At 33.8% G+C, this 72,089-nt stretch overlaps 6 protein-coding genes across 7 annotated transcripts in view; 4 read left to right on the forward strand and 2 right to left on the reverse strand.

The window, feature by feature from the left end:
* The first annotated feature begins 3,435 nt into the window (after positions 1 to 3,435).
* LOC123657101 (ribonuclease Z, mitochondrial) lies at positions 3,436 to 14,821 on the forward strand. The gene is made up of 15 exons (XM_045592688.1): positions 3,436 to 3,906; positions 4,010 to 4,196; positions 4,290 to 4,411; positions 5,569 to 5,759; positions 6,533 to 6,618; positions 6,727 to 6,892; positions 7,313 to 7,448; positions 8,909 to 9,146; positions 9,873 to 10,024; positions 10,377 to 10,595; positions 10,976 to 11,118; positions 12,157 to 12,332; positions 12,514 to 12,709; positions 13,182 to 13,414; positions 14,269 to 14,821. The coding sequence occupies exons 1-15, from the start codon at positions 3,641 to 3,643 to the stop codon at positions 14,548 to 14,550; spliced, it is 2,793 nt and encodes a 930-aa protein (XP_045448644.1). The 5' UTR covers positions 3,436 to 3,640; the 3' UTR covers positions 14,551 to 14,821.
* A 5,423-nt stretch (positions 14,822 to 20,244) lies between these two features.
* Positions 20,245 to 21,676, reverse strand: LOC123657102 (26S proteasome non-ATPase regulatory subunit 4). The gene has a single exon (XM_045592689.1). It carries the CDS (start codon positions 21,554 to 21,556, stop codon positions 20,459 to 20,461), a length of 1,098 nt encoding a protein of 365 aa, XP_045448645.1. The 5' UTR covers positions 21,557 to 21,676; the 3' UTR covers positions 20,245 to 20,458.
* Positions 21,677 to 21,865: 189 nt separating this feature from the next.
* On the forward strand, positions 21,866 to 22,941 carry LOC123657268 (putative ATP synthase subunit f, mitochondrial). The gene is made up of 4 exons (XM_045592842.1): positions 21,866 to 22,067; positions 22,142 to 22,240; positions 22,357 to 22,473; positions 22,701 to 22,941. The coding sequence occupies exons 1-4, from the start codon at positions 21,989 to 21,991 to the stop codon at positions 22,727 to 22,729; spliced, it is 324 nt and encodes a 107-aa protein (XP_045448798.1). The 5' UTR covers positions 21,866 to 21,988; the 3' UTR covers positions 22,730 to 22,941.
* Positions 22,942 to 24,143: 1,202 nt separating this feature from the next.
* On the reverse strand, positions 24,144 to 25,231 carry LOC123657267 (mesencephalic astrocyte-derived neurotrophic factor homolog). 2 transcript variants are annotated; one of them, XM_045592841.1, is made up of 2 exons: positions 24,567 to 25,231; positions 24,144 to 24,314 (listed from the first exon to the last, which is right to left on the reverse strand). In XM_045592841.1, exon 1 carries the CDS (start codon positions 25,098 to 25,100, stop codon positions 24,579 to 24,581), a length of 522 nt encoding a protein of 173 aa, XP_045448797.1. In that variant the 5' UTR covers positions 25,101 to 25,231; the 3' UTR covers positions 24,144 to 24,314; positions 24,567 to 24,578. The 2 variants fall into 2 exon arrangements, with proteins under 2 accessions (XP_045448797.1, XP_045448796.1); XM_045592840.1 differs by having other exon boundaries at positions 24,563 to 25,231.
* A 2,256-nt stretch (positions 25,232 to 27,487) lies between these two features.
* On the forward strand, positions 27,488 to 41,812 carry LOC123657265 (dynein axonemal assembly factor 5). The gene is made up of 12 exons (XM_045592839.1): positions 27,488 to 28,124; positions 30,891 to 31,074; positions 31,490 to 31,707; positions 32,661 to 32,818; positions 33,409 to 33,612; positions 33,899 to 34,049; positions 36,389 to 36,553; positions 37,489 to 37,680; positions 38,071 to 38,220; positions 38,455 to 38,640; positions 40,858 to 41,046; positions 41,581 to 41,812. Exons 1-12 carry the CDS (start codon positions 27,488 to 27,490, stop codon positions 41,709 to 41,711), a joined length of 2,565 nt encoding a protein of 854 aa, XP_045448795.1. The 3' UTR covers positions 41,712 to 41,812.
* A 3,530-nt stretch (positions 41,813 to 45,342) lies between these two features.
* The window catches only part of LOC123657042 (poly(A)-specific ribonuclease PARN-like), a 29,266-nt gene continuing 2,519 nt past the window's right edge, over positions 45,343 to 72,089 (forward strand). Inside the window, exons 1-12 of the mRNA XM_045592640.1 lie at positions 45,343 to 45,489; positions 45,572 to 45,922; positions 46,527 to 46,662; positions 47,073 to 47,228; positions 48,151 to 48,283; positions 48,883 to 49,004; positions 49,962 to 50,080; positions 50,840 to 51,082; positions 52,647 to 52,733; positions 53,812 to 53,960; positions 54,847 to 54,902; positions 71,559 to 71,590. Coding sequence (XP_045448596.1) covers positions 45,471 to 45,489; positions 45,572 to 45,922; positions 46,527 to 46,662; positions 47,073 to 47,228; positions 48,151 to 48,283; positions 48,883 to 49,004; positions 49,962 to 50,080; positions 50,840 to 51,082; positions 52,647 to 52,733; positions 53,812 to 53,960; positions 54,847 to 54,902; positions 71,559 to 71,590 — 1,603 coding nt within the window. The 5' untranslated portion in view covers positions 45,343 to 45,470. The remainder of the gene's footprint in view (positions 45,490 to 45,571; positions 45,923 to 46,526; positions 46,663 to 47,072; positions 47,229 to 48,150; positions 48,284 to 48,882; positions 49,005 to 49,961; positions 50,081 to 50,839; positions 51,083 to 52,646; positions 52,734 to 53,811; positions 53,961 to 54,846; positions 54,903 to 71,558; positions 71,591 to 72,089) is intronic.

Raw genomic sequence — 72,089 nt, forward strand, 5'->3', positions numbered from 1 at the left:
AATTTAATTTAAAATGCTAACAAAGCCAATATTATACTGTAACATTATGTACAAATTAATTATCATCTTTGATGTAGATGATAAAACAGTATATTCAAAGAAAATATAAGATCCAAGAATCTAAATGATCTTTAATTATAATTAATCAAAAATGAGCTTATTATATCTTTAATAATGATTTTACGACAATGCTTAATATATATATACTAATTTACATCCAAATGATAACAATTATTTTAAAAGGTATTATGATGATCATGAGAAGAATATTTAGATAAAAAAATTTAAGTAATATACTTAATTTGTAAATTTATTGAAAAATATTTCGAAGAAATTTAAATAAGTATAAATTCCATTTTCGACATTTTTAAATGTAATTGACTAAAATATTTTTTTTATTTGATTCCACCGTTACCTAACATACTTTATTTTAAAGCATTACTGAAAAAAAAAATCAGAGTAATTATCCAAGAAATGATGTAAATTATTTGTACATTAGGTTTAGCAACAAAATTTATTTTATTAATTATAAATAATTATTATATATTCGGGCTGTTGAAATAACTTATAATGGCCTATATCCAACGACATCTATTAGTATAAAAAATTAATTTGTTTTAAAACTATTATAGCCAAAAGTAATAATATCACTATTTAAAAACAACATATTTATAGAAAAAATTATAGCATTATGCATACACATATGCATTACAGGAAATAAATATTATATGTGTAACAGAATATTATTAACTTTTAAAAGCCTTACCTTACAATCCTTGTGCCTATAGCACCAGGTGCAACCAAACAGTAGTCCTACAACAGTGAGAACCAATGCCAACGCTGGCAGTGATGTGTACAGGTTGCTTTCTGAATTCCATTCTTGTCCCTCTGAACCAGTTCCTTCTGTAATATTAAAAAGGGTATTATATATTCAAAATATATTCTTAACGCACTTCAAAATAAGCAACAGGTTCTTTTTTAATAATTTAATTTGATTAAATAAATAAAATAAATAAATAAATAAAATAAATAAATAAAATAAATAAATAAAATAAATAAATAAATAAAATAAATAAATAAATAAATGTTTTTATTTTGTGTATCACCTTATAAGGTTATGAAGTAAAAGTTATAACTTTTTACTGAGTGGATGGATTTTGGTGATTCCTATTTTCAATTGAAAGCTGGTGCTTGTCATGTGGTCCCGTTTAAGTTTGATATAGATCTAATGAGTACTTTATGAGTTATCCCTATATGTGTACTGCACTATACTTCTCTTTTTGGTCGTTTTTTTTATGTGAGCAAACACAATTATATAAGAAAGGAATTTGTGTTCCAAGTAAACTTTATTCTATTAAAATGGAAAAAAAAATACACTCTAAAACACACACTAAAATACACTCGAAAAATCTCACACTTAACCTACAAAAGTAAGTCAGTTAGTAAGTTCAGCCTATTGCAGTTTACTGCTGGACATAGGCCTCCCCAAGTTCGCGCCAGACATCCCGGTTTTCCCGGAAGTGAACCTACCAAAGAGGTCAAATTAATACTTTTGAAACTTTTATTTTAAATTTAGCGTACAATTTTCTTTACATTATATACGTGCTTAAATCCATCTTACTGCAAGACTTTTTCTATATGAAATAGACTTAAGTAACTTCAGTTCAATTAAATTAAAACCTATAATTTAAAAATTTTGTTTAAAGTTTCAAAAGCAGTCACTTGACTGAATGGTTAATTTTAAAAAAGACAGACTTTAACGTTGGTAAAAATTTCTACCAATTACGTTCATTATGTGACAGTATATAAAAAACTAGGACATCAAAAAATCTATTTTTTATTTATCAAAGTACATGATTGTCAGTTAAACAGTTTTTACTAAATAATTTGTTAATCTTTGATTGTAGCTAATTGTAATGTAAAAAATTATCTTAAGTTCTAGCCATGTGTATGTTATTTATGTATGCTGTTAGTTACTTAAGTTGAATGTAGTTATAACTTATAATTTAAGTTATGGTCAGACTTTACTGTTATTTTTTTTACTGATTTTATGATGTACTTAAAATATGGTGTATACTTTATTTGGTATTCTATAAATAAATAAATAAATAAGTCATACATATTTGGATGAACTTACATATACCTTTGTTTTAAAATCTTGATAATCTATATGAGTAAATGGTTTTTTTTTTGTTTAGTTATACGGCTAAAACTACTGAACCCATCAGAATAATACTTATACCATAAGATGCAGCGTGTTTCGCAAAAGGTTTTATATGTATATATGATGGTAGGGAATTAATAAATAATGAAACAAATTTTAGATGTGTATAACTGTCAAATTGTTTATGTGTTGTTTAATTAATATGAAGATAAACAAAAATATTTCAAACAAAAGTAATTGTTTGTATAGAAATATTTTATTGGGAAAGAAAAATAATGAAGTGTTTGTTAATTCGAGCTATTTTCTATTATATGTAATACATGTATTTATTTCACAAACAATGTTTTTGATGTTTTAATTTCAAATCTAATATTCTAATTTTCACTATTTTAGTCATATATCCTTTAATAGATTATTTTTAGAAATAATTATATACAATTTAATTGATAAATATAGAAATTTAAGAATTTATATTACTTATACATATACTACCCACATTTGTTAAAGTTAATAATGATATTACTAGTCATTAGGAAATAACATTAGTTTCTGCAAAAATTCAGTTTAGAATATAATTAAAGTATGAATAGAAAGTTGAATTTGTAATAGTTGTTAGTGAAAAAACATTGTTTTCTATTAAAATGACTTACCGTGCGGGTAGACCCGCAGTACTGGGTTAACAGGCAATCCTTGTACGAATTGAAGGCCGGTAGAGGCCAAAATTAAAATCACCCATAACACAGCCATTATTTTTACATTATTAGCACAGCCGTATTATTTTTCGTTTCATTATTTATCATTTTAATACATCACCACAACACAAAAAATACACGGTCCCTGACAGGTTTACACTATTGAAAAAATACTAAAGCACTAAACAATATAGATCATAAAAATTACGCGCAATAAACATTTTCAAAGTCTAGATAATTTTTAGTACAAGAAATATAAAATTTATTAAGATTTTCGTACACATTTACATATAAATTGCGCAACCCACAGCTGTACAGAACGCCATTTTCGATTTCGATGTTTACAGTTCAAACGATAATGTAGTTCTATTTTGTGAGTTGGTAACATAAAGTAAAACTATGCAACAAAAGTGCTGATCAGAAATAGTTTTAACACTGTGTATTATATTATGTCAAAGTGGTCATCAAATCACCGTATTACGTATACTATAATCATTTAATTTATATATATTTCAATTTTGTAGTATGCTTATTTTGTGTAAGAGGCATAAAAACAATAGTGTTGTCAATGTCAGTTGTCAAAACTTAAAAAAATGACCTAACAGAAGAAAACATTAAAAAACGACTGTCGCTAGAAAACTACTTCTAAATCTAAAAATGTGTTTTTAATAATAGTTTGAAAAACTGAAACGTTATCTATAAATGAATATAATAGTAGCTTAACCTGAGTCATCCTAACGGATGCTCTTATGATCTCGGCAAAATACAAATAACCTCCAAACACATGTACGGTAAAATAACAATAGTTAGTAGAGTAGTTAGAATAAATAATACCCGTTGCTACTCCAAGGACAGTAGTAAAAAATTGTTGGAATTTCTAGCCAGCATGCCAAAAGGTAATTCGGAAAGAATTTCCGGCGCACAACGTCAAAGACAACTAATAACAAAAAAGTCTGAAAAATATGGCCCCAGTACAGTTTACTTACAAGTGCTCGGTTCTGGGGCTAGAGGAGCTCCTAATACCCTTTATTTATTTACTGATCAAAAACGGTAAGTGTACTTATATAAAAAAAAATCTGTTGCACCACAATTACAAATTGTTTCTTTACATATGTGTTTTATGTACCTATACAATAATAACTTAAAATTGTAGTTACTTATTTAACTGTGGTGAAGGCAGTCAGAGGCTTGCCCATGAGCATAAAGTGAAATTATCAAGACTGGACCATATTTTTATTACAAACAAGACTTGGAAGAACATTGGAGGCCTTCCTGGTCTGTCACTTACACTTCAGGATGTCGGAGTGCCAAATATAACCTTACATGGACCTGATGGATTGGTAATATATTGACTGACAAATTTTTAACTTTAAAACAGTGTTATTACTTATTATTACTCATTAATGAAAATTCTGAATACTTTTCTTTTTTAGGATGAATTATACAATGCAACCAAAAGGTTCGTCATTATGAAAGAAATGAACGTTACAATGGCCAAATGTAGCCCCAGCACTGACTTTGAGGATAATGTAATGACTGTGAAATATGTTCTCCTGTAAGTATAGAATTGGAATACATATGTATTTGAAACAACCGATCTGGTGTAGTGGTGCAATTAGTCACCAAAAACACCGACGTTTGCAGCATCGATTCCTGCTATGGATGAATATTTATATTTGTAAAATATTTTTTTGCATTTTGATGTCTGATATAAATATTCTTTTTGTTGTTTGGGATGTCCCCTAGCCCGTTGGACTGACAATCTACGTAAGATTGCCGGTGTGGGCTGGATAAGGATTGCGAAAAACCTGGTTGGTCTGTTCTTGTAGGTCTCCTCACTGTGCCTCATAGAGCACGATAAGCCATCGGTCCCGGTTGTTATCATAAATACCTGATAGCAAATGTTACTCATAGTAGGGAATATATCCGCCAACCCGTAGTGGAGCAGCTAACCTGACCCAACAGTTGGATGTTACAGGCTGAATGCTATGCAATGTATTTGGTATACAAGGATAAATACAGTAATACCCCAGACTTACGCGATAGGTGGGACTGAGCGCTATCTGCGTAAGTCGAATTCGCGTAAGTTGAGTTTTGCAGGGTACTTTTCGTAATTGATCTGACTGTCGATTCCCAAAAAACACAAAATCGTAACTTATGTACCTACGCGCCGATTCCGCACTAAACGTCTGTGCCCGTTGTAAACTGAACGAATAATAATGCGGGTGGGGGGAGTCAAACAAAAAACGAATAGACGAGAAAAGTAAATCGCGTAACTCCGAATTCGCGTAAGTCGAGGTAGCGTAAGTCGGGGTATTATTGTATAGTATAACACTTGTGTTTTGTATATCTGTCTTTATTTATTACTATAATGTTTTTTAAATACTGAAACTTTATTATACTGCATTATAGTAACTGTTCATTTATATATATTTAATTATCTATGTATTATTTATGTGCATATTTATTACAAAAAGAATATGTATATCTACATCAGCTGACTGTTACCAAAAACAAAAATTAAATTGCCTACCTTAAAAACAGTTGAATTATGTTATAATATTTGTTAATATTAGTAGAGATTAACGAGAATTATTTGAAACCTGACTTAAATAGCTACATATTGATGATCCAGTATATTTATCTTAAATAAAATGTATTAAAATGTTTGTAATATCTACTAATTAATGATCATGTTGTTTGTATTCTCAGGGGACAACAGGATAAAATTTTCAAAACGGATTCAACACCTATTGCTAAGAGACCAAAGCTTGATGGTTCTCCGGACAGTGAATTTGAGGAATTTATTCATGACGATACTGACTATTATGGGAGAGAACCTAAAAACCCACAGGAGCATAAGAATAAACAATCTAAAACAAAACACAAGGTTCCTAGCAAAGGTACATGGTGTTATATTAAATACTAAAATCATTTATTTTTGACATAGGATTAAATGTAAAAACATGAGTGGAGCACACATTTTCTCTACTGGACTGAGCACTGTTTTGTCCAGCTGAAAATATAAAAAAGAAATATAACAATAAATCATTGATGATGCATCATCATGATTGATGAATCATATTCAAATGATATGATGCATCATATTCAAATGATATGATGCATCAACAATATATTACCTTTTGAAAAAGGATTATTTCTTTTGTAAAATGCTTAGTGTTTGTGTTATTTTTTTTTTTGTAACAATTTTTGATGTGATAACGTCAAAAATATGATGAATGCCAGCTGCGTGCACAAAAAACGATAACTCATTGTCGCGTTACGTTCATCGTAGCGATACGCTCATTGTAGCGTTACGCTTATTGTCCCGTCACGCTAATTGTACGCTTCCAGCGCATCTATCTCTCCCACTCGATTGGCCTATCGTCCGAGGAGATGTTTTGTTATATAACGTTGTCACGTTAAACAAACTACAGATAACCAATTTTTTTTAGTAATATCCACTTATTTATTATAAAAAAATATTTCTAACAGTCGGATGTTACTTGTAACACAAGCATTAAGTTGCTTATCATAGGAACAGATGACCATGTGTGTATGTTATATTTATTTATTATTATTTTGTCATTGCACAAATTAAATCCATAGTTGATGTGGGGTCAACTTATTATTGTCAGTCATTTTTGATTAATGGATATTGTATTTTTTATTTTAGATCCTCTTAAGGTAAAGAATGAAAAAGTTTTGAATGAACTTCAAAATCATAGTCATTGTACTGTGGCGTACATTTGCACATTAAAGGTCAGTTCAGGACTAGTTTTTTATGTTGTCTATAAATTAATAGATATGAATTTTAATTAAGTGAAAAAGTATATATATTATTTATATTGGTATGCCTTATATTTGCAGAAACGTCTTGGTACCCTCATTCTAGAGAAATGTGTAGAATTGGGTGTCAAACCAGGGCCTATGTTGGGGCAGCTGAAGAGTGGTCAGGATGTAGTTTTACCTGACGGTAAAATTGTAAGGTCAAAAGACGTCAAGACACCTGATGATCCTGGACCAGTTTTTATTGGTAAATGATGTATTATTTATATTTTTAATAAGATAATGCCAGTGTTACTTCAGCTTTTACAGTTAAAACTGTTCAAATTAGTCATAGAACTATTATTTTTTTATTTAAAATGTTCCTTTGCAAAAGAGTATATTGTATGTAATTTGAATATATTTTTAAAAATATATATTTAAGAGAGGATATCAAAATACCTACCTAACCTAATGTAAACAGTAATTGCCAATAGAAATGATAATACAACACACACACACCAGATAGCCATCCTTACTCATAGCAGGGAATATATCTGCCAACCCGCATTGGAGCATCTGGTGGATTAAACTCTGATCTCTCTCCTACAAAGGGAAAGAGGCTTATGCCCAGCTGTTTATTTATTACAGACTGAAGCGATAGTATCGATAAATATATGTTTTTTTTTAGTGCTGGAAGTACCGGATTTGTCGTATTTGAAGGAAGACGACTTTGCTGCACATTTCGACAATGGTACTAACCCACCTGAGAGTGTTCCCGCAGTTATAGTGCATTACACAACTCCACACGTTTTTAACCATCCAACGTAAGACATTTATAATTAACCAAGTTTAAAAAAACTCCTTACTCAGTGTACCGATTTTGATCAATTCTTTTTTATTATTCAAAAGCTGTTGTTTGTAATGTAGGCAGGCAATTAAATATGAACGACACCTGACTACAAATTTTTAAATTATACCTATTAATGCGTATGTCAATCATTACAGCCTATACAGTCCACTGCTGGACATAGGCCTCCACAAGTTACGCCAAAAATAACGTGAACTCATGTGTTTTGCCCATAGTCACCACGCTGGGCAGGCGGGTTGGTGACCGCAGTACTGGCTTTGTCGCACCGAAGACGCTGCTGCCCGTCTTCGGCCTTTGTATTTCAAAGCCAAAGTTAGATGGTTATCCCGCCATTGCATCGGTCGGCTTCTTAAGTTCCAAGGTGGTTGTGGAACCTTGTTATCCCTTAGTCGCCTCTTACGACACCCACGGGAAGAAAGGGGGTGGCTAAATTCTTTAGTGCCGTAGCCACACAGCACAATGCGTATGTAAATGACTTCAAATATGTTGATGATGTTATCAATTTAGAACTTTTTGATTTAAATTGAAGTTAATTTTATTCATTAAATTGGCTAGGGCAGTAAAGAATATAGCCAACACCTCTCTTCCCGTGGCTGTCGTAAGAGGCGACTAAGGGATAACACAGTTCCACTACCACCTTGGAACTTAAAAAACTGACCTGTGGCGGGATAACCATCCAACTGCTGGCTTTGAAATACACAGGCCGAAGACGGGCAGCACGTCTTCGGCCTGTGTATTTCAAAGCCAGTACTGCGGTCACCAACCCGCCTGCCCAGCGTGGTGACTATGTGCAAAACACATGAGTTCGCGCCATAATGTCTGGCGCGAACTTGAGGAGGCCTGTGTCCAGCAGTGGACTGCGATAGGCTGAAGTGATGATCATTCATGAAATATTACAAGCTTGTGAGCTTTAGCCAACTATATTTTATACACTGTGATCAGATGTGTGACGAGACCTATCATTACTTATTAATTGACCACAGATCATTCAACTGTCTTGATAAATGGATTGACTATATTGAATATAGTCCTCCGATTCCTTTTTCTCAAACCCACTTTCTAAATAAAAAAAAAAAAAACGATTCTGTCTTCACAAGAACATTTGAATTTCAAACATGTTTGATTTTGACTAGCCCCATTAGCGCAGTTTGTAGTGCCCTGCTTTCTGTTCCGCGCGTTGCGGGTTCGATTCCCTTCTGAGTCTGAGTGTAATATGTGTATTTATGTATGTATTATTACTATGTATATTTATTAAAAAAAATATTAAGCTATAACAGTTGGCTGTTACCTGTAACAAGCATTAAGTTTCTTAATATGGGAACAAACGGCTGTGTGTGTACGTTATAAGATATTTATATTTATATTATATTTTTAACGGTTAACGATAATAGCTGATTCTTTATAATGACCTCACAGTTACCGCGCCTTCATATCGAAATTCGGGTCATCGACCCGCCACTTAGTCCTGAACACTCAGAACGCTTGTCTCGGCTCGGAGGCAGTCCATCGCTCACAACAACGCCTACACCTGCTAGACGCAGATATGTTTCCGCTACTAAGGGACGCGTCCATACCCGCGCTGTGGGCCCCCGGCCGCCCGGGCCCCCAGCTGGAGGGGGCCCGGCTGAGGGGCCTCGAGGAATTGAAGAACAAGGTAAATGTAACTTATGTATTGATTGACTTAAATATATTTATTGATGAGTGGTCTATATAATTAAAAATATTGTCTTATTGGTTGGAGGTTAACTTGATGCTTCTGCTTTACTAATGTGATTGATATTGATATTATTAAATTGTATTAATATTGATATTATTAATTTGGCACGGTTTCATGGCTGCTTATAAGAACTCATCACATCAAGAATTATAGTAATAATTTCTTTGAAAATTAAAAATAAAATATATAATTGTGAATGATAGACTATTCATCTTTGGTTTCCAATAATTATTCTGATCTTATTATATTGTTTTTTATTTTACAAATCTGTTATACTTTAAAATTTTAAATAATAGAATTGTAAACAAATTAATCTGTGTACATTTACAGAAATAATAAAACGAAAAGGTACATTTTTAACTGCAAAAACTCTTTAAAATATATTAATCTGTAAAGTTATGTTCTGTGCTTTTATCCCTTTAACAATAATAATGAAATTAAAACTACTAATCTTCTCGGTAAACTTCTATTCTTCAATTATGTAAAAATATTATCTGCAATAGATAAACGCTTGCTCTACAGCTGGGTATGTACTTACGCCTGTGTGTTTATTAACGTGTACTAATATATATATAAAAAATATCTTTTTAGTGTTGTTAGTTACTTATATATGTAGTTTAGTATTGCATGATCGGTGTTGGGAACAGTAAAACGGTTTTATAGATCGCTGTCGCGCAGTTCCAGAACATTATAAACATGGAGGGTTCCGGGGGAGACGCTGACTTGAACGCGACAGATTCGTCTGCGAAGCTTGACCTCATAGCTGGACGCACGCTTATGATGATCCACTTGAGGCCTAAGAAAGAACTTGATAGGTAAGTCTTAATAGTAATTTATACCCTTCATTTATACTCACTAGCTAATTCGGCTCCGTCGGCAGCTAAATCGTACCGTCAATTTTTTTGACGTGACAACGTTTAGTAAATCGATGAACGCCGGCGGTATGCACGAAAAAGGATGACTCATTGTAGCATTGCGCTCATTGTCCCGTTACGCTCAGTGATAGTATATAGAATATCTTCTTCCACTCGATTGGCCTATACGTCCGAGCAGATGTTTTGTTATGACGTTGTCACATTAAACAAACCAACTTTACAGACAACCAATTTTTTTTTATATTTCCAAATTGCACTTTTTATATTAAAATTGCACATTTCTTTCTAACAGATCTGCAGAACCCAAACTCCACATACAAGAATACATTCAAGAAGCGATGGACGTAGACGGATTTGTTGAAAGTCTTGAACATTTCCGGAAAATAGTTGAAAACATTCGTTACGGTAAAAACCACGTTCAAAAGGAGTACCCAAAGGTCATTTTTCTCGGAACGGGGTCTTGTATACCGAGCAAGACTAGAAATACCAGCGCAATCGTTCTCCAAATTGAGTAAGTTTAAAATATTAATTAATTAATCATTTATTTGTTGTGGCCATTGCCACTCATATAAATAAGGATGTAAGTATTTAAAAAAAGGCAAAAGAATAAAGAAGAAACTTAATTTTTCTGAAAGGTCATTGCAAAACTATAATTCATTAATTAGTAGCCTTACTTTATAATTAATTAATTAACCGAAAAATAAATCGAATTTGTAAAATGACGATTCAGAAGTGCCTTTGAAGCCTGCCAAATAAAGTAATCTTTAATATGTCAGAAGAATTATATTATTTTATTTTTCAAATATTTTGTTCCCTTATTGACTTTTTGTTATCCATAATTCTATACAAATAAACTTCATGTATAAAAGAAAATTTATCTGGTCTTTATAGCGAAAATAGTTCCATGTTACTGGACTGCGGTGAAGGCACATTCGGGCAACTTGTTCGCTTCTTTGGACCCAAACGAGTTAATGCCTTCCTGAGGACACTGAAGGCTGTGTATATTTCACATTTACATGCAGATCATCACATTGGTAAGAATCGTGTTATCTTTCACTTCCCAAATTATTTGGTTCATTTGGGTGAACAAATGAAAAATTATTTGGTTCATTTGGGTTCATTTGGGTTATAAGAAATTAACATTTTGTATTTACTAATTATTATTTTCTCATTGTAATTAAATATATCCAAGCATATTTTAACAACCGCTCTGGTGTAGTTGTGCATATAGTCGACTTAAAAACCGATGGTTTGCCAGTTCGATTCCCGCTCAGGATAGATATTTGTATTTGTACAATTGGATGTCTATTCTTGTGGATTTCCCTATCGTGCCTCGCAGAGCACGTTAAGCCGTCGGTCCCGGTTGTTATCATAAATATCTGATAGCAATCGCTACTCATAGTAGGGAACATATCCGCCAACCCGCAGTGGAGAAGCGTGGTGGAATTAGCTCCAATCCTTTTCCTTAATGTCGAAAGAGGCCTATGCTCAGCAGTGGGATGTTACAAGCTGAATGTATACATTTTTAAGAATATGCTCTTTAAGCACTTGTTTATGATAAAAGAATCTTCAACTTGATAATTTTTGATACACTTGAAAGTTATTAAAACAAAAAGAGCTGTGAAACTATGCTATGGCTCGCCTAAGTAATATAATAGACTATGCACGATCTTCAGCAAAGTGTTGCGCATGAGCCCACAAAGGTTTCTGAGTTGGTAGGACCAAAAAAAAAAAGCGTAACAACGCGCGCAGGGTACAGCTAGTTTGATAAATAAGACTTATAAATCTAATATTAAATTTTATATATCACAATTCATAATGCCCCTATTACGGATTAAGTACCAACCATTTCCTTTTATAGGAGACATGCTTTAACCCAAAGTTTCCAGTATTTATTTGTTTAATTACTTTTTCAAGTTGTAAAAATAGTAAGAAAAAAATGTGTTTCGATAAATAAAACAAACGCCATTTATTATACTATAATAAATGGCGTTTGTTTTATAAATAAAAAAAGAATAATTTATTCATACTAAATTTTGGGTTAAAAGCCTTAAATTAATTTTACACTCCAGGTTTAATAGGTGTTCTACAAGCGCGTCGTGAGGCCTTGGAAGAAGTTAGTTCTGCAACACCCCCCACCCCGTTATACTTACTGGCGCCCGGACAGATCGTGAGCTGGCTGTCCGTGTACGACCAGCGATTTGAGAGCATACGGGCTGACTTCACTCTCATACCTAACCAGAGTTTGGTAAGACTTAATATACAATGTATTATTGAACTAGCGCCATAACGTGGCCCACACCATATAGAGATATATGAAGGTATAAAATATGATCAGTTGTCAAAATTTCAGTAAGTTGACTGTACTTTATTGTTAATGTTGCCTGTTCTTAAATTTCTTCATAAATTCGTCTGTAATTTTTTTGTAGTTGGAAGACAAACAAATCGAAAGCACGAACCCGGAGATGACGTCAGCAGTTCTGGCCAGTATTGGAGTCCAGGGTATCAGGACCTGTCCAGTGTACCACTGCCCTAATGCCTTCGGCGTGGCCATACAAGTGGATCAGGAATATAAAGTGACCTACTCCGGAGATACCATACCCTGTGACAACCTTGTTAAAATTGGTATAGCCTTATTTCTTTTAACGATTTTACTTGTACTGAAAATTGGTCTAAACAAATGACAGTCTCCGTAATATTAATTTTTTTGCAAAATTGTTTGACTTCGAGATAAATTTTGATCATATAAAAAGGAATAATTAGAATTGATAGAAATGTCACGTATCACGTGTCACGTCAGAAGAAATAGTCTGTGCAATTCACACACGGCAGAAGTGAAACTTCTGAAAAGTAGCTTATGAGAGATATTTTTCACTGAGAACATAAAATACTGTGTTCTATCTTATTCTGTCATTGACCTCATTGTATACATTTATGTGTTTTTCTTTATCGTGAAAAAAGAAAATCTTAGAAGTAAAAATGTCTGAAAGAGAAATGTGTAAGGAGCATTATTGCAAAAGCAGAAATTTAATCTATGCAATCTATTAAGGAAATGAACAGAACGGAACATTTGATATTTATAATTTAAACATTTTAGGTAAAAATTCAACTCTTCTGATCCATGAAGCAACAATGGAAGACGATTTAGCAGACGAAGCTCGTACTAAAATGCACTCGACAACTTCTCAGGCGATAGACATCGGGAAGGAGATGAACGCCAAGTATACTGTACTCACTCACTTCAGTCAAAGATACGCGAGACTGCCGAGACTAAATCCTCACATATTGAACGATAATAACACTGTTGGAATCGCCTTTGATAACATGCAGGTTAGTAGCTGTCGAAGCGGCGTAATGATTTTCAGCCCTTGATTGGAAAGTAGTATTAGGTTTAATCGCCATCTATTAGCAGATGGTGTATTCCGTAGCTGTGTCAGCTATCCGTTAAAATATTGTTCATATATTTGGCAAAAGATAGCGCTAAAAGTCGTGAAATCCACTGTCTCACCTGTCTTTTGTACCAGATTGTTTTGAAGGTCGAAACTTAGCATTTCCATGCTTTTCTTCCATAAAGTTATAGCTAATTATTTAGGACGTCTAGTTTTTACATAGATCAAATAAACTGATTATGAAGTAAAAAAGAGATTTAAGTGTGTACTGTGTGGCTACGGTACTAAAGAATATGGCCACCCCCTCTCTTCCCGTGGGTGTCGTAAGAGGCGACTGAGGGATAACACGGTTCCGCTACCACGATGGAACTTAAAAAGCCGACCGGTGGCGGGATAGCCATCCGACTGCTGGCTTTGAAATACACAGGCCGAAGACGGGCAGCAGCGTCTTAGGTGCGACAAAGCCAGCCCTGCGGTCACCAACCCGCCTGCCCAGCGTGGTGACTATGGGCAAAACACATGAGTTCACGTTATTTTTGGTGTAAAATTGTGGAGGCCTATGTCCAGCAGTGGACTGTACAGGCTGTAATGATGAAAGAGATTTAAGTCCAGTTTCTATATTCAAGAAACGATAAGTTTTACTTTCTAACGTGAACAGTCGTTTCGAATACTAAAATGTTCGAAATTTAAGTTTGTTAGAAAAACCAATCAATAACAACCTAAAAAAGTGTCTAGCAAATCTCTCTTCGGGTAGTGATGTAAAAACACGTTCTATGTTATTGTATTTGTTTTCAGATAACTATGAGCGACCTAGAACTCCTTCCTCACATATATGCTCCTTTACAACTAATGTTTGCCGAACATTGTGTGGAATTAGAATTAAAAGCGGCGCAACGAGCGCGACAAAAGGAAAAACGGCCATTGTCTCCTAATCTGCCCACTTCCGGTGCTATCCGGAATTATTCAACAGATAAAAAACAAGATGCCATAGAGAATAATGGAACGATAGATAATATGGTCATAGATAAACAAAACGGTGAAGATTTTACAAGTAATGACTCTAGTAACAGCAGTTAGCTGATAGTTTTAATTTGAATTAGACTTGCTTTTCATCAATGAGATATCGGTTGTAATTGTAATTAATTGTTATTTTTATACTTTTAAGCTATTAATATCCGGTCATTGAAATGATGAAGCCATATTGTCTCATTTTATTCTCAGTAGTTTAATAATTGATCTTCAACATCATCTATTAGCAAAAGTTGCTAATTTCATCAATAGTGTGTTACATAGTTATGTATAACACATAATATCAGTGTAATATATTTTTTTATTGTTGAAAGAAAAAGTCTTTTATTATTTTGCCCTGTTATACACTGCAACATAAATAGTTTATATACAAAGTCATTATGTAGTCTTAGGTTTATATAAAGATTATTTACTTGAAGCTGCAAAAACAGTGAATTTAGTCTACAAGGGTCGAATAATTGTAGATGATGTAATATATACTGCAATAAGTGAAAACAACTTTCCTCCTAAGCTTTTACTTTTTTAATAATATCTTATAGCCTATAAATAAATAATATATTCAGATTAATATCTATTGATTTTGGTTATTTTTAGCAGTATAAATATAGATTAATTAAATTTATTATTTATTATTATTATTATGTTGTCATGTGAGTTTTCTTTTTGAGAATAAATTCTTTAAACCTAAACCTAAATTTACAGCTAAGCGGAAGAGATCACCATCTTGTTGCTCACGTACTTCTGCGCAGTACCGAGACAGTCTCGCGTCCCGTTAGTTTTTTAAAAATACTTTTCAATAGTCTGTTTTATATGTAAATAAAATATAATTGTTAAAATTATCGTAACATACAAATAATTTAACAAGGTTAAATTATTTTTAGCCTGTGTAGATTTGTTTAGTGACGCCGCGTTGGCGCAACGGTCACAGCTATGGATTGTGCCGGTTACGCTGGCGGTTGCGGGTTCGATCCCCGCACATGACATACATTTGTATTGGCCATGCAGGTGTTTGCCATGGTCTGGGTGTTTGTGCAGTCCTTGTGGGTCTCCCCAACGTGCCTCGGAGAGCACGTTAAGCCGTCGGTCCCGGTTGTTATCATGTACACCTGATAGCGATCGTTACTCATAGTAGGGAATATATCCGCCAGCCCGCATTGGAGCAGCGTGGTGGATTAAGCTCTGATCCTTCTCCTACACGGGGAAAGAGGCCTATGCCCAACAGTGGGATATTACAGGCTGAAGCGTAGATTTGTTTAGTAGTTTGTTAATTTTCATCAAAAGAACTATTGTATTTGGTTTAAAAAAGACGTTTTTATAATGTATTTGAATTTATCATATTATCTCTTATACTTATAGGATTAAGGCAAGAAAGAAACCGCAGCCTATCTGCGGAAAGAACAAGCGAATGTCGAAGTAAATCCTGCTCACCGACTAAAACTTTTAATAGAAATTTTATATCGAAACGTAAGCTGGACAATGTGGTCACATTATACTGATTACTGTGTTTAGTCATTGCTTGTACCCTAATTTATTTTATTTGATAATTTAGAGTCGCCATCTAGTGGCAGCGCAACTCATTCTCCTGCAAGGTCCGAAGCTTCCACTCGTAACGGTAAAACGATATTATGTACTTAGTATGAATGTATCTATATATTTATTTCAGATACTGACATTTGGAGTAATAATAAACAAACGTTACCCAATTTCAAATATATGAAATTGATTACTTAAAATTATTAGGAGAGATTTTAATAGTTATTTCAAAATTAGAGATTAGATACATTATCGGGAGAGTAAACTGTAAAACATCGCACTATGATCTATCCGTGTCAGGCATAGCAAGAAAGATCAAAGAGAATAATAAATAACATTTGTACTAATTATACTAGTATGTCGTATTTAAGGTAAAAAAGGGATTGTAAAAAATCTAGAATGTAAAAAAAATTGCGATTGTTTAGCTCTTAAGCATTTGCAAATTCGTATGTTTAACATTTTTGAATATTTTACAGCTCGTGCCACTCCACCGTCGAATATAAATAAAGATGTCAAAGAAAATCTTAAAAACTCTTCCAATTGTAGCCATGTGATTGATAGTATGTACTTTTTTTTGTACAATTTTATTACAAATATTACTAACTGGTACACTATCATTTTCTATATCTTTAATTAAATTAGAAATTAATGGAACGAAGTAACACTACGAAAAACAAGATGGACAAAATCTTAAAACAATATATGTACTTACAATATCTTTAAAATTTGGAATAATAAATACTTTAGAATATTTTTACTAAAAACCTTCGAAACGACAACTTGTTAGTCCCCACAATCAATATGATAATTCAAAATTATTTCAATAGAGGAAATTATGTAGGTATAGTTTGGTTTATTATATAAAACGGTTTTTTTTTGTTGTGTAGCACGTTCCAAAACTCTTAATAAAGTACCCCCACAAAGTATCAGTTTGGATGATTCTGGCAAAAGGAGAAATAATTCAAACAATCAGAAGAAAGCCATACCTTTAGGTAAGTTATCTCTGGTTTTCTATGTTTTTATTGATTGATCAACAAATCAGATATTTAAATCTATAGGTACTAAGATTCTAAAGCTAAAGAGTTTTTTGGCTGAAAGCGCTAATTTTATGAATTAGGTACTGGCTCAAATCAATTTTCTAAGCTTTTGGTCACGTATAAGTACTGAACTTTCATATCTATTCTACTTATATCAATACAGAAACGAAGTCAACTCCTGGTTATGGACAACAATTGATGACTCCGATACACAAGAAGTTAATACTACGACATGAAACTAACTCTTCTTCAGGTTATATAATTTTACCGTTATGTAATTATTTTTATATATTAAATTTGAAAGCCCGGTTCCCATATTCGATATAACGACTCGTTGTAGTTAAGAGCTGCTTAAATTTCGAACACGTCATGTTTGAATTTTTACGATCCGTTAGGGAAACGAATCGACAAGAACAAAATTTTCTGAATAATGCAACCAGACTTAAGAGGATTATTATTTAATGTGTTTTAAACACTGTAGGTAATGAAAAATCACCAACACGTGCTGCTAGATCATGGACACCTATTTCTTGGAAAGGTACTAAACTCAGACCCAATTCTCATAGATCTCATACCCTCTCATAAGTCGGAATAAAACTTAGTCTGCATTTTTTCATGATTTTATGAGGCTTATGAGATTTTTTCTAATAAAATACTAATGAAAAATTACTTATGTAGTTTTGTATTTTTATCCAGAAAACAGACGTGTTCCCAATGCAGCTTCTTCAGTTATAAGTGATGTATATCAGCAAAGAGCGTGTTAGTATATGATTTCTTCATAAACTTTTTTTTTTATTTTTCACTTGAGGCAGTCTCGGAGTCTTGTTCAAGTTCAACAAGATATTCTGCAAATACTATATTTTTTATCCTGTTCTATTACATTACCTGTATAGTTCACGTATTTGGGTCTCTCGTTTTAAATCACAAATAAAAGTTACGCACAACAAATAAGCATAGAATACATGAAATATCGACATTTTCGTTTCAGTAAACGTTCCAATCCTAGACATTTTGATGAGTATATTGTACCACTTACTATTTTGGAAGCTCCATCATATGGTCTCCTACCTGTCGTATTTACAATGGCAGTTACTGATAACAGTAATCGCAGTTGGTTATTTGTTTTGGACAGCTATTAATACCGTATCCGGTTGTACGAATAAAGTGCAGGATTTGCACACTACGAGTATAAGGTCAAACTCAAGATCCGAGCCAAAGACGCTTCCTTCGACTAAATGTAAGGTTTACATAAATTAAATATAAGTTCTTTAAAGCTTAACTACTGCTTTATCTGATTTTTTTAGATGTCTAAAATTGAGGTAGCATCATTATTTTCCTGTGTTTAATGTAATGAGGTATACCTACATAAAGTACCGACATTTTAACATTTCTTACTGTTTAGACATGAAGAATGTCAATAGTTTCCCTTTTATATTATATCTATTGAGGTATTTATACAATTTTGTAGTGTTTTCTCTAAGTAGTGTGGTATTAAGACCTCTGGTTATATACTGATAAATCCATGTTTGTAAATTTAATACATGGAGATTTGACCTTTCGAGGTGACTTATTAATAGAGAGGACTTATTAATTAATGATTTGATTTTTTATGTTATATAGCGTCGCAGAATTACATGCAGCAGAGAAATAGTTCAAATTCTAGAGGACAATCGTTAGAGAGAAAAAATGAAGGTAGTCGAATATAAATATAATTTACTAACGTAAAATACGTATCTACTAATTATAAGAAACCAGAAAACCTGTTTAATTTTGAATTAATGTTTAAATATTATACGATTCGATCGATCACGATTCATCCTGTAACATCCCATTGCTGGGAGCCCAAGGATAAGCCTCTTTCTTAATGTACAAGCGTCATATTTGTAACATATTGATTTTATACTAGAAGAAGCATAATATGATATACCTATATATACTAGAAGTTTTAGAAAACTTTGAATTTACGAGTTTTGATAATTAGCCTTTAATACTTCATGATGATAACGGAATTAAAACCGTTAATCAATATCTTACTGCAGACCAGATGTATTTTATTATATGCCATAAGGATTGAAACTCAATCTTTCAAGGCTTCAAGCTGTTAAAATATAATTATGAAGAGAGTGATGATTACTATACACTTACTAGGGTTATCATTTTAACGCTGGAAAATTCTTTTACACACACATCGACGATGCCATCACAAGTATGGGGTTGGTAGTGTAGTGTTACTAAGAGTAACTTTGGGTGTCAAGTGTTTATGACATTTGGAACTGATGACTTGATATACTCTCTGAGGTACGAAAAAACCAATTAGTAAACAAGAAAGTGAATATGGAAATGTTTGTTTTAGAAATTGCACAAAGCAATGCATTTTATGATCGTGTAGGAATAAAAATTTAGAATTTTATTTATTTGCACAATTAGTAACAAAGCATTTCTTGTTTTAGCTATCATAAAGTCGACGTCATCTCGTGAGAATTTAAACGGCCGAATTAAATGCCCATCATTTGGTCGAGGTTTGAAGTCTTTATCCGGTAATGGAAGAAATTGTTAGTTTAAATTTGAATTTAAGATAAACCCATATTATTTTATTGTTGTTTTCTTAAAATATAACATGAAATTTTTTTCCAGTTCCAAATCACAGTAGCAAAAGCTTTAAGCCACAATTAGAAGATATCAAGAGTTCAAATTTATTATTAAACAAAGATAAAAAGACTGAGGAAAAAAATGGTACATAATAAATTAACAACTATATTATAAGTAAAATATTTGAAAATAGTTCATTGCCATTTTGTTATTCTTATGCTGTAAGACTTATTAATTGATTATATTTTCTATTATTTAGTGAAGTGTGGGCTGAGTCCACATTCTGACAAATTTGGAGTTACAGACTATTGGCTTGATTTGAAAGTAAAACAAATGATAAAGAATGAAGGGCCTCAGTCCCGTTTTCACTCAAGGTAATAGAAACCATATTTATGTCATCATTTATTACACGTCACACTAACTGTTCTTGCACATTTACAGGAATTAATAAAATTAATTTATCAAAGTTACAACCATTAAGAGACAGACAAAGAAATGAAAAATTAGCAGAAGCAATGAAAAAGTTTAGGACGAAAGAGTATTGGAATAATTCAAGTAATGCAAGTTGCATAAATAAATAATATTTACATGTTATATATCTTTTTCTTTATTGTTTTTATTGTAATGATTACAGAATATGACAAAATAGAGGGGCTTAATTGGATTTCATGGAAATAAACATAGTTATTGTGAATTAATAATATTTATATTCTAAGCTTATATAGCAACAGCGACATACAGGATTCTCAAATTTACCAACAACACTGTGTATAAATAAAAAAAATGGAAAAATGTTTCTACTTTTCTTTTGAACTTGAACCTTTTCCATCTTTATCTTTTTGATCTTTGTCATCTTTTTCATCCTTGTCCTTTTTGATGGTGGACATAGCATTTCTTATAGCCTCACTCTGTGGATCGACTCCAGGAAGATTCTCTAGCACACTTTGTAGAAATGCTGGATCATTCATTACTTCCGCATATTCTTCAGATACATCCATGCTCTCCTCAGTCTGCGGAGCCTCCTGCTGCATACTCATTTGCATGGCAAGAGCAATCTGTTCTTCTTCAGATAATTCCATAGCTTCACGACCTAGCGACATAGCTAAAGCTCTTTCCATTCCAGTGTCTTGTGTCTCCCCCGTCTTAGCTGCTTCACCCTCAACATTGGCTTGTTGACGTCGAGATTCCTCTTCTTGACGCTGTCTCTGCTCTTCCATAGAGACTCTGAGCGCTAGAGCGAGTTCAGGATCTTCGTTGGGATCCACACCGAATTCAAAGGGTGACAAACCAGATCCTGATGGACCAGCACCATCCCCACCAATAATAGGGCTAGAGATCAATGCTTCTGAGAGAACAACGCACCCACCCGCCGGTACGGATACTAAATGACTTCCGCCAGATGAGTTATCTTTTCCGTTCAAAGTACTAACAAAAGAAGTTAGAAGCGGATTGTTGTCTGAATCTTCACCAAAAGAGATGACGTCACAATTGACCTTTTCTTTCTTCAGCCTTTTAGCCAACTTAACCAGTTCCTTCTCATCGGTATTTATAGGTGATCCGACAAAAACTACAATACGCATTTTATGATTTTTTCCTTGACGATGTTTGAGTGCTAAGTGTGCAATCCTTATACCCGTCAAAATGTTAATATCTCCGTTGGGTTGAACTCGATGAAGCTTGGATAATATTCGGCCAACATCGCTTGTTAACGTGGCCAGGACCTCCACATTTGCCAGAGTCAGTAATCCAACATTATTTTCTGGATTCGATCTTGTTTTGGAGTGACATACCAAATTAACAGCATCTTGCTGAGCTTGCAGTCTAGTAGGTAGGAAATCCCCATTTCTCATATAATCACTATTGTCGACACAAATCATAGTACTTTCCAAGACCATTTTGATATTATTTTATTGTAAATAATAACTTTCGAAATATCACAAATCACAATCACGAAGAATGAAATCTGCTAAATAATTATTGGCACAGATAAAAGTAAAATTTTGATGTGGAGACTTGCCAGTAGATTTATTGTATCATTGCTTGCCAGTGACAAGGCATCTAATAGGTTTATTTTTACTCAATGATTTTTTTATATTTTACATGAAACAATAATTATAAAATTAAGAAAATATGTATATATATATATATATAATATTTTGCGTATTAATACATCTAAATATTAGTGAGAAAATTAAAGAATCACAAATTTATTTTAGTTTATCTGTTGTATAGATAATTGTCTAATTTGACATAATCACATCTGTGCAATACAATTCTGCCATTAATTTATTTCTCAAAAATCAAATTCGATCCTAACCCGAACAGCCATGGCTTTCGGTGATTATCCAAAGGAATACAATCCAGCCGTTCATGGGCCCTACGATCCGGCCCGTTATTACGGAAAGCGTAAGTATTAAGTTATACCTACTGGAAATTTTACATGAACAAATTTGTGATTATGTAATTTGCCTGGTTTTTAGCCGATACCCCATTCGGACAACTTAAGCTGAACGAAATTGGGTCATGGTTAGGTCGCAGAAACAAGACCCCATCAGCATTCATGGGAGCATGCAGCAGAGGTATTTATATATTTTTTTATAATTTCAAGGTTATAATTTAGATTGAGATTTAATATCTCTTTAATATATTTTAAAATGAAACATTTATTAAAATTTAAGTATTTGTTTTATTTTAGCGTGGTGGAGATGGCAGCATAAGTATGCGCAACCCAAGAAAGTTGGTATTGCTCCATTCTTCCAACTCTTAGTTGGATCAATGACTTTCTTCTATGTTATTAACTACGGCAAGATAAGTAAGTAAATTTAAGCAGTCAAATCAGTCTAATGGATTACACCGATTGATTTTTTTATCCAAAAAAAAAAGATTGATCTTATAAATCTATCTTTCACGATAAATAACAGTATATGGGCATTTAATCCAGTATTATTATGAAATTCTAAATCAACGAGAATCTTATTAGAATTGTTTATTAATTTTTTTTATTCAATAGACTAATTAATTTATTTTCTTATGTTGCAGAGCACCACAGGAACTACAAGTACCACTAAAATCAACAATACAAGAATACTCCATGCAATATTTGTTATAATTATGTTTAAAGTAAAATATGTGCATGGATTCATGGTTCATTAAACAGTAAAATTAGTTACAATATTTTTTTCTTTATGACCTACACCTCACTTTACAATTATATAAAATGTTAACATAGTATGAATGAGAACATTTTTTTGTGGTTATATTAAATTATTTGTAAAATAAATTGTCTTTTGTTTACTATTGTAATGTGCTCTAAATTTTAAAATAATGTTTGCTTAATGTCTATGCTTTACTTTATAAGATTGGTTTAATTGTTAGATTTATTCAAATTATTGTTGCTTGATCTTTTAAATAGCCACATGTTGTTTTTGGTTGCCAGTTGCTGAAACTAGATAATAATCCCCTTTGACCTTGCTTCAACCTGTACTATCACTGCTGGGCATAGGCATCTTTCCCATGTAGGAGAAGAATCAGAAGCAATGCTGGATGGCCGATATAAGTGAGTTACTATGAGTAACGATCACTATAAGGTGTATATGATAGCAACAGGGCTCGATGCCTTAGCGTGCTCTTCCAGGCACGGTGGGGAGACCCACAAAGACTGGACAAACACCCAGACTGCAGCAAACATCTGTATGGCCAATACAAATGTTTGTCGTGTGTGGGGATCGAACCCGCAATGCTGTGACCATGGTGCCAAGGCATCGTGTTTTGACCTCGCTTCTTTGATATAAATAAAATATCATTTCCAAATAGATACATTTATGTGCAATAAATTTATTAGATGAACCTTTGCTTTTATTATTTTTCTTTGCAGATGAAGCTTGTATTATTTAGTGACAAGTAAATAAGTGAAAACAGCAACTTCAGAACATTAATTAAAAATTTATTATGTACTTTTAGGTGACAAAATTTTTACAATCACTACAAAATTTGCATAAGCAAAAAATTAATAAGCATATAAATTTTAATAATGGTTATGAACTAATTATTTATCTAATAAGCTAATTTAACAAATAAGAATGAAGTTCTGTTTGTTTTGTTCAACCAATGTTTTTGTTACATCTTTCAAGGTACCTGCTGACAAACTTTCTATGGGATTACAGCCAGCTGACATTAATTTTCATTAATAGTAGCTTTTTCTCCATGCGTGGAGCCTGCCACTGTCCACCCCACCCACAGAGGCACAGCTGACGGTCACAAATATTTATGAATCCCTAATGCATTTTTATGAAATAGGAGTGGGAGGAAATTAGTCATGAAAATTTGTCACTAGCTCACGGACAACAAACTTAGCATAGATAATAATTTTAAATAAAATGTGAGTGGTCAATGATTTTAAATCATAACTTATTAAATCTATGGTTTATTTTAATTACTTGGGAGTTTATTTACAAATGTGGTGGAGGTAAATAAAACAGTATATGAAAAAAATATTACTTAAATTTTATTAATAATTTATTCTACCATAAATGCATACAACTCTCATGCATACACCCACAGAATCACATCTTACGCAACAAGTTAATAATCCCTTGGAATTCTGCTGATTTACACACTCAAATGAGGTATCACATGTCCAAAACTGCTATTGCTCTGAAACAATAAAGTTTAATTGATTAGCAAAATGCTCTTTTAATATATATTTATAAATGTTATTTTTTTAAACTATGGATTAATGTTTTTATGATACTCAGTTACAGATAATATTGTGTTATGATTCATGGAAAAAATACTCTCGTTTCGATAATCTCTTAAGTTATAAAAACCTATTTCATTATATATATGATGTATGAAAGTTTTTTTTTTTTTTTGTTAATAAAAAAGAATTAAACATATTTTACCTACAAAATGGGCTTATTACAAGTCAGATCTGCCCATGTACTTCGGTTTAAGTTCCTCTATCCTCTTGATGAAATCAGTTTTTTCGATACAACCATCACAGACCTCGTCCCAATCATTCAGAATCTTCCTCAGATCTCTAACCTTAAGTTTTTTAAGATCGACATTATTTAAATCAATTTGTTTATCAAACCGCAGATCACAAATTTGAGCGTCCTTTTTTCTCAGTTTCTCACAAATTTTATCCGAAGGCATCGACCAACTGAGAGGTTTCGAAAGTTCTCCTAAAATGCCGGTGGCGGACTCTTCTAATCCTCCCAAGTAATAACAGAAACGATTTTCCTTGTTCTTTGTGCCTTTGCAAAACTTTTTAAATTCTGCTTCGATGAGTTTTGGGTCCTTTTTAACGTCATCTGATAACGTGGCTGCAAATTTATCTACAGTTTTTACACAGACTTCGCATTCGCCTTCTCTTAATGCTAAAACTGTTTGTAGAACTGCTACGAAAAGTAATAAATGAAACAGCCTGGGTTTATGCATTTTAAATTATTTTGTATAACAGAAAATATAAATTATGACTTTCACGAAATGCAAAGCAGCAAAATAGTAATATTGAACTGATGTGGTAGAAGAGTCTCGTCCATTCATTTAAGACGTTGACAGCTTTACTTGGCGAAACAGGATTGGTGCACGTTTTCGTTTTGAACAGTCACGTTTCATTTTACGCATGTATCATACACAGTCATATTATTAAACAGTTTCAAATAGTACATTTTTAATAAACAAAAAAAAAAACAAGAATTTTTATGTGGTTTTCACTAATACATAAATGTGATTTGTTAAAAGTAGTAGTCAGAAATGCTTAAGCCTTAAGGCGTGTAATTTGCTAAGATTTTGTGTACATTGGTTGAAATGTGACAGTTAATGGTGGAAATATTATATAAAATCCAAGCTGCTTGGTTTCTTTTGTTGAAAACGGTAGCTAAACCTTTTGAGATAAATGAAATGAAAACATTTATTTCGTCATAAGGTAATATACACACTTAACGAAAGTCAAAATAATGTCATTTACAAGAATAATAATAGAAATAAATTAAAAAAAAACGACAATAATAAAAGAAAGTTAAGATAGCAAAAAAATATACCAATAAAACAAAAATTTATATCTTAACATTAGGTACATTACAAGTTTAGGTAATATACAAAGTGCTATGTGCAACGTTAACTTAGTCAAAATAATTAAAATATTAAGTTACTTTAAATTTCTAATGTCTCGGTAGACATTACCTTTCTATTATGTCCTCGGCTTTATTAAATATTACAATAAGTAAGTTAAACTAATGTCCCTAGTGTAGGCCGAGAGAAAAAAAAACCGGAGGAAAAAAACTCTTGGTATTTTAAAAAATTTAAAGCCATATACACGACAAAAAGTAACAGTATGACCATGAAATAGTCGTGGGTCGTAACGTCTTTTATGTGTAATCGGTTATACACAGTTTCGTGGATACGCGTAACTAGTTTCGAAATTGCTTATTTTTCGTAACTAGTTATTTCTGTATACAACATCAGTCACTACGTTATATTACTTTTGTTTGTAGTATGGTTATGAAGTAGTTATATGTTATAAATACGAATGCCGTTACGTACGTTAATATTGATTGATATTTGATAGTATAATAAAATTAACTTCCCTTCCTTACGACTGGCTGCAAAACATGTTATTTAAATTAATTTTTTGATTTTTGTATAGACATAATAATCGATGCAGGCGTATTTAGAAGTTCATTTGATTTTATGTACAGCATTTTTCGAGATACATACATTATAATTAAAAATACAACAAAAACCCACACATTTTAGTATATACTTCAACGCGAGACAATAACATTAATCTCAATACTAAATAGTAAATTCGAAAATATTTAAAAAGAAACACGACCAAAATTAAAATTTCTTTAAAAAACTGTACATATTAAAATAAACTTAAACTCAGTAATTGCGTACAAAATCGCATGAGCATATTTGAAAACAAAGATGCCTATCCTATAGTACTTATAGCCATCTCTTTTTATCCTACGCGTAAGCGTATCTGCGTATTGTGTTACGTTATTAGGTAAAACGCTTATGCGCCGGTCGTTGTGTCAAGTTTTTGATAAAACTGCGTACGTAAAATAATCGTTACATTCGTATCGGCGAAACTACGTACATGGTTATTAGCTTCGTAACTAGTTACTGAAACCGATTACGTTAAATAACGCCCAACGCTACCATGAAATGATCAGAACAAACACGAGACAGTCGTCCAATCGTGTGTGTCGAAACCACCACATGTCACCTGCTCACAATATTTTAACTATATCTATTTACAGATTGAGATCAAAGACATAGCCTGGTCGAGCTTTATTCAATCCCATGCCTTTTCAACATTAAGATATTCATTGATGTTTAGGCTTTATTACATAAAGTTCGCTTAGTAATTTTTTAAACTTCAGTTAAGGCAGAGATTGAACTGCAGCCGGAATCTTATCGTATAATAAGATAGATATTCAAAAAGGAATTACTTTTTGCAACTTTCATACCATAAAGATTTGTCTACACCAGCGTGATTGTGGAAGGTTTATGAACTGTAATTTACAGCATACAGCTGGACACTTTTTCAACTTTTCTCCCATTTAAGATGATGCTCCTTCCTTCTTGCTCCCTAACAAAATAATTGAATGTGACAGGCTGTATGGATTATAGTCCTTTGCCTTTCCCTATTGGGGATACATTTTAAAACAACAATGAAAGTGACATTTAACAGTGTTGTTATGGAAACAAAACTTTGTTTATCAATACTTTGTTTTTGACTGAAATTCTGGTTTCAGTTATCTGGTAGAAAATTGAATTGAATTCAGTTATTTATCTATAAATATTACGAGGAAAACATGTCTGAAACAACACCAAAACTCGAAAATGATCCTAAGGGTGCCTTGGAACAATATATTGCCACGCTTCAGAGTGAATCAAAAATAGCAAGAAGACAGGCATTAATAAAAATTAACGAAGAGATTTTCGAAAATCCAATTAATGTAGATTGTGACTTGACGGTAGTGTTCCCGGAAATTTACGCATATGTTTTAAAATGTTTTTCTGATGCCTCTGAATCCTGTCGCGAGAATGCGATATTAATTATGTCCAATTTTATCGAAAAGTTACCTTTAAACGACTATTATTTAACGTACATACTTCCCGTTATTGTGAGGCGGATAGGTTCCGCAGAAACTATAGAAGACTCCGAAGAGATTCGACTAATATTAATGGGACTTGTTCATAAAATATTAGACAAATATAAAGGAACAAATCTTCTCTGCCCATTTATGAATGACTTTACTGGAATATTAACGAAAACTTGTACCGATGTGTTTCCTAAGGTTAAATTAGAAGCGTTCGATTGTATTATAATGTTAACAAAAATTTTACAAAGAGATTTCCATTTCCAATCTGAGAGTTTTGTCAAGCCGCTGCTGTCAAACTTTACCCACCAACATTTTAGAGTGCGCGTTGCAGCTATCAAAGCTATCGGTAGAGTATTTTTAATATTTCGAAAGTATTAAAGATTAATATTCTTTTAGTATTTTTTTTTATTATTTAATTATTATTTATTTATGCAATTATATTTAAAAATATAATAATACAAATATTAAAATATATATATCCATCTCATCAATAAATCGTCATTTTTTTTTTAAATACAATGATAGGCTTGTGTTGTTTTTGTTTACCTGCAAGCAGACAGCAAGTGAAAATGCGGTCTAGGATGGAGCATGCTTACCTAGAAGTAAAGTAACATATTCACTCGTAACTTAAAGATCCCCAGGTTATAATTTTCCGGAAACAGAGATGCTGGTAGAGAGTTCTATTCTTTGGCCGTACGCATTAAGAATATACAAGCAAATTGCTTAGTGTGTATAGTGGGAATGTAAACCATATACGGGTGGCTTAACGCAGTGCGTCTGGTTGTACGAAGATTGAAGGAGGAAGGGGGAATCAGGTCATGGAGTTCCTGCGCACACTCTCTGAAATGTATCTGATAAAAAACCGACAGCCCGGTCACAAGACGCAAGCATTGAAGCGACCAGTGCATCATCACCGATGAGCTCCAGCTGGTACTTATTTGTGCCATCCCAAAGATGAGAGAATTACTCCATGCATAATCGAACTTGCGCTTGATATAAATTTAAAAGCTGTTCCGGAGTGAAGTACTCACCTTCGAGAGGACGTCAAGTTTTTGGCAGCTGTTTGAGCCTTTGCCTCTATGTATGAGCCAAAATTGAGGGTAGATGACAAAGTAACGCCAAGAAGCTCCAGGTGGCCGGTTATGGGCACGTGTACACCTTGGAACTCTTTCCAGGAGTCAGGTGGAAAGGACTCCGCTTTGCCGATAGGAGACACGCCTGGGTCGTAGAGGCGTTGAACTTGACCAGGTTTGCGTCACCCCAATCAGAGACAGCTTTAATGGACAAGGGTTCAGATAATGGATCATGGCTCCCCTCAGCGACTGGACCTCTGACCCACTCGCCGGTGCCTCGATAAAGGTGCTGTCATCTGCATACCCAAAAGTCCCAGGTTTGAGCAGGTCGTTGATGTGTAGCAAGAATAATGTTGCCGAGATCACAGACCCCTGAGGGAACCCCGCATTGATGGCCAATCAAATCGAACTCGCAGCCGTGAGCCGTTAGCTATGAATACGCGGATTTATCGATCCCTCAGGAAGTCAGATATCCATACACAAAGAGAAATCGGTAGGCCGTATGAAAGAAGTTTGTTAATAAGGCCGTCATGCCAGACCATGTCAAATGCCTTCGAGACATTCAATAGCCTCACTCCATATGTGTGTGGCATACGCTAGATCATCTGGATTATCCGTGGACCGATTTCGGTGAAAACCGAATTGTCCTTCGCTAAGAAGGTCGTTCTCCTCAAGGTAAGCCAGGAGCCGGTTATTCAGTATACGTTCTATACCCTTACAGAGTATGGATGTTACGGAAATGGGCCGATAATTGACAGGGTCAGCTCGACTGCCTTTTTTGGGCACAGGCTGCACGTTAGCTTGTTTCCAAGCTTTCGGTACATGCCCTGTCGCTAGAGAAAGATGAAACAGGCGTGTCGGGATTGGAGACAACTCAGTTGCACAAGTTTTTAGTACTATGGCTAGTATTCCGTCAGGACCACTAGCTTTATTCACGTCTAGATTGCGCAAGGTTTTAAGGACCTCTTTTTAGCGAATTCCGATTTGAGACATAGACGTCTCGCATTGAATCGAAGAAGTTAGAGGCGTGGCGCTGCCTGAATTTAAACGTGAGGATTCTGCAAAGAGATTTGGAAATAGGTTTGCCTTCTCCTCAGCGGTATGGGCTACTGATCCATTGGGTTTTAGCAGTAGAGGTAGTGAGGGGCGACAGAAGTTCGATTCGACCGACTTAGCCAGGCACCAAAAGGCTTTACTACCAGGTGGGTATGACACAAGTCTGGTCCCAGTTCTGCCTATGTGATCAAATCGAGCCTTCCGTAAAGCTTTCTTGCAGGACTTGGCGGCTGTGTTGGTGGCTTTCTTCCTCTGACCCACCTCTTTTGCCTTGTGAAATTGCCTGTTTGAACAGTCAGTATTAAACCAGGGTCGAGCTGCCAAGGAGGCTGATGCGTTAGTGAATAGAATGTAATACTTCATTCCCTGACGCAGCACATCAGCCACAGCATTCGCACAAGATGACGGGTCATCAGAGGAGATGCAAATCTACCGTCACTGGTACGATGCAAAGAGAACGCATGTCATCTCAGTCTGCTGTCTTGTGTCGTCATATTCGCCGGGTGCCTTTGAGGCATGGAATGGGCGGTGAATGGACGGATACGAATTTTATCAGACAGTGGTCGGAGCTGCCTAAAGGCGATGAGATCGATACCGAATCTGCTGTGAGCAGAAGGTCCAAACAGTTGGCAGTATGCGAGTCAACATCGGGTACACTTTTTGCTTCCCGGACTAGCTGGGTGAGATTGAGTGCTAAAGCGAGATTGCGAATCTTTCTACATATGCCTTAAAAGTACAAAACTTCTTTAACTAAATTATATTTCTGCTAAAGTTATTATGTTTTAAAGAATACATTTTTTTTTAATATACAAGAACAGTCTTCTGTTGAGAATATTTTACTTTGCCAGACCTTTTAAATTGCGATTTACCTGAGTGGCATGGATAGATTATAGGTAGATTATAGACATAATCTGCAAATAACAACAAAGTACTCGTATTATATAATTTTATGAGCAAATTGTTATTAATACCAAATTTTTTAGGTGGTGTTGTTTTGGCGGGTAACGTCAAATGTTTTGAGATGTCCATAACACCACTAGCAGAGAAATTATTTGATGAAAATATTCAAGTGAGACTACAAGTTACTATTGAAGTCGGTAACTGGATGCTGATGTATAAAGATCGCTATTCGTTTTGGCATCGCATGATACCACTGCTGTTGACAAGGTTTGTATAAATCATATCTCAATAACATATGTAATTTTTATAGATATGTATTATTGTAACAGTGTAATGACAATGATCTTGATTGATACATAAAACATGTTTTGGAGTTTTGACAACAATTTTAAAATAAATGTTTATAATGTTATAGATGTCATTATGGCCTGTGAAAATTTTAGCTAAGAAAAGTTGGTTGAAAAATATCAATAAATAATATCCCAATTTGTTGAGGCATCCAAAAACTGTTGACAAAATTAAATCAATGCATTTCTATTTGATGTATTTTTATCTGTCGCTTTCCTCACCAAAGTTAATGATTATAGATTTTAATACAATTTTAAATATAGCTACATTTATGCAACTATTTGATAACAAAAAAAAAATAAAAAATTATATCATAAAGTTCTCTATATTCCAGCTTAAGTGACGTCATGGCTGATGTAAGAGAGACAGCGACTAAGCTTTGGGATGACATAGGTTTGCAGTACATGGAAGAAAACGAGGAAGATCTGAAAAAGAAAACTGACTTTCTCAAAGATGTCCCAACTCATTACCCCGATGTAAAGCGCCCCAATCTTGGCTGCAGGACATTAGTCCAATCTAATATTGGGAAGATTGTTCCGGCTATTGGTAGAGGTAATAGGACTCAATTAGATAATTTTTATGTTTTATCATTTTATAAATTGATAAAACAAGGTATTCTGGTAATTATTAAAAGGATTTTGAGCATAAGTTACTTTTTTAATCGACTTCAAAAAAGGAGGTGATACTCAATTCGACCGTATATTTATATTTATGGATGTTCGGGGATAACTTCGTCGTTTATTAACCGATTTTGATAATTCTTTTTTGTTGGAAAGGAGATATTCCAAGGGTAGTACCATGATAAGGAAACCAGGATCTGAAGATGGGATCCTTGAGAAATCGAGGGCAACCCTTGAAAATCTTAGTGACGACTAGTGCGTTTGTTTTTTTGGTTTGCGAGCAAACACAATTATTATTGTTGTAGACAACGTTATTAAATCTCACTATTGATTGCCATTATAAGGGTGAATAGCGGGGCAATCAAGCAAAGAATTTTCACAAATTTCTTCTCAATGTAGTGTCGTGTTGTCGTCTCGCTTCATCAAGTTGTCCAACGGCTCTGCCAACCTCAGGAATCTGCGCAAAACTTTTTTTTTCGCCCTCATTAATGGCTGTCTCCGACATGTAGAACGATTATATCAATTTATATAATTATACCCATTACTAGCTGACTTGGCGAACTTCGCACCACCTTATTTTTTTCTTAAACATAGTAATTACATATACCTATTAAAATAAAATGAAGGCTATCTTTCAAGTTAGTTCAAACTACACAAGGTGTGCAAATTTGATTAAAATTGGTTAAGTAGCTTAGGAGCCCATCGCGGACAAACAACGTGACGCGTAACTTATATATATTAAGATTATTGTTGTTTGTTGGCAAACAGCACTCAACACAAGAAAGGAAGAAAAACAGGCTACACTGATGTGGCTCATTTGTATTAAAATATATTTTTAAAGTTTTAAAAGTTAGACTATGGTGACTAGCTTATATTTATGTTTAGAAATGGACGGTTGGCAAGCGGACGCCCGGCTGCGGTGTGCTCAGTTGTTGTGCTGGCTATTGCTGTGTGCGGAAGAGGGATGTACCCAGCACGCTGGTGCTGTACTAGCCGCACTACACCGTGGAGCCGCTGATGAGGACCAGCGGGTGGTTGTGGAAGTGAGCTTAGTTCTAATTTTTTTTTATACTGATTGCGGAAGAGGGTAGTACGCAACAAGCTGGTGCTGTACAAGCCACACTTTACCGTGGAACCGCTGTTGAAGACCAGCGGGTGGTTGTGCAAGTGAGCTTAGTTTTAACTTTTATTTTTATACTGTGTGCAGAAGAGGGTAGTACGCAACACACTTTCCCACCACAGGAACACAACATTACTTGAGGAGAGTATTACTTCGCTGTAATCCTTTGTAAGGTTGGCGTACTTCCCAGTAGGTCTGCTTCAGATTTTAAACAGAAGATACTTTCTACTGTGCCCTACTTCCATAAAAAAGTGGTGTTTAAATTGAAATTCTATAAATGTTTTCAAGAGGTAAGAGTCTTCGAGTAGAAGTCTTTAAGTCTATTAAGAAGAAGGATTAAAGCTACAAATTTTTTCAAGATTTGCAACTTTTTCATGATGTTTTCTTTATCATTAAAAACGAGATGAAGTTTTAAATAAGCTTAAGTAATCAAAAAAATCGATAACTTTCATCTAATTCAAATATTCTATTCTTAGTTCTATTACGGCTGTTTTTAATGGTCATAATTTACAGGTGAAACGTGCATCCGAATTGTTTGGTTACTTTATTACACCAGACACCTGGTGGCCTCTCCTTGAAGCCGAAATGGACTCATGGAGCGCGCTCTTCGTGGTGGCCAATATCTTGAAAGGTTCTCGAGCTGAACTGGTCAAGGAGAAGGTTATGCTTGAATTGTGTAAAGAGTTGGCTGATCCTGATAGATGTAGAGTTCGGAAGGTAAATGATTTGATTTCTTTTAGACTTTTCTTTTATCTAATTAATTAATAATATTCAATTCGTTAATTTTTAGAACAGGGGTTATTTACACATTTGGCATTTTTTTAAATTTGTGGTCCCATTTTATTAACGTGGTATTTTTTATTAGTAACAATTGGTGTAGTGTAAACTTTACAGAATTTTGACATATAACATGATTCCCAACTAAGGGCCTAAATCAAATATTCGAAAAATCTGTTTATTGTTATTTGGCCAATTCCTCATGTTATTTTCCTTAATTGTATAGCCCAAGTATCAGACCAATTTGCTCCATGTAACTGAAGCGTTGATGGATCTCTGTAAGAACGACTGCAACACAGTAGCTGAAAAGTTGTTTATTATCAACTTCACGGTGTATGCAATGCCTTGTGATGATAAAATACAATTTATGGCAATTTGTAAGTATATAATTTTAATATAAAATTTAAATAGTTTTGTTTATAATGTATTAAGAATGTTTAATGAATTGAGGATTAAGCTCTAAATTATTGATCCTTTTTGTCGATTTATTGAAGTTCAGAATGATTAACAGAAAAGGATTAGGAATTATATACAAAAATTTAGTTGTTAAATTCTATGTTTATTGTATTTATAACGGACATAATAGGTCGGAGAAAGTCTTTTCGTATTTTCTAAAATTTTAAAAATGAAATTAAAAAGTAGAAAAACAGTTTCCTACCACTTTTCGTTTGTTTTCTTTTTCACCAAAATGGGTGAATCCAAAGGAGAAATTTGGTACATTTTAGAGTTTAACTTTAACTAAAAGCCGTGGAAAAAATTAGTGACGTTTATGGACCTAATACAGTGTCAGTAAGAGTAGCACAAAATTTAAGCGTTTAAGCACAGGTTTAAGCGTTTTCAGTCAGGAAATTTTCATGTCAAAGATGCATTTCGCTCTGAGCGCCCAGTTAGGGAAAAAAGTGGTGATATTTTTGAAAGTGATGATATTTTTGAAAAAGTGGAGTTAAATCGACAATTGAGTTACGATATAGTTGAAGATCTGACGATTGACCATAAAAGTTTTTACTCATTTAAAAAGGGTCGCTAATAATAAAAAAAAAAAAAAAAGTCGGCCAAACTGCACAGACTATAGCGAAATCCGGGTTGACACGCAATAAGGTGATGTTGAATGTATGTTGGGTTTGGTAGGGCAATATTAATTATGAGCTTTACTACCCTTAACATTTAGGGGGAAGAAAAATAGATGTTGTTCGATTCTCAGACCTACCCAATATCCACACAAAACTTCATGAGAATCGGTCAAGCCGTTTCGGAGGAGTTTAACTACAAACACCGCTACATGAGAATTTTATATATTAGATTATAATTAATGTAAATCATTACAGCCTATAAAGTCCACTGCTGGACATAGGCCTCCACGAGTTTACACCAAAAATAACGTGAACTCATGTGTTTTGCCCATAGTCACCACGCTGGGCAGGCGGGTTGGTGACCACAGGGCTGGCTTTGTCGCACCGAAGACGCTGCTGCCCGTCTTCGGCTTGTGTATTTCAAAGCCAGCAGTTGGATGGTTATCCCGCCACCGGTCGGCTTTTTAAGTTCCAAGGTGGTAGCGGAACTGTGTTATTCCTTAGTCGCCTCTTACGACACCCACGGGAAGAGAGGGGGTGGCTATATTCTTTAGTACCGTAGCCACGCAGTACGTAATGTAAAGACATTTTGTAAAATTAATTTCTATATTGTTGTTGTTGTACCATTACGAAATCCCAAAGGGTTACATTATTTTAAATGGTGGATAAATAAAATAAAATAATGTAGCTATTATGAAAATGATTAAGTTAAAATAGGGATAGGGTGGTTTTTGAAGTTTCCAATCTCATAACAGAATGAAATTTTAACAATAGACGAATATTATTAAATAATTGACATGCAAGAAGTACACGTACCGTTCCTATTTATATTAAAAATGCAAAATTTTGTGATAACGGACTGTATTACATTGATGTTTTTTTGTTTGTCACTCTTTTACACAAAACTACTGAAATATGACATGATAATTATGTAATAAGTACTGAATTATTTTACACTTGCCGACCCGTGCCCACTTCGTTAGGCGTTAATTATTATTTTTTTGATGGAAATATGTAGTAAAGTTTTCATTTCACTCGCATTTCTCTGACTTGATTTACATGTACTATTATTTTTTACTGAATTTTTTGTTCAATAACAATAAAATAGAGCCTATATCACTTCTAAATCTGTAGCTTTCTGTTAGTGATCAATATTTGCGAAGATTACCCCCTACAAACAAACATAGTTAGAAACTTTACGCTTACGCTTCAGCCTGTAATATCCCACTACCGGGCATAGGCCTCTTTCCCCATGTAGGAGAAGGATCAGAACTTAAACCGCCACGCTGCCCCAATGCGTGTTGGCGGATATATTCCCTACTATGAGTAACGATCGCTATCAGGTGTACGTGATAACAATCGGGACCGACAGCTTAACGTGATCTCCGAGACACGGTCGGAAGACCCACAAGCACTGCACAAACACTCAGACCAAACCAAGAGACACAAACCAACAAAACAAGAAGCTTTACCTCTTTATGATATTAGTACAAATGATATATAATAAGCTGCAGATCTGGAATAACTTTTAAGTTACTATTCCAAAATTCCTTTGGGATCTGATATTATGCAAGTGAAAACACAAAACAAAACTTGCCAAAAATATAATACCCTCAAAGATCTCGTATCATGTCATATATTTTCAGCAAACTTGGACAAACTACGTAGTATTGAAGGATGCGGCAGTACCCTCACATCTCTCTACGAGAAACATATTGGAAAAGTCCTAGCGGATATAACCAGCGACGCGTCTACTTGGAACTTGTTGACTCCAGACCGCTGTCTGCTGGAATGTGTTTTATTGCACTCAGGTATTTAGTTGTTGAGGAAATAGTTGGTTTGCTTATTAACAGAACACTGTTCAAAATATAACTATACTCACCAGCAAGGAAAGTATCCCTGTACTTTTTCTGCAATTACCTGCGACTTTTTTAAAGCGATGTTTAGAAAAACTGGTAAATTAAATAGATTTTGTCGGACCAGTCTCCATCGGCATTGGTTAACATCTCTTCAAATTAGTCCAGCTTAACTGGTATTAAGAAATAGGTCGGACAAAAACTTTAGATTTATTTAGATTAGTTCTTTTGGGATACCATGTAAAACTTATATGCTTTTAGCAAGTCTGTTATCATCTTAAAAAATGTTGATTATATTCCTGTACTAACTGTGCCCGCGACTTCGTCCGCCTGGAATTTAATAAAAAAGTTATTGTTCAGTTCGCAGAGTTATAAAATAAATACATTTCTAAAATAATAGTAACCTATGTTACACCTAAATCGGTCTAGCCGTTTCAGAGATTAGCCGGAACAAACAGACAGACAGACAGACAAAAATTGTAAAAAATGTTTTTTGGTGTATGTACCGTGTATACATCCATATGCATTTAGTAAAAAGCGAATATTTTAGTATTGCAAACAGACACTCCAATTTTATTTATTTGTACTAGCTAACCTGGCGAATTTCGTATCACCTTATTTTTTTCTTAAATATAATAATAACATAATATATCAAAATAAAATATAGCCTATCTTTTAAGTTGGATCAAACTGCGCACGGTGTGCAAATTTGACTAAAATCGGTTAAGTAGTTTAGGAGTCCATTGAGGACAAATATTGTGACACGAGATTTATATATATTAAGATAGATAAGACTCCGTAATTTTACAATAAAATTAAATATTTTTAGCATTATATTTTTGATATTTATTAGAACACTTAAAATATTTTTGTGTTTAAAAAATTCTCAGGTTCAGCTATGGGCACGCAGTTGCACCTCATCGCACCTTTATTAAAAGAATCTCTCGCTCCACCGAAAGCGGATCCGGAAGTCAAATTGAAGATATTTACAGCGCTATCAACTGTACTGTTACAACGGCAGACGAACTTCAACAAGTGTAATCATTACAAGTTGGAATGTTTCCTAAAGATCGTTATTGACGGTGAGTATCAATTTTTTTGTTCACAAATGGTAGAATGAGAAAACGGGGCAGACCTTCTGATTAACCTTGATGTTAGTCCAGACAGTTGGAAGAGGCCTTTGTCAACTTGTGATATACAGGGAGTCGATGCATGCTAAATATATCGTTCAAATTATTCTATATAATCATGTAAATTACTGTCTGAATAAAGGCTATGATGTATAAAATATATTGTCATACACAGGAACAGTGGAATTCTAAAAGCTATTTCTAATTCCACTGGAAGTTGTCTGATAAACCATTACATGTTTCATCTATTAAAGATTTTATATAAGACTTTTTTAAACGGTAAAGTATCATTTTTTATTATATCTGTACACAGGTCTTAAGAGGAAATACTTTATTTTGCAGAAGTGATAGTGCCAAATCTGGTCTGGTCACCGGGTAGAACAGCCGAAGCAATCCGTACAGCGGCTGTTGCTTGTTTATGCGCTGTGTTACAAGATAATCCAGCTCCAGAAGGACCAATGACTGATGACAAAAATGATTTAGTTGAGGTAAGTATATCGTAATTAAGGACATGAAAAATTAATTTATTAAATTACATAGAAAAAATCGAACGATTTCAAATTGATAAAACAGTCAATCAAATATGCATTATTAAAGATCAATCAAAAATCAGATTAAATTTAAATGGGACAGACCCTAAAACGGTAGTAAGAGTAGAGACGTTTTTCTTAACTTTTAATTATTGTTACGATATAATAGTCTCAATAACATTGTTTCAGAATGTAGATCTATTTTCAAGCCAGGAGTATCTGGAATCGTTCCTAGAACAAATAGTTCCCCTACTAGTGAGCCTGACCGACGATAACTCGCCTCTGACTCGACAACACACAATGAGGGCGATATGTTGCCTCTCAGAGTTGGCGAAAAACCGCGGATGTTTTACCGTTGACATACTGCATAGACTATACTTTGGTGAGATAATCTTCTAACCTTTTTTTTTAAATTTAAGTTTATTCCTTAAGAAAAGATATAAGGGCTGTGCTGTGGTGTGTAAAAATATGGTGAGTGACATCGTGTAAAACTGCCACGGTCTTCTACATAGGCCGTGCAAGAACAGTAATGGAGGTACGTCGGCTTAATGGTTGCGTTTTTCTTTTCAATTTACTGCCGCCAGTGGCATGTCGATAGATTATGTTTTAAAATATAACCAATTACAATGAAACGTCACTCAATATAACCAATAACAATGAAACGTCACTCAACCGGCGTGTGCAGTGCGCACCGCGCCACGTGACTGCACTCATCGATAGCAATGACCTACAGCGGCATTGACGCGAACGAAGGTTTTTTTTTTTCAATTGGCAATTCTCGTACATAGTACATTTGCCATTATCAAACAAGAACGAAAAGTTCTCGCCATTGAAATTAGGCTCCGTTGCATGACCTGTATTTAAGACCGTGAAAATAATTGACGCTGACATTCAATGATGCTGACGCCTATTGACGCGGATAGTTACATTTTACAGCGCTTTTAGCCGTAGCAAGATATAGGTATAATAGTTTACCAGTATTTCCTGTACAAATACGAATAGAAAAGTCAATTTTTATTTTGATTTGAGAGTTTTATTGTTTTAATGAAATTATAATTTTGATTAAACAGAACATTTTGAATATTACGTATATGGTCATCGTTCTAAGGAGTAAACTCCAAACGCGTGTTGTATCTGACAAACTTTTTTATTTTTTTACTATTTTATCTTTTTGCATTTGATACAACTAACTAACGTAACTAAGTAAGCGTTATTGTTTATAACTACAGAGCCCTGTGCCAAGCGATATACTTTTAAACTGTTGAGTATTTTTTCATTTTAACTCATAAGTATGTATGGACTTCATCCGGCAAGTATTTCCGCATGTGATTGCGTGTGTCCTAATAACTGCTAAACCAACGAGTTATTTTCGACGTCGAATAAAAACGTACTTATAGCACAAATTTCTTCTTTTGTTTATCCCTTGAAACAATAAAACTTCTGAATCAGTTTTATTCCGTACAGTAGTTAATTTTTACACAATTTCTTCTGATTAACCTTGATGTTTCTTCTTTGTTATGATTGTAACAGAGTAGTCCAAACAAGGCTAAATTACCCCATTACGTATATTTCCCACCATAGACTCAATATCACGGTTTCGCGATAATCTGTGCAGTTTGATCGACCTTGACTACGATCTCTTTCGTACATTCTTTAGGTAGGTGATCCACTTTTTGTCACCAATGATCAATCTCTTCTAAAATAGTTCATATATCATTACTTCTTAAGAGAGAATCGCAAACTCCACAGTATTTTTTTTCAGACACTTCAGGTGGCACCCATTTATCGAGCTTTCGTGTATAGGGACCTTTTTTAAATGAGTCAAAACTTTTATGGTCAGTTGTCAGATCTTTAGTTATATCGTAACTACTCAAATGTCGATCTAGCTCCACTTTTTCAAAAATGGCATTACGCTGATCCGTTACTAGGCGATCGGAGCGAAATGCATCTTTGATAGACATCAAAATTTCCTTACTGAAAACGCTTAAAATGATATTTAGCTATTCTCACTGACACTGCATTAGGTTGACGTCACAATTTTTTTAGCTTCTTTAGTTGCATTTTTTTTATTTTTAAAGTAAAATGTACCGAATTTCTCCATTGGATTCACCTATTTGGGTGAACAGGAAAACAAATGAAAAGTGGCGGGAAACTGTTTTTAACTTTTTAATTATTAATTTCATTTTTAAAATGTCATTTTTTCATGGTAACAAAACCGACCAGATAAAAACAATAAAACCAAAAAAAACCTCTATGATGCCCCGTCATTGCTGGAGTATCTGTAGCAACTGACAAAATATTTCGAATAAGAATTTCTTTCTCTTGAAAAAAAAAAGGTGTAAGTAGGTGTTTGTAGAAATAAAAACATGCAGCATCCTGGTGGATCTAAATAGTGACTTTTACTCCACACAATGACGACGAAGTTAGAGCAACCGGATTTGCAGAAGGACGTGGTAGCCAGGTCAAGGTAATTCATGCATTCCCTCACAACGTATTAAGCGGCCAAGAAAACGGTTAACGATAAACGAACGTGGGGTACCAAAAAACAAGACAGGTAGAAAAACGCAAGTAAGGTATACTAATATTTTTAATATTTTAGTGGTTCTCAAACGCCTCGACGACAGCAACGACAAGGTTCGCTCCTGCGCCGTTCAAACGTTGTGTAAGCTGTTCTCGTGTCGGCCTCAGTACGACACCGTTGTCTACAGTGCGCATATCGACGCCCTGTACAGCGCTTTGCTTGTCCACCTCGACGATAATGATGAGATATTTCAGAAAGAAATATTGGGTAAGGCACAATACAAAAATATTGTCTTTAAAACATTCTATAAAACAGAAGTTTGAAGTTTTGTTGTGTGAATAGTGAATTTTAGTACATAATTGTAATGTTACACTTTTGTAATGATAGGATTTGAAATAGCACCGTTACACTATTATTATCAACATATCATTAGTCTTCGATATAATACACTGCTGCAATTAAAGACGTTATAACTTATAACGACTCAATAGGTACTATTTCTTTTATGTGAAAATTTTTTTTGCCGCGTTGGGTGCTTTTTGGTAGGGAAAAATCACGCGCAGCGGACGACTGCTGTGCGCGTTAAACGTTTTTTGGATGGGTGAAATCTCGTATGTTCGGTATCTGTAGCAACAGCTGACGTATTGTGCAACATTATACACATAATTTTAATTCAAATATATTGAAATTTCAAATAAATAAATACAAAAAGTTCTAAGTTGTCACTTCTATCGGCAGTATCTATGATTGCCAATATAGTTTTTAATTCTAGTAGATTTAATGATTTTTTATTTCTTCCAGGTGCTTTAATAAAACTGAGTGATATAGATCCAAAACTACTGATGAAGAAAATTATCACCAATATACATTTGTATAGAAATAAAACTGCCTATGAGCGTCTTTCTAGTCACATCGAAAAGTTATTAAAATAATTTTAGTTAAAAATGCATACCAAGGAGTGTCTTAAGTTGTTAATTTTTCTCAATAAAATGTATTGATGATTTTATTTAAGGAAAATATAATATTAAAAGAGCTTATGTTTTTTTTTTTTCATAAAGTAAATAGGTATAATTGATTGGTAATTATCGTGATTTTGTATACTCAGACAAATTATTACTAAATCTTCCTTATATTAAGAGGGCATTAAAGAACTTGGGAGACTAGAATTTGGGTGAAATGAATGTAGTGAATGAAAATTTTAAATATTGTCACAAAGTCAACTATGATGATCTATATGTCGGATGAAGTAGATTTCTTTCGCTCATCGTCTTTGAGCACTCGGTTTACTGTGGGCTTCAGTGGTCAATGTTGGCACAAGTAAACACAATTTATGATATCACCAATTTCTTATAACACAGGAATCACTTAGCAGACCCGCGGGATAGTTAGTATAGTTAACGAGGAGACTAACTTCTTAGCATTCGATGGATTCACCGTGCGGGTGCCGAGCCCATCGTGTGGCAGAGGGAGAAACTCAGAGCAGTTCCTAAGACTTGCGACCTAGGTGTAGCTTTAAGGAGATCCGCTTTAAGATGTATATCAACGCTTACCTTCTTTGCTCGACGTAGTCCACCCTGCCTAGCCAAACTATAGATCGCTATGTAATAATTTGTTTGCACAAATTAATTATTAAAAGAGTCTAGGTTAAGCTACTAACAGGATACAACAAGTGCATCGTGCCAAGCCAGAGCCAAGACTGCCTTAGCCGCGGTTGCACCGATCATTTTATACACGTCAGAATAACTCGAGTAATATAATAAGTGAGGGTAGGTGACTATCGAACGATGTGCTAGGTGGCGTGCTCGGTGCATCTGTTGTTTATAAATTCCTTGCTAATTGCGTACGAAAGCGCAAGTGCTGACAAATACATATAATAAAACTGTAGAGGTCGAATTCCTGTACAATGAAAAAAAAAAGCTCAAAACCGAGTCAGACGGATGTAATAAGTGAATAGAACTAGTTTAGATTTTATCAGATTTTTTGAAATTTTTTGGTTCTCTGTTTGTTTGTTTGTTTGTATGGGCTAATCTCCGAAACGACTGAACCGATTTTACTAAAATTCTGGTGATAGCTTAAATCCCTGTTCAACATATAGGATACTTTTGATTCTGAAAAATTAAAGAGTTCCCGTGGGATAATTAAAAAAACTTTAATTACTTTTAAACAGCTTATTATACAACTTCTGCGCCTAATTAAGAACCGATAACGTATCATCATAGATTAAAACAATTTTCACATTAAAAAGACGAGGTGCCGTGAAAATGCAAAACCTTACAAAACAGTATCTAGCATAGCGTATTTCATCATCATATTAAATAAACGAGATAGCGCTGATAGCATTCTACCTCAGCGTCAGCTGTTTCTTGCACGGCCTGCTCTATGTTACTTTCTCACATGTAAATCAGCCAAACAATCTATTTGTCCATGTTCCGAATCCGTTTACGTTGAATTTCGTCATTACAGAAGCATTATAAGGTATTGCGATCTACAAAATTTTTAAATACCATGCGGACGAAGTCACGGGCATCAACTAGTAGAAAATAAAGCTACACAGAATAAACAGCGGTATATTACATCTGTATGTTTTAACAAAGTGGTAGCCTCGACGGTATCGATCGATGTTCTATGTGTATTCACCATCTTAAGTGTGTCTTTTATTTATATATCTGATGGGTAACTTAATTTTTTAAAATCACTGTTTTGGTCACTTTAATTTTTCAGTTACAAGATGTATTTATTAATATTTACAAATTTTTTACTTATGCAACATTAACACTATTTGTCACTTAATTTTAAAAGAATCACGGCTTAGAACCAATAAGGTGGGTAGTTAGCAAGGAACTTATATGTTGGATATAACTTCCTTGGTTGTTAGTTACAGAACTACAGATATAGATAGATCATCGATGTTCCTATCTATATCTTATTATATTTACTTAATAACTCAATACAATAATTGTAAATCATTAATATTTTAAAAATGAATACTATATATTTTGTTTAAAAGTACCTTTTAATATACCTATTTTTTTATATTTAAAAACAGGAAACTTTTATTGAAATATTGATACGACATTACTCTAGTATCGACACGTACTTAAATCCGTATTGTCTCTCTCTACTTGTGTTTTTTGCCTCGGAACAGGGTATCGAATAGAAAATATCGATACTGTACTCATGAGTAGTATCGAAAAAAAATTGGTTCTCTGTAAAGTTACTTTACGGACGATAGTCACGGTCTTATTTCACAGCTCAGAACACTAAACCCAATTTCAATGGTGAGAGATTAGTACGAAATGTCTAACTTTTCATTCGTTCATAACGTTTCATTCGTTGCTGTTGTCAGTACTATCGCTTTGTGCCGTCACGTGGTGCTGTGCCGATCTTCATTGTAATTGGTTATATTTAATGATGTTCTTCATTGCGATTGGTTATATTGAGTGACGTTTCATTGTATTGGTTATATTAACTGACTTTTCACTGTAATTGGTTATATTTTAAAACATAAATGCGTGACATGTGATAGAAAAAGTGACAGAATGCTATTCTGTCTTCGTTGCACAGCACCACGGTCTTATGCACTAAGCGATCGTCATGCCACTCATGGTTCTGGCGGCTTTTAATCATTAAGCCAACGACTAGTTTTCCGACCCGTGTAATAACAATAAAGGTGAAAATACACGGTTCAACCAAATTGAATCACTTTGGTTGAATGGAGCAGAAATGAAAGGAATGCTGTTTACACGGTATCTGGAAAATGAACTGTTCAACACATATTCTTCGAAAGATGTCGTCGAATGAGGTCGTACGTTTAGGAGTTGCAATAATATGTGATCATTTAATAAAAGAATTATCGAAAAAGAAGCTAAGGAAACGCCGTCGTTGGTGGGTGCGATCATGGGTATTAAGAAGGCAAGCCTTAGGAGCGTCAAACCGTCTATTGAGAGAATTGGCAGAAGACGATCCAGATGCATACCTCAATCATCTTCGCAAGAATGAAGCAAAATTTGATGAACTTCTTACAATGGTTACACCGTTAATTCAGAAAGAAAATACTATGATGAGGGATGCTTTGCCCGCAAGAATGAAATTGCAAATCGTGTTCAATTCTCGTGTTTACACATTCATTTCTCATTCAACCGCGTTGAAGATTGAACGCTAAAAGTGAAAATATTGAGCATGTTCAATTCTTTCAACGCCGTAGAACGACAACATTCAATGACATTGAATGATTCACTTATAAGTTTACATGGATCAATTTGGTTGCTTCATCCAAATTGAAAGACAAAAGTGAACCGTGTAATTTCACCCTAAGACCAAGGTGAATAAGACCGTGGTTCAGAACGAGTGAACTAGATGGTGTTGCCATAACCATAAACATAAGCTATAAGGTCGCAAGTTTTAAATGAATAATTTCTAAGATTACCCATTTAAAACTTGATTTCTTATTCGATACCTGCTAAAAACACTCATTGAGTAAAATTATCGAACGCAAAGCATCGAGTACAAAAATATCGATATCGAATGGAAACGTACTCGATACCACAAAGTATCGATACTTTTTCGTGTCTCTATTTGTGCCCAGTGTTGATCGATCGATTTAGTTCAATATTATTTACAATCAAAAAGAGTGTATTATATGAGAAATATAAATATTACAACTGAATATATGGTTTTAAGTATTTCTAACGATGGAGGTAACTCGAAAAAGTAAGTAACTTTGTGAAAAAGGTGAACAACCTTTAAAAAAAAAGACACTCGTCCTAATCGTTAAAAATTTTATATTTTTCAGATTTTAAAGAAACTTTACCTTTAATAAGTGCGTCTATTGATAAAGCGGATTTCTTGGTAATAGATACAGAATTTACGGGTTTAATAAACGGCAGAGACGTGTCTATTTTTGATACCCCACAAGAATACTATACAACGTTATTGAATGGAGCATCGGATTTCTTATTAATACAATACGGTCTCTGCGCTTTTTATTGGGATGACTTGGAAAAAAACTATAAAAACGATGCCTACAACTTCTACTTGTTCCCGCGCGGTCGTCCTGGCCCAGAAAAAATGTTTTTGTGTCAAAGTTCTAGTTTAGATTTTTTGGCGTCCCAGGGGTTTGACTTTAACAAGCTAATCAAAGAGGGTAATGTTTTATTATATATTTTTATTTTGGATCAAGACAAATATTTGTATTGCCCATACATGTATGTTGTATGCAAGGCATTTGCGTGTTTCCCAACCTACGGTACATATATTATTTGTCACTTTTGGTATAAATATGATTAAATTTCATACAGGCATAAGTAGTAAAATATAAGTAATATAGGTTTTGGAAGTCTATAAACTTTTATTATTAGATATGCTTGCATTCTTTTATTTTAAGGACAAAATGACATACAATAATAGCATTAACATTAATTTTTATTATATGGTTTGTAATATAATAATATTTTGATCAGGTTCGATCCCCGCACATGACAAACATTTGTATTGGCCATACAGGTGTTTGCAGTGGTCTGGGTGTTTGTGCAGTTCTTGTGGGTCTCCCCACCGTGCCTCGGAGAGCATGTTAATATCATATACACCTGCTAGCGATTGCTACTCGTAGTAGGGAATATATCTGCCAACCCGGATTGGAGCAGCGTGGTGGATTAAGCTCTGATCCTCCTCCTATATGGGGAAAGAGGCCTATGCCCAGTAGGGGTATTACAGGCTGAAGCGTAATATAATAATAATAAATGTTTTAGGTATTTCATATATGACAGAACCCATTGAAACAAGGCTGCGAGAGAACTTGACTGAAAGACAAAACAGAATTCTTAACAGCGAGAATGATGCTATCACTATACCAGAAGAGCACAGGAATCAGATTGAGGATATTTGGTAAGTCTTCTATTACGTTTTTTAATTTATTGATATGAATATTATTAAAATTATCCAGTTCTAGAACTTCTTGGCTTTACTCATGTGGTATAATTTTTTTAGACAATGAATAAGTGTGGAGGTCATAGAAACTGATTTTTGCTAGTACAGTGATAGATCTACTCCTCACTCCTGTTAAAAATTATTATAAGCTGTACAAATGTAATTTTGGGTATTTGTGAGTTGTTTGATTCTTGAACACTATACGTAGGATTTTTACAACATACAACTATATGTAGGATTTTTTAACTTACTAAAGAGACATACATATTATAAAATTACATATTTAAATATTTTACTAACATTGATTTTTCTTCCATAATTATAATTAATTTATAAAATGTTACTTTGAAATAATTATTAATTTACAGTAAGAAAGTTCGGGAATTTTTAAAAGACGGCACTGAAGAGGAAATAGAAATTGATAAATGCAATGCATTTGTGAGGCGACTTCTGTTCCAAGAACTTGGTTCCCGGTTCAAAAATGAGGCTTTTGTTGAAACTAAGGTTTTAGAAAATAAGGATAGGTAATGTAAGATTTATTTTAGCTAAGTTGCTCTCTTAAACTTCTTCTACTTCATGTTTCTTTTGAATTCTGACAAAAAAAAAACTTTTCAATACCAATTTCATGGGAGGCATTCAAGATTATGTAATGTAAAAAATAAATTTAAAATTTTGACACAAAGTACAGTATTTATTTTGTCATAATAGAATAAATATTACAAGTCAGAGAGTTTGTTAAATGGTTAGACGTTTTTAAATTGCACTCTTAAATTCTTTCTGTAGCATTATAAACAAAAGAGAGGGATAAATGCAGCCTACTTTTTACACCTAAGCAATTCGATTGGTACTTGCAACGGTGAAAACAGGTCCAGCTAATGGGCTATATACATTACACACCTCGTATACTATCACATACAGTTTTTTAATGTCATTCCTTTTTATTTTATCTTAATTTTACAATATGTAAAGCAGCGCTTTAGTAGGATGTGGGATGGTGCAAGGTACGTAACGTGTACAACGGGAGATTAGCTATTTATAGAACTATTGTTGTATTACAAAAGCTTCAATACTTTTATGTATATGAAGTTTGTTTTAGTAACTTGTTTCGTTACTTAATTGAACTTAACTTCTATGTCAAGACTTTATAATATGGCATCACTTCCGTCTGTAATATCCTACTGCGGGGCATCGATGTATGAATGTATAGTGGTAATTAAATAAAGAAAACAGACTATTATTAGTTTAAGTTAGTTAGTTTTAGAATATTATTTTTGGTTTAGTTAGTTAGTTTTAGTTATAATTTATATCCTATTGCAATTAAACAGATAGAAAATGTAAAATAATATTTTAATATTATGGCTGAGTATTCTAAATTTTACGAATGTTATCAAATAAGTTGACCAGTTAATATTTATTGACAATAATGTAAGCAGTACATCTGTTCAGGGTATTAAAAGTGAGTCGGTTAACATCTCCTAACGATAGTAAGGCTCGAGACACACAGAAGAAAGAAAAAGAATGGGAAGAATTTGAAGATGCTGTTGGATTTTCGAAGGTCGCTCGAATGATAAGTCAATCGGTAAGTTAATGATATGTACTGATTTTATTATACAATAATTGTTTGTACTCAAAAAAAAAGAAACATACTTTAATTAACATCAATGTGTGTAAGTACAATACAAATTATGAAGGATAACATAAAAACAATAAACCAAATCTTGCTCAAATTCAAATGGGACCATGCCTCTTTCCCCATGCAGGAGAAGGATCAGAGCTTAATCCACCACGCTGCTCCAATGCGGGTTGGCGGATATATTCCCTACTATGAGTAACGATCGCTATCAGGTGTACATGACAACAACCGGGGCTGACGGCTTAACGTGCTCTCCGAGGCACGGTGGGGAGACCCACAAGGACTGCACAAACACCTATATATATATATATATATATACGATCCATGGCTGTAACCGTTGCACCAACGCGGTGTCATAATCATAATTATGTCATATGACATGAATGACAATGAAACTGGCTCAGCAATTTAGGAAGTGAGAAAAACTTATCTCTTAAGCATATGATATGAAGAGAGAATTTTAGGTTTATTAATAATAATAAAAATCATATACTTATATACAAAAGCTAAAAAACAAAACTAATAATGATGTTTTTTTTTTTCAGGAAAAATTAGTAATAGGTCACAATATGCTTTTGGATCTGCTTCACACTTTGAACCACTTCTTTCAACCACTGCCATCTGATTATGAGTCTTTTAAAGAGTTTGCGCATTGTATGTTTCCAAGGTAAGTTGGAATAGCCTAATGTGTAACTATAAAATGTTACACCCTTCGGGGCCAAGAATAATATTTTAAATGTCAAACTTTATATATTATTCTTGGGCTTATTGGCTTTCAAACAATATATAAAAGTTCTTATATACAATGCTGAATTTATGCCTATTGGTTGGGGATGTTGCTAGTATAGTTCGCGTCATGTAAAAAGAACGCTGAAAGAAACTGGAGGGGCTGCGTTTGCGCATTGGTATACTCGCGCACAAGTACTACTGTTTTATTTTTTAATTAGGCTTTTCACTCGCGGCTTCGTATAATGGTTATTGGTAGGTACATTAAAAAATACTAGAAATACAAGTGTGAATAATTCGGACTAAATAAGTATAATAATTATCACTTTACAAAATCACAATTTTTTTTTAAACTAAAGCAATAACAAATTTTTTACTTATTGAAATGTCGTATTCAAAAATATTAATTATCTGTACTCTCGATATTCGTATCTTAATAGTTTTTTATGTTTTTAAAATGATAAATTGATATTTGTTTTTAGTGAAATAAATAGTAAATGGAGAATTTTGTAATTTAAAACTTTTGTGCGCGATAATATTTTGAGTCGACGTCGAACTACTCGAACTGTTCAACCAATACCACACCGGCAAGCATGCGACATGTGATAAACACTCCCGTCCCCTACCCCGTACCACCAAATAGACCGATAAATCGCTTCTGCGCAGCTTCAAGGCCAGCGTTCTTTTTACATGACGCGAACTATAACTAATATCTCGATGAAAAAATTCATTAAAATTATACTTTATAACTCAACTATTCCTCTCATAAGCTCGTTTGGAAATTTATCCAGACCAGACGATTATAATTTTATGTTGAAACATGAAGTTACTCTTTTCTGTCGTAATTTTTACCATTCTATGGTAATATAACATAATTAATATTATTCTAATGTTTCAGGTTATTAGACACAAAGTATTTGTCTAGTCTACCGCCCTTCAAAGACAAGGTGAATTCAAGTGTTCTCCACCACTTATTGACAACACTTTCAGAACCACCTTTTTCTCTATCAAAAGTGGGTAAGTAAAATTAAATTAATAAGTTTTTATAAATAATATTAAGATCTATATTTTGCATGTGAGTGACTTGGTACATTTTGACGACATTAGAGATTTACATTTGAAGGTTTATACTTTAGAGCTTTCTTTAGACTAATTGTGAGTCACAGAATTTAAAAAGCGTTCCTACTCGTTGCTGTTGTTACTCGCGTTGTTGCCTATCGAGTAGTCGATTATTAATAAATAGTAGGTACAAGATTTACGTTTAATGGACTTAGGAAATTTAATGAGAGTGTGAGTTGATAGAAATGTTAACTTTATTAATTAATTACTTAAGGACTAGAGAAAATTTAGCGGAAGTTAATGTGTCTGTTAACATTTTTTTAAAGTTAACTTAATAGTTAATCTGTCGATATAAATGCTAGTATCGTTAATTTACAATTAGAGGACTCGGAGAAATTTAACGGCAGTTAAAGAGTTTGTTAACATTTTTTAAAGTTAATTTAATAGTTAATATGTTGATAGAAATGTTAACATCATTAATTTACAATTATAGGACTTGGAAAATTTAAGGGAATTTAATGAGTCTGTTATCATTTTTTCGTTTATAAAAAAAATAATCTGTTGATAGAAATATTAACTTGGCAAGTTAATGCCCAGCTATGCCAATATATCTTTTCTAGCACAGGGTCATGGTCTTATACACACAAAATGTAAACTCCTGGCAATTAATGTGGGATCTCCGTGTACCGATCGATAATAATGTGCGTGCGTGCGCAGAGTGCGCGGCGGGGCGCGGCTACACGCGCTCGGACGCGAAGGCGCACGAGGCGGGCTACGACGCGTACGTGACGGGGCTGTGCTTCCTGGCCATGCAGGCGCACCTGGCGCGCATGCGCGGCGAGAGCTGCGCGCGCGTGCCGGCGCCCGACTCGCCGCTGCTCAAGCCCTTCCTCAACAAGCTGTTCCTGTCGCGCACGGCGCACCAGGACTCGCCCTACATCAACCTCACCGGCCCGGAGCGTACGTGCCCTACTCGAACCGTACTGTACTGTACCGTACCGTACTGTACTGTACTGTACCGTACCGTACTGTACTGCACTGTACCGTACCGTACTGTACCGTAACGTACCGTACTGTACTGTACTGTACTGTACTGTACCGTACCGTACCGTACTGTACTGTACTGTACCATACCATACTGTACTGTACTGTAATGTACTATACTGTACTATAATGTACTGTACTGTACTGTACTGTACTGCACTGTAATGTACTTTACTGTACTGTACTATCTAGAGTGATCCTGTGTCGTTAACGCCGTACCACAAATTGGACTGAACGTCATCTCCATGCACGCGTCCTGAAAGCTTTATGCTTTTCTTTTATCAAAACTGAAAGTACGGTATGAAATATAAATGATAATACTAACTTTTTTGTCATATGGAAATCGTCATTGGTTAGTCTCCGCCCTGAGGAAGAGAGAGAGAGAGAGAGGACTATTTCAGACTCTTAACGACTAAAACCCCAAGGTACCATCACAGCGCAACTAACGAAATGCAATGGGTATGCTTTCATCTTCTTCCACAGTTTGCTAGCTCGAGAAACTGCTGTATCTCTCAAGTCTTCCTTTTCTATATCGACTGAAGCTTCAACTTTAGCTCATCGTCTGTCCTCACGAGGCCTTTCTTCTTTATAATGGGGACAAGAAATTGGCTTTATCACGTCGCGTCGTCTAGGTCTTCCTTGCAGCAAATAATAGTCGCCGTATAACGGCTAAAAATAATGTCAATATGGCTTTAACTTTTAAAGATATATTGAGACGTAGAAATCCTAAGGACTAAAATACTTATTTTTATTTTATCAGTAGCTTACTGGTTGTTAGAATAAAGGTGGATATTTATAAAAAAAGCTGTCAAAAAATAAAATTCGTGTATCTACTTTTAAAAAAAAAGTCCCACTTTCATGCACAATCTAAAAAGTCAAACCTTTGGAGAAAATCATTGGATAATGAATTTTAAAAATATTGAAATACATATTTATTTATTTGTGATTAAAAGACCAAAGTTTCAAAAGTGCTTCTACGTCAGAAATGATGAGTTTCCATACGAATCCATATATGAATTGTCAAATTAAACCCAGTCAATCCCTGTTGCACCCATTTAGGAGTAGGATTTTCACAAAGGCTAAAACTGGAATTTACTCGTTTTTGATCAGTAGCTTCAAAACAAAGTTTCATACATTTATGGACTTCGATACAAATTTTAAAACTTTTCTTACCCCCCTAAAGGTTGAATTTTCTCCCAATAAGCGGTAGAATTTATCAAAATCATTCTTTAGTGGACAACCGCTCATCAAACTGCTGGCTTTGAAATACACAAGACGAAGACGGGCAGCAGCGTCTTCCAACCCGCCTGCCCAGCGTGGTGACTATGGGCAAAACACGAGTTCACGCCATTTTAGCCGCGAACTTTTCGAGGCCTATGTCCAAAATAAAAAACTTCCTTGCAAAATAAAAAATTCCTTGCCAATTTCACGATATTTCGTGAGGAGTGATTTTTTGCTTTAATAGTTGTTTTCTTTACAGCAACACCGGCAAGAGACCATGTCTTTCACTTAACATTTCCAAAAGATTGGCAGAGGAACGACATAAATCACTTGTTCAGTGCATTTGGTAAGAGAAATTTTATTTTTAATATGGATATATTTATAAATATATAATGAAATGAAAATGAATTTTTATGTGGTTTTCACTAATACATAAATGTAGTAGTCAGAAATGCTTAAGCCTTAAGGCGTGTAATTTGCTAAGATTTTGTGTACATTGGTTGAAATCCAACTTGGTTTCCTGCTTGGTTTCTTTCGTTGAAAACGGTAGCTAAACCTTTTGAGATAAATGAAATGAAAACATTTATTTCCTCATAAGGTAATATACACACTTAACGAAAGTCAAAATAATGTCATTTACAAGAATAATAATAGAAATAAATTAAAAAAAAAACGAAAATAATAAAAGAAAGTTAAGATAGCAAAAAAAAATAAAACAATAAAATAAAAATTTATATCTTAACATTGGGTACATTACAAACTTAGGTAATATACCCAGTGTTATGTGCAACCTTAACTTATTCGAAATAATCAAAATATTAAGTTAATTTAAATTTCTAATGTCTTGGTAGACATTACATTCCTATTATGTCCTCGGCTTTATTAAATATTACAATAAATAAGATAAACTAATGTCCCTAGTGTAGGCCGAGAGAAAAAAAAGCCGCAGGAAAAAAACTCGGTACTCTTTTAAAAATTTAAAGTCATAAACAAGACAAAAAGTAACAGTATGACCATGAAATGATCAGGGCCAACACAAGCTGCTCACTATATTTTAACTATATCTATTTACAGATTGAGATCAAAGACATAGCCTGGTCAAGCTTTATTCAATCCCATGCCTTTTTATCATTAAGATATTCATTGATGTTATAATAGGCTTTACTACATAAAGTTCGCTTAATAATTTTTTTAAACTTCAGTAAAGGCAGAGAGATTGATGTATATATTATAGTTTATTTAAACTGTAGATAAGTAAAAAAAATAGAATCACATCTAAATGATAGATTTGCTTAATTAAGAAAGTACTTTAAAAATATGGATTCCATTTGATAGCATAACATATAAGCTAAATAAATAAAAATTCATATGCGAACAAAGCCGCGGCCAACAGATAGCTGTACAATAAATTAATATTTTTTTAGGTCAAATCACAGTCCAGTTCCTGGATGAGACGTCAGCACTAGTCGCATTGACTAGGAGAGATCTGGCGAAGACAGTGACCCGAGCTTTCGCCAGTAACAACCGGATATCCATAGTTCCTTATGTCAAGTACAAGCTGCTCACTAGTAAGGTGCTTTGAATAATTTGTATCTAATTTTGCTAATCGCAATACTCCTTTAATAAGAGGTATATTATGTTATTTGATTTTGATGTATGCATAGTTTTTTTAAGTATAAAAAAGCTTCCTAATGTATCTCGCAGACACACGCGCAGTATCTGTAAGGTATATTTACAAAATTAAAGCACATATTCACGCACACATGAACACATGCGCCATATATACGTACACATACGCACATGCTCATGCGTATACCTACTTACACATATGTAATACGTGCCAAAATGACTTGAAGTTAGATAATTATGTTTGTGAATGTTGCTAGATTATTTTTAAATAAAAAGTAAAACTTAACTGAGGTAGGGCACAGCAGGAATTTCCTGCTCAAAATATGGAGCAGCCCGACTGGGGTAGTACCTCGACCTTACAGAAGATCACAGCAAAATAATACTGTTTTCAAGCAGTATTGTGTTCCTGTTGGTGAGTAAGGTGACCAGAGCTCCTGGGGGGATTGGGGATTGGGTCGGTAACGCGCTTGCGATGCTTCTGGTGTTGCAGGCGTCTATAAGCTACGGTAATCGCTTACCATCAGGTGAGCCGTACGCTTGTTTGCCGACCTAGTGACATAAAAAAAAGCCCATTGGCGGTGTTTCTAGTTATCTGCTTTTTGTTCCGGGGTTTATAGGTTGCTTACACTGGAACAGACAACTGTGTGCTTATGTTCAGCAGAATCTACTTTCCGAATCGGTGGTAGCTTTATTTTTCCAAAAATAATAATTTATTTTTAAAGTTTTAATTTGTAAAACGATTCGAAAGTGCTCATGGGGCCTATTTGAAAAAGCTGTTTTTGATTTTGATTTTGTTAAACATATTTTGAAACGCACATTTTCTCTCGCAGCCCGGAAGCCAGCACCACACCGACCGACGCGAGGAATCATCAGAAAAGCACATGAAGTACGTAGTGCTTGTTTTAATCGTCTCTGTTTTCATTCATTATTTCATTAGTCTGGGTAATCGATATTAACCGCATTTTTTAAATAAAATATCAATGTGATATTTTTACTATTATAACCATTAAGGAAGGGATTATTAATAATAAAATTAGTAATTTAACAGTTCATAGGTTTCCAAACTTTTTCGGTAACTGTCCCTGTATGTGACAGAAGTATGTAATATCCACTAATCAACCAATAAATTTTATGCAATTGATACATTTAATCTTTATTATTGTCGACTTGAATATTGATAAATTAATTATTCAAATAGAAACGGCTATCGCGTGAGTTTTGGAAAAATAATTTTCTTGCTTTCGATTTTTTTGTGTGGCGTCTTAGCAATTTTTATACCACGATATCTGCATTCCGTTAAACAAGTTTTGTAATTTTTGCGTTTACGAATCTATAAAACCGCAGTAAACCCTAGTGGGGCTCATTGAATGTGACTGTGTATTTACTGAATAGTACCATCGACTACTGCGGGTATGCAGTATTACACTTTGGGAACCTATGACTTTGTTAACTTCTTGCATTTTTTCGAATTAATTTAAGTATGTGTTTACCGAACGTTTATTTTGCTTAAAAAGCTTTTCTAGCCTTTTGATTTTTGTAGCTCTCTAATGCAAGCTCTATGTGATTGTTTTCTATTTTTATAATATAAAATATTTTAAACTTATTAACTTTTTTGACGGTATAGGATTTAAATAAGGCATGTTTTAGTTTATTAGGTTGCGATATATCTAAAATGAGTGCAATTTTGAAAGTAAGAAACCATATACAATTTGACAATAATGGTAGTACCAAAAAATAATAACGGGATGGCAATAACGGATTCATAATTATTTTATTTTAACTTTTTGAAACGATTGACTGCATAATATGAATCGTAAGAATATTTATTTACTTGTTTTTAAGTTAAGCTTTTTTGCTTTGTTGTTTTTGTCGTAACAGTCATAATAATGTTTATATTATTATGACTGGTTTACTTGTGTGTATTATTACGTCATTCACATTTTGATTTCATTGTTTTGTGTTTTCTCTTTAGAAAATAAATCGAAATATTATTATATTCACATTCCGTTTGTAGTTTGTGAATGGTTTTTTATTTTGTTTTATTATATAATAAAAAAACTAAAAATGATACAAAATTAAATGCGAATTAACATATGTATAACTTTATTATGATCTCGGTTTAAAATATAGTTAACAAAATTTGGCTTCGTCATATTTGAAAGTTTTACATATCTTGATTGATATATAGGTATTATATGATAGCATTTAAAACATATAAGTTATATTTCTATAATGATATAATTGATTAGCATTATAAATGTTAAGCTTAAAAAGTGAAAAACATTTTCAAGGAGCTTATAACTGCATAATAAAAATTACGCTTCGCTCAATATAATTATTGTGTGTCACACACAAATAGACATATAACTATTATAAGTCGGAATAGTATAAGTCAATTTTTATATTTATTTATAAAATACTTTTTTTAATTTTTTAATAAACATATAAGCAGACAATATTTGTTTTATTCGTCGAGCGGAGCGGTTGGAGTTTATGAATAATTTATCGATTTTGATTCAAGTTTTTTTCGAGAGTATATTCTGTAATAATTCAATATGTTCAGAATAGATTGAGAGATTTATGTTGACACAATAATGTGTACTTTTAAATCCCTACAATCGTTTATAATTCAAATATTTTTTGTTCAGTTAAATATTTATGTTCATTTTTAATTTAAATTGTACAATGAGGCAACAAGAATATTTTTACAAGAAATAAAATACAATTTATCTATAATATAAAAATGAGTCGCTGAATGTGTTGCTAAGCGCAAAACTCGAGAACGGTTGGACCGATTTCGCTAAATTATTTTTATTTTCTCTTTTTATTATTTGATTCTTTTGAGACTTGGAAAAGGGATTTAAAATTTGTTTTTATTCAATTTTTTCAAACTAAATATCGAGATTTTATACCATTGAAAATGAATTCAAACTGAATTTTGTATACACAGATTTAGAAAAAAAAACATTGCTATTTTCACATCATTTCTCATCATTATCATTCAGCATTTCTCTAATATCTTCTTTATACATTGTAGAAGGTTGTTAGGCCATGAAAAATGCAAAAAATAAATTAATTATAATTTTGTGTGTAAGCAACCAATATATAATATTCATAGCATCCGTGAAATATATATGTATATTAGATGAGTGTGTATATAAATAAATACATAATTACCGAACGATATAATTTATTCGGTCGCATTTCGATTGGGTTTGTTTCACTGTGCTTTCTACTTGAAGCCATTGTAAGCTTTGCTTTAACGGATCGTGAGAGGATATCTGTAGGGTGAACATCAATTTTGAAAGTAAAGTGGGATCTATTATAAAGCTTTTAATTTTTCATCCACCGCAGTGTATTGCTAACTATCAACATCTTTAGCACTCGACTTTAACAGGAAGACGTGAATTTAAAATTCTTTTATAATTGTTACTAAGCCTAGAATAGGTTTATTTTTGAAGTGTAACTTCTTTGGAATCGCTGTGATTTGAAACTCGATAAAGAAACGAACACAAATGTATAGAATAAAGTTGAGGCACGAGAATGAGATAGAATACATTACACAGTATTTTGTAACTCAGTCTCTCTTTTCAGAACTTCTACTTTTGCCGTATGTGAATTGTATACACACTTATTACTAACACTTAATATGGATCATCGTCCGAAATAATTGTTTTTATTATTATTGCATTGTATTAAATTACGGTAGGTTATAAGTTTTACACGTTTTTTTGGTGTGGGCTTTTAGCATGCAAATTGATTAATCAGTTACAAGGCGTTATGTGTTGGTTCTATTATATAATGAAAGCCAATGCTAGTGTCGTACAGAAAATATGATTTAATTTATAGTGGTCGAGTAATATATCAATTTTTTTTAAGATTTATTTTTGAGTTTTTAACCAGTCTCCGAGCAGAATCTAATTTCGTATCGCAAGTATCTTTACATAACGCACGCTATAATTAATTAAATACTAACAATTAATACGTTATGTCTAAAGGGGACGTCAATAAAATATGGAATTTTAACAGTTTTGTACTCTCCCTTGTCTCGCAAAATCATACTTTCAGTAATCCCTTACAAATATTAAGCCCCAAAAACTAAGCCCTTCGCCCATTAATAGACTCATGATTAAAAATAGCATACAGATTTATACTGGCTTTGAGGGATATATACTGGTAAGCCAAAATGATGACTCAAGATTGCTCTTGGAAAAAAATTATTTTTGATTTTCTTATTCAATGGTAATTTCATATTATCTTAAAGTTATGACTTGTTTTTGTTATTTGAAACAGTCTGTAACTTATACAACATATACACATACATATTTAAATTATAACAGTGTTTACGAGCTTTCATGGTTTAGTATGGTTCCTTTTGTAATATAAATCCAAATAGGTTTATTTATTCATTATTGTAGTCCGTAGTGTCTCGTGGTGACCGTCGGTCTGGACAATGGCGCGTGGTACGCGACCCCGCGACCTCGCGTGCGCGCTTCCGCCATCTTGCATTTTAATGCGCGCACCGCATTTGCATACACCGACACGTGCGATGATATTCCATTCTCATTTAACTGAATGCTAGCGCTGAGCGGAATTGTGTGCTGAATCTTCATATTTAGTTTAAAACTAATTCATATTATTTATTTAATTCTTTATTGCATTTGGAATTACTATAGGTACTTTAACTGAAAAGTGCGAAGTGCATATATTGTCATTCTTCTAAATATTTATATTCATATTATATTTCTTATATATAACTTTTATTTTTCTAAACGCTATAAAACAACCTATATATTTTTTACTAGTGGGCTCGGCAAAGTTCCCACCACCATCTTAATTTTATTGTTTTTTTTTTTTTAATTTTCTGTTATATAAACTGACTTGACATTAGCGATCACAAAAAAAAACTAATTTGGTGCAGTTCCGAACGGAAGTTGCACGTTCATACATTTCAGTGAATCATTTTTACTTATATAGATATCTTAGCATAATTACACAGGAAGATTGTTTGAGTGTATTGGTAAGTGGGTGGCGATTACCGCTCGGAGCGAATATTAGTCTCACTGTCTGTCTTTCTCTAGTTTTTCTTTGTCTGTTTATTAGTTTTAATGGTTCCAATTTTTATGCCTCAAAGAGCACGTAAATTAATTGTTGATCCGGGTAGCTATCAAAACATCTGGTAATAGATACAATAAATCGATTTTGGGAGAAAATTTATATTGGCAATAAAATATCTACTAACAAGGAGTTGAATAGCGTTACGGCTTTATATCTAATCCTTCTTCTATATAGGAAAAGTGAGTTGAGCATCAGTGGCACGTTTAGTTCATGTCAGTTCATAACTAAAGGTAAAAATAGATTTCTGGTTTTTGTAAGCTATTTATTTTGTTTGTTCCATCGTAAATTATTCGTCTGCCGTAAACTTTTGTAGTAGAGTTTAAACTGGATTAAACGGTTACATTCTTTTGTTGATAAGAATCGTCATCGAATCTCATATTACTCATATTACTAGATCGTTCAATAAGTCCCGAGACTAACCTGGAAATGGCGCATATATTAAAAACTCTTTTGATTTTTAAAAAGTACTGGCTATCAATACAAGAATATGTGTCAAATTTTAAAAAATGGAACAATAAAATTATTGATTTTGAAACATTTAAGTGACGCTACGGTTGTAATTTCGATACAATGGAAAAAAAACGAGTTTCGCGTGTTGATAAAACATTGTTTTTTAATGGGAAAAAATACCGTTGAAGCACAGCAATGGCTTATAAAATGTTATGCAGGATCAGCTCCCTCTAAAGCAACCATTTGTCGGTGGTATGCCGACTTCAAACGCGGTCGCATGGACACCAATGATGGGGAACGCTCAGGTCGTCCAAATGAAGCAGTGACTCAACAAAATATTAACCAAGTCCTCAAAATCGTATTGGAAGATCGGAAGGTAAAAGTGCGAGAGATAGCCGAGATAGTGAAGATTTCAGCTGGTAGTGTTTTCACTATTTTACATAAAAATTTGGCCATGAAAAAGCTTTTTTCTAAGTGGGTGCCGCGTTTGCTTACAACTAATCAAAAGGAACAACGTATCAATGATTCAGAGCGATGTTTGGCGCTGATGAATCATAATAAAAAGGATTTTTTACGTCGGTATGTAACAATGGATGAAACCTGGATATACCATTTCACTCCGGAATCCAATCGGCAGGCAGCGGAGTGGAGAGCGGCTGGTGAAAGCCGCCCGAAGCGTCCAAAGACTCAGAAATCGGCCGGTAAGGTTATGGCGTCTATATTTTGGGATGCGCATGGAATACTTTTCATCGACTACCTTGAAAAGGGGCAAAATATAAATAGTGACTATTACATGTGCTTATTGGAGCGATTGGAGTACGAAATTGCGGATAAACGGCCTCACATGAACAAAAAGAAAGTGGTGTTTCACCAGGACAACGCGCCTTGTCACAAGTCCGTGAGAACGATGGCCAAAATTAACGAATTGGGCTTCGAATTGCTTCCTCATCCCCCTTATTCGCCAGACTTGGCCCCCAGCGATTACTGGCTGTTTGCAGACCTCAAAAAAATGCTTCAGGGTAAGAAATTTGACTCAAATAGTGAAGTTATCGCAGCAACGGAGGCTTATTTTGAAGCCAAAGACAAATCGTTCTACACACATGGGATAGAAAAGTTAGAAAAGCGTTGGAGGGACTGTATCGCTCTTGGAGGAGACTATGTTGATGAATAAAAATTAATTTTATAAAAAATACCTTTTTTTAGTACTTAGTCTCGGGACTTATTGAACCACGTGTTAATGTTCGAATTTTTAAACCTGTGCAATTTCTCGTATCATTGTCGTTCAAGAAATATATTAAGACAATTTATGGCTTTTTTTGCTGTGTCGTTGTGTTGTGGTCTTTCTTAAATTATTCTTCCTACAAAATTTTAGAAAGCAGAAAAAATTTACGACTACAAATACCAGTTAATAAATATTTCCAAACTCCACATTTACAATTATACCCCTTAATACGAGTTACATTTGTAGGCTTTGATTCTAATTGTAATTAAATGTCACTACAGTAAATCTAATGTTCCAATTTGAATTTATCACTATCTCTTCCGACCTTTATGCGATTTATGTGCAGTCCGTATTGCATTAGCGACTCGCGACTGGCATATCAAAGTTTAGCACGGCGCATATAAATAAAAGGAGCGCTTAAAGAAACAATTGTGGCACGCGTCGATCGCTCGTAAACACTCGGGTTTCATCGGCATCGCTCGTGCCGATGCTATCTCGCGGTTACCTTGTTGTACAGAGTAATTTCGTATAGATAAATGGGTGCTTTTAAGCACGTTTGGGCTATTTTCAGTAACAGTCAGCTATAGCAGTAGTATTAACAGTCAGCTTTAATAATTATAAAAAAACTGTATGACTATTTATTGTATTAGGAATGTTTTGTAATACTTGGTTATGGGTTACCTAACCATAAATTATCCTTACTTTTACGGTCTTCAAAATTCTATTGAGTTTGTAATTTCAACTAAATCATTCAATCATCCTCGTGTCTTTTCCAATCTACGTAACATTGCAAATCATCCTCGAAAAAAGGCAAAATCTTCCGGGCTATTTTGGCGTTGTTCAAAGCCATCCAGTTAGTTTAGCCAATTGCAGTCCATTACTGGACATAGGCCTCCCCAAGTTTGTGGCAAATATCTCAGTTTTCCGCAATCCTCATCCAGCCCACACCGGCAATCTTACGTAAATCGTCGGTCCACCAAGCCGGAGGACGTCCCTCACTGCGTTTGCCAAGACACGGTCTCCACTCCAGGAGCCGTCTGCTTTAACGGCCATCGGTCCTGCGGCACAGATGACCAGCCCATTGCCACTTCAACTTGCTAATTCTGTGGGCTATGTCGTTTACTTTTGTCTTCAAGCATTGTCAAATCAAAAGCCATTAATCCAAATGGATGAAAGCAGGTGTGACTGATGGCTTATCGATGGTTGCAATTCCTGCTGTGTAGTACTATTTCTATTTTATTATTTGACAATTAAAATGGTTGTAACAAAAAAATCTGTATAGCAATCTGTAATAGCATGGTGTCGTCTTCTGTCAAAGATTTTCATTGTAATATGAAACTTTGAATAGTTACGGGTCTCTGTAAAGAACTCACTATAGTCGGCGCCACGGTTCGCTTAAACCGAAAATAAAAATCATCATATCAAGAATTTCGCTCTAGCGGGTACATCGTTCCATAGCTTAATTGGCTAGAGCGCCGACACGGTCAGTCGGAGATGCGGGTTCGAATCCCGCTGGAGCGGTCAATTTTTGATATGATATTCAAAAAAGTTTAGAATTCCTAATGTGTGGGTAACACAAAAATAAAATCGTACATATTAAAAAAATCTGTGTTTAAAGAGTTGCAAATAACATTAAGAAGATACCACATAGATTGTGTATAAAATAACATCTGTCACGTGTACCTGCTTACATAATCTACACATGTAACGTAATACGTTTTCGTACTAAATATTCGTTGTAAATTATTCGTTGAAAAAAAAAGACGAGTGTGCTTTAGACCACACGACTAAAGTAAAACTTTCTATTTTCACTAACTTATATCTCCACCTCAATTCCTGTTCGCCTCGGCCGATCAAACTTTTTATAATGCTCTCGTCTCTCTTACTCCCGAAGTCAAGCGTTCATAAAGAGGTTTTACTTCAAAAATGGTGAACAATTTATGTTATTAATACATGCTTTACGAAATCTTTATGAGGTTAAGAAATGTAGCGGAAAATGACTATTGTAGTAATATTAGAAACTAAAGTCGTGTAATGTCCTATTGTCTCTATCGTCGCCTGCTCTGTGTAAGGGTGCGCACGCGCCTCGAACTGGGTCGCGATTCTCGCCTCCAGCCAGTGATAGCTGCTTGCGGTAGTAACAGTTGCTGATTTAAACCTTCGTGACGCGCATGATCTGTGAAATACTGTCCGCTCCTTGTTGAGTCATCGCGATATACTCGCATTGTAAGCCTCGCCACGTGTGGGAGTAGCTTTTCAATGTATTGAATAAAACAGCATTTACTTCATACCGTATCTGTTATATAAAGGTGTTCAATAATTTATTTTCAGTACCAACTTCTAGTGGGATATAATATTTTTTAAATACTTTTACTGTGTTTACGTTTGAAATATTGTCTATTTTTATGTTTTTAATGTTTGTGCTACTGTTTAAGTACATTATTTTTTAATTATTGTATTTTTGATTAAATTTCCGTCGATTTAAATTTTATTTATCGATAGATACAGTATATGAATGTGAAATATTTACCTTAGCCAATTTAACTAAAATACAATAACACTTTAGAAATCGCATATCTGTATTTAAATTATTGTAAATGTAAGCGCGCCCACGAATCGAAATCGCGCGGCAGATGTTATTGCAATTGAAATAAGAACGTATAAAATCTGTCGAGTCGAATAAAGCATTAACAGTTACAATGATAGGTATCGCTTAGTTCTTCCAGTCCAGTTATCCACTTGAATATTATCGAGGCGAGGCATTGAGAAAGGCAGTATGTTCCGAATGCGTTCTGTCGTGTCAAATTAACACACGGCTGATAGTATTCATTGAAGTTATTGCTGAACTCGAATATGAATAATCTTTGGAGCGGTGACGGTAAATATTGGATTGTCGTGATTGATGCAAGTGTTGTGTTGGTTCCGTCGGTTCTATTGGCCATTGTATCGGACGGTTTTTGATATATGATATTTATCCTGGTGACAACCTCGCGCAGAGATAAGTGTTTATCAATTTCATTGCGGTTTTGTTCGTAAAATACTTTTAGGATTACGTGCAAAATTTTGTCTTTCAGCCTGCTTTAACTAAATTATATAATATATGTAGATATAGTTGAATTAAAGCTGAATATCAATGAGTCTCTTATATTTAATTCAATTCATTATGTATGAACATTTGCATACAAAACCATTAAGTTCTTCCAAGTTTTAACAAAGTAGCGAATTTCTCAAAGAGCGTCGAGGTATTTCGCGTGCGTGTAGACAAAAGGTGAAGATAACCCCGCGCTTGCGCATTGCGCCAGCTTTGTACTGGCTCTTTGTACCTGACGGGGCACTAATGGCGCCACCCGACGACGCGCGCGATTTAGTGTTATAAGGCCGCATCCTAACGACGAACCATCAGTTTCACGCCTTTGTGCGCGCACGCCTCGCTCTAGACCCGATTGAATAGAAACTGGGAGGGCTTCAAGCGAAACAAATTTATTTTACTTGACTTTGTATCTTACTTTGGATGTCCTACGTTGATAATGTCTCCTGCTCGAATCACCTCTTTATAGTAGGAACCTACTTTGTTCCCTTGTCTCGTGCAATGGAATTCCATATTATAAATGCAATGTTTTTATATGATAGTCGTTATTATATTGGTTAACATTGTAGATGAATCGTAACTTCTCAGCCAATTATATTTTATCTCTATTGCTCGTAAGAAACAGATGAGACTAGTGATATCACTAACGCGTGCTTAATCTACAGATGGACTGCGACAGGACAGAGCAAAACCTTTCTGTACTGACACGTGGCATTTAATTGACGTAGGACAGATTCATGTTCGAGACGGTGCCCCCGAGAGTAAACCACGCGTCCGTATTCATAGAAATTTAAACTATCATGGAAACAGTTACGGGCGATAATTGCCTGCCCGTGTTTGACAGATGGAGTACTTCTCCCGAGGCCCAAATACACGGTGTCGTCGCACAATTTGCCCCGGACACGTCACTCAATGTAATTGGCTGGATGCCGCCATTAGCTAATGAGATCTCCCGATAGGATCTAGTCGGCGTCCGAGCAAAGCGAATATCTCGAGGATACTTCGCTCCGTTAGGCACTGGCCGACGACAGCGGGCAGGCGACGATACGAAACGGATTTGAGATTCAACGATGTCTATGTCGAGACGTGTGAAACTATCCGACATGCCGACGTCTTGCCTATTGCGTCTGATCCGCGCGTATAAGGTGCGGCCCCTGCGACAACGAGTAACGGATGAATTTACTACTGTATTTGCTAGAAGTTTATACGGCCATACACATGTGTCCTTCTATATTTGTCCATTACTTGCATTGCATTACATTTACTAAACGGTCATATATTATTTGCAAAGCGAATATTAGGAATTAAGCGATTTTTTACTGGATACGTACTTTAAGACATTGAATAAACTAGGTAAACGAGGTATTCATTTCGTTCAGGTGATTATTTTCTTTTTATACTTTTTGTTCAAAAAAAATATTTAGTAGGTAATAGGTACAGTGTTCACGGGCGGAACGGATATTCGTTTGCTATGAAATCGAATAAAAACTCCTCGACGACATATTTGGCGCAATTAACAATTTTCTTGTATATATCGAGCTAACTAAAAAATCGTCTTAAGTGATGCAAGCCTTATTTCATCTGTGTAAACTCGTAATAGGGAGATGGGCCATAAATTATGTGTAATTGATACGACAGAGACATCACAATCGTCGCTCACAAAAACAAAGTTTACCCTTTTCGAGCGGTTCTAATAAGCCAACAGATGCATAAGGCGTAAATCATTAAAGGGTCCGGTTTTGTCGCATTAAAATTCGTGTAAAAAATAAACAAGAGCGGTAACGCTAACTATGGAAGATGTAAAGTTGCCGTGATCGACTGGGCGCACGCGACACTGACGTCCAGCGGAGCCTATATGCCAACCATATTACCTAATTTAATTAATTTGTTTTGTTAAACAAATCGATTGTTCATTTTTTTATTTAAGTATTTCGAGATCTATACAAATATTAAATTACACCATTTTTTCAAAAATAGTTATAATTCTTTTTTACAATTTATTGTTCGTAAAAATACAATCGATTTATATTTATTTAGTTTGATTAAATGTATGAAATAATTATTTCTAATAGCCGTTGACGGTTACTGTATCGTTTCAACCTAACATACCATAAACAAGAACTAGAACCCACGTATTATTGTGTCGGGTGTAACAAGCGAATCGTGATTGCTCAGAAAGGGATGTAGTACGACCTAACACTATCCACATCACACCTCAGTATTACCATACCGTTTGTCCTTTTATTTGTCACCAAAATTGGTATACCGTCTATGTAAGCCCGACCTTTACCGTTGTTAGCTGTGATTTAACCGCACCGATATCCCTGTAGCCAGGTAACAATAAATATTGGTAGCGAAGTAACAGACCCATCGGGAACACGGGCGTTTTGCCTAACTAATTTTGTATTGGATTACAGGGATGTTTTATGAAGGAACACTGAGTGTTGTTGAGTTCGTTTTACGAATGCTGGATGGTGATTTTATTAATACCTAAGATCTGAATTTGGCGTGTGGGTGATTTTGTTTCAAGACCTGAAGTCATAACATTACGTTTGTTAATTGGTATTTGTCATTTATTAATTATATTAGACTATATTTTGTTTTGTTATGTTTTTAAATATAGAAATTTATTTTAGTTCGCGGCGTAATATTTTAAAATTTTGCAATGACTCCTCAAAAAGTAGCGCTTAACGGTCTAAGTTGTTATTTGCAAACTTGTACATATATATGTAATATATATTTTTAAATTGGTATTTTAATGAGACTATCATTATAACACAACAGATGAAGAAAGAATAAACAACAATTTATATTTAAATCATTAATGTCGAAAGGACCCCATAAAAAGTCCCTATAAATGTATTATTAACGATTCCAATACAACAAACACGATATTTATATAGACACCTTAGGTGAATAAATAATAAATAACGATCATTTCAACTAAACACTTCTAAATAGAATATAAAAAGACGACGTTATTATCGTAACACGTTCACGCAAGTCCGGTACACTCATATGTTTCACCATTAACAGCGCCATATTCAGTCTGAAAACCGATTTAATGGCGTGGTTAATAGACCGACAAACGTCAGACAAGCATTGTTTTGAAACTGATGTATGTGCATGTGTTAGTTTGACAGTACAGTGCGTCAGACTGTGACACAATGACAGCATACATGCGCTAATGCGGTGTTAGCAAGTATCGTACGTTGTCGAAGGTCCCTATAAGTAATTAAGTGCGCCAGCTTATGGTTTTAAACTTCGATTATCGAATTCGTGTCAGATTTATTGTAAATGTCATTGATATTATTACGGAAAGGATAATAAAAATAAAAAAAAAATAAAGCAGTATCAATCGATTTCCTTCGAGTCTTCTTCATTTAACTTGATATTGGCGAAATCATCTGTTATTATTTCTCTAAAATCGGTTTAATAAATGAATTATCGATTTAAAACAAATAATTCATCATATTATTTCTAACAAAATTTATATTGGTAAGCAATTATTAAGTTCTTATAATGGTATTTTGATTCTTATTTTAATAATGATTTGAGTAAAATATTACTTGTGCATAATTTTTAGGTACTAATGTTGTATTAAGTACTTTCCTGCATTAGGTTAACGCGTTCGATCCTTTCAGTCTCATTCACTTGACACGCGTGACAATATATATCAGGACAACTCAGAACGATACTCTAAAGTAATAATAATTATTAGTAGAATGAACAAAAAGTTCAGATACAAGTCAATTGGTCCACATAGTGTCGCCGCGCAGGCGCGCCACAGTCCTTATTTGGTCCAATGTTTGATAAATGGACCTTCCCGTTGATCTTTGAGACCATGTCCGATGATGATTTTATGTGAGAGAACACGGCAGCTTTAATTGCTAGTTGTAAGAGCGATCATCGCGATAAGTACAGTTTCAAACAAAAAAAAATATTACATATTTTTTCTGTCACCCTCTATAGATCCGTTATTACTTCTATTGACAATAAAGCATTCATATTAAATTGTAACTTGTATAACGATACGTATCAAAATTAACTGTTCTATTATAGCTAACGAGATATATAATTCTCAAGAGAATTAATTTAAAGATGGGGTTTTTTTCTTTTAAAGGGGTTATTAGACACATTACATCGAATCAGCGCCGCGGTCGTGACCGTGGCGAAGTAATTTGGCTCCGAGTGTGTCCCTGTCTCGTGACAGGTGAATGCTAGCCAGTGTGTCCGGCGACAATTAGTGCGTTCCCATACCAATTAAATCGACTCCGACACGTTCTCTATTTCGTGGAAGATTAAACTTCTATCACCTGCACGGTGTCGGGTCAGTGGAAAAAAAATCCCTTCAGTATTTCCTACTTTTTATTATTAGTTCCATTCGTATTGTTTTCGAGCGAGGAATTTATAAAGGTCTCTTGACGGTTTTTTTTTTAGCGTTTAATATTGCGCCTTTGTGTAGTTTATATAAATATGGGTTTTAGTTTAACAATATATATATTTAAATTTAATTCATGTGTTTCTGAATGATGATCTGTAAAAAAAGTTCCAAGTGTAGTCCATAGACCACAGCCATAGACTTTTTAGAAAATATCAAGTACTGACATTTAATTTATATTCCAGTTATTGAATAATCAAAAATTCAAAGTTTTTGAATAAATTAAGAAAGTACCTATGTCTAAAAGGTTGTATGCGTTGTTATCCATTTTTTGTGAATTTAAAGCTATAATGTTTGTTATTTCGTAGTGTTATTCTTAGGGGAGAATGCAAAAATGGCAGCGTGAAGAATAGAGTTGCTCTTTCCTAAAACGTAAAATTTGCATTTGATGTCAAAAATGATGTCTTTTATATGGTAGTAGCTTGTTTGAATGGTTTGGATTACCTTTCCTTGAGTTATTTTATTTTTTAATTTACATATAACTGAAACAATAAGTTTACCGGAAATTTATTATACAAATTTACAAGAATTCTTTACATACCAGTAACGTCATAGATCAAGTAAAAAAAGGTAGATAACGCACCTAGAACAGAAAACTGAAGCCACTTTTTTAAAGATGTGTGAGTGAGTGAAGTGTTGACACCTTTTAAAAAAAGTCCCTAAAAAATTTTTATTAAACAATTAATTTAATATAGGTAAAATGGGTATGTGAAAATAAAAACCTGTTTATAGTTTTAAATAAATTTACTAAAAATAAAACAAAAAATCGGTAGAATAATAAAAAAATATATTCGTAAGATAATCGTATGAATGGACACTTCCTATCCCCTCTGTTTATCTCTTTTCAGTTTGCAGTCGGTTTTTTGTTTAACTATTTTTCTTAAACCTAGAATCCTTTATGTTGTATAAGTTTTTTAAATTTTTGTCGCTTAGAACTCAGAGTCATCGTCATTGTTTGCATTTTACTAATATGATGTAGTCTTATGTTCAAATATTTTTCAATCTCTAATCGTATTAAATTGACTTTATGCGCATGGCCAGCATAATCGTGGTCATTTTCTCAGTCTTACAGCCGCTACCCATTCACCTCTTATTAAAATATTCGTTGGAAACCTAAAACCATGAAATTTGATAGTAAAATATGGGTACCTAGTTTACTCAAACATTGTAAAAAGTTAAAACATAAAACAAACGAGTTAATAATTCATAAATATATTTTGATTTTTTTATTTTCAAGTTATGTAACATAAAATAACACGAGAAACAAAAAAACAATAACTATGTCTACTTTTTACTTCATTATTTTTCTGATTGCGTACAATTTACTTACCTACATTTTGGGGTATTGAAAAAAAGAACTACTGGCAACACTCCCGTGGTACGTCATTTCGTGACATTGAAATTATAAGTTCCGAATAACCTCATTATTATTTTGGAATAATAATAAATTTAAAGTTTTATATGTACTTACGTGCGAAACGATATTCCTTCAGATTTTTTTTTACATTGGTATTGTTTTTGCACCATTTAATCAAACAAGACGGCATTTTATAAGCAAAGTTACTGTATGAAGCCTCGTGACATACTAACGAAAATGAGCGTAGTTTGATGCATATGTGTGCGTGAGCGCGTGTATTTACTTGAAGGAGCCGAGTTTTATGGCTTCACTAACAACAAAGGCCGCGCATTATCTACTTTTTTTACTATATCTATGAGTAACGTGTATTTGAAATATATAGTAAGTAATGTTAATTTTTATACTTATATTATCTGCAGCAAAAAAAAAAAAACGTATGAAAATATATCACACAAGTCACATACCTATGAATACACACTTAACAATATTTAAATGTCACATGCTGTCGAGCAAGCATCTATTGAGAATGTATCAATAAAATAATATTCGAGTATTTTGTTTTACGGCGCGAATCTAATCGTAAAATATTATGATACCATATCACATTCTATTCGATGTTATAGCTCATTATAGACTAACCAAGTAATTAATTGTGTACTATTACGTAATTATACTAATTAAAGTTTAATGTTTAAACGGATATGTTTATGGCACTTTTATTATGCTATTATAATTATTAGTACGTCAGAAATTCAAGTGTTGATTTGATAGCTTATTTTATAATCGATTGATATAGTCTATCAACGTAGTTTTTAGTAATATTATTGTCATAAATGTTTTGTATTTGTCCCAATTCCTATCTCAAACAGAAACCTCCGTAGTAAATGATATATTTAAAATACTTAAAGAGTTAGTCCAAAAAAGGTAAATGGTCTAAAACCGTGTTACAATAATTATAATTACTTTATATTTAGAGAAATTTATTGCAACTATTATATTCTGTATTATTATTTTAAATCCGAACGTCACGTCATTAATGAGGTACGGCAAAGCAGGAAATTTTCTGCTCAAAATATGGAGCAGCCCGATTGAAGTAGTACCTCGACCTTACAGACGATCACAGCTAAATAATACTGCTACCAAGCAGTGCTGTGTTCCTGTTGGTGAGTAAGGTGACCAGAGCTCCTGAGGTTAATTGGAGGGCGGCCACGCGCTTGCGATGCTTCTATTTTGCGATGGTGTTGCAGAAGTCTATAAGCTACGGTAATCGCTTACCATCAGGTGAGCCGTATGCTTATTTGCCGATCCAGTTGTATAATATATATATATATATATATATATATATATATATATATATATATATATATATATATACATATATATATTATAATGTATAATGTTTAATCAAAGTAAAAGTACAAAAACAGTATGATTCTAAGTTAAAAAAAAAAAAACTAAAAAGGTCTATTTTATTACAATAATATTTAAAAATATTATAAATACATTCTGTGAAAGGGAAATATAAAGTGCAAGTTTATCGGATAACCGTATTCCATAAAAAGCGTTCGAGTCGAACATGCACAATAATAAATAATTAAATTGTGACGACAGCTATTTCTTTAACAACTAAATAACGTTGTTTAGTCTAAGTGGCAATTTTTAAATATTTCAAGTTTTTTTATTATTATTAATTGGTCACTGCCTTTTCTCCCTACAACGTTGTTTGTATATTGATATAAAAATATAAACAATTAGAAGAAAAATTTTCATTCGATAATATATTTTTTACTATTTTACGGTCAGTCGATCAAATTAATTTATAATAAAAAGTTTTTGTTTTTCAATTGTTTTTTTTTTCTTTTACAGGTATTCAACAGACAACGCGTTGGCTCGACGAGGTACGTCTAGTTAATTTTTTAATAACTCTATAACAATATACATTTTATATATTTTTATTTCGCATACTAGCCTTAGGTATTTTATTATTATGGTTTTATTTTCGAACTTGACAGTTTAAAAAAATGTCACAACAAGAAAAAAAACTAAAACCGTTAAAAGTTCAATAAATAATATTATAATTCTTGAAAATGTCCCTCGATGAGATATATAATCTTAATTATATGCTTTTTTTTGCATTCAAAATTAACACTTAAGGGAAATATATTTGTAAGTATATAACACATGTTTACACTAGTTTAGATGTTTTTATTACTAATTATAACGGGTTAGTCGGAATAAAACTTCTACTCCTTATAATTTTGATTGATTGATTTTTAATTGTCTTTATTGAATCATGTAAGTTGACAAATGTTTGTTTAACAAAAGCTCACTTATTTTTAACATCATATTTATAATACATTTTTAGGCTACTCATCTTTACAAACATACACGTTGAAA

Source organism: Melitaea cinxia, chromosome 10 (genome assembly GCF_905220565.1).
Source record: "Melitaea cinxia chromosome 10, ilMelCinx1.1, whole genome shotgun sequence".
NCBI classification, from domain to species: Eukaryota; Metazoa; Arthropoda; class Insecta; order Lepidoptera; family Nymphalidae; genus Melitaea; species Melitaea cinxia.

Excerpts from the sequence above, each read along its gene's own strand:
- LOC123657101 (XM_045592688.1), top strand. The coding sequence starts at position 3,641 with ATGTACGGTAAAATAACAATAGTTAGTAGAGTAGTTAGAATAAATAAT. Across the intron at positions 5,760-6,532 it reads ACACAAGGTTCCTAGCAAAG|ATCCTCTTAAGGTAAAGAAT; the intron begins GTACATGGTGTT and ends TTTTTATTTTAG. Across the intron at positions 12,710-13,181 it reads TGACAACCTTGTTAAAATTG|GTAAAAATTCAACTCTTCTG; the intron begins GTATAGCCTTAT and ends TAAACATTTTAG.
- LOC123657102 (XM_045592689.1), bottom strand. The coding sequence starts at position 21,556 with ATGGTCTTGGAAAGTACTATGATTTGTGTCGACAATAGTGATTATATG.
- LOC123657268 (XM_045592842.1), top strand. The coding sequence starts at position 21,989 with ATGGCTTTCGGTGATTATCCAAAGGAATACAATCCAGCCGTTCATGGG. Across the intron at positions 22,068-22,141 it reads GGCCCGTTATTACGGAAAGC|CCGATACCCCATTCGGACAA; the intron begins GTAAGTATTAAG and ends CCTGGTTTTTAG. Across the intron at positions 22,241-22,356 it reads CATGGGAGCATGCAGCAGAG|CGTGGTGGAGATGGCAGCAT; the intron begins GTATTTATATAT and ends GTTTTATTTTAG.
- LOC123657267 (XM_045592841.1), bottom strand. The coding sequence starts at position 25,100 with ATGCATAAACCCAGGCTGTTTCATTTATTACTTTTCGTAGCAGTTCTA.
- LOC123657265 (XM_045592839.1), top strand. The coding sequence starts at position 27,488 with ATGTCTGAAACAACACCAAAACTCGAAAATGATCCTAAGGGTGCCTTG. Across the intron at positions 31,708-32,660 it reads TGTTCCGGCTATTGGTAGAG|AAATGGACGGTTGGCAAGCG; the intron begins GTAATAGGACTC and ends ATTTATGTTTAG. Across the intron at positions 34,050-36,388 it reads AATACAATTTATGGCAATTT|CAAACTTGGACAAACTACGT; the intron begins GTAAGTATATAA and ends ATATATTTTCAG.